Source organism: Cetorhinus maximus, chromosome 8, assembly GCF_964194155.1.
Source record: "Cetorhinus maximus chromosome 8, sCetMax3.hap1.1, whole genome shotgun sequence".
NCBI classification, from domain to species: Eukaryota; Metazoa; Chordata; class Chondrichthyes; order Lamniformes; family Cetorhinidae; genus Cetorhinus; species Cetorhinus maximus.
The window spans coordinates 51776683-51848771 of NC_135886.1; the positions used below are offsets into that span (position 1 = coordinate 51776683).

Here is a 72089-nt window from a genome sequence, read left to right on the forward strand (position 1 = left end):
GACTTTTCCAACAGGATGCTCACTCCATCTTGTCATCCTCCTCCTGGAATCTTGAGGTTATGAGGCCCTTCCGTACACACCTCCCTCGTCTTGGCTGAGCTATGGCCTCTTCATTTGCAGCATCGGCTTCCTTGAATTCATCACTGTCATCGGAGGAGACGTGCAGCTCCTCTATGTCATCATCAGGCAAGTCATCCCCCCTTTGCACCACCAGGTTGTGTAGGGTGCAGCAAGCCACAATGATCCATGACACCTTCTGGGGAGTGTACTGGAGTGCTGCACCAGATCTGTCCAGGCATCAGAATCACATCTTCAGCATCCTTGTGGTGTGCTCGACCAATGTCCAGGTAGCAGCATGAGCCTCGTTGTATCTTCTCTCTGTGGGAGTCTGAGGCCACCGCACAGGTGTCATCAACCATGTCCTTTGCAGGTACCCTTTGTCTCTGAGAAGCCAGCCCTGCATCCTGTGTGGTCCCTTGAAGATCTCCGGGATCTGCGATCTACTCAAGATATGAGTCATGGGCGCTTGCTGGATATGGTGCAAACCTGCATAATTTGCTTGATATGGTCGCACACAAACTATACATTGAGGGAGTGGAAGCCTTTCCTGTTCATGTAGTCGTGCCTGCTGCCAGGGTGCTTTGATAGCAACATGAGTGCAGTCAATGGAACTCTGCACCTGTGGAAACCTGGAAATCTAAATGAAGGCCAGTGCTCTGGTGTCCTGGCATGCTTGATCTCTGTCAAAGTTGATGTAATTGTGGGCCTTGGCAAAAAGGGCATCTGTGACCTCATGTATGCATTTGTGTGTGAATGCCTGAGAGATCCCGCAGAGATCCTCAGACGAGCCCTGGAAGGAGCCAGTAGTGTAGAAGTTGAGTGCGGCTGTTACTTTTATAGCCAATGGCATTAAATGTCCTCCGATCCACATGGTGCCAATTCGTGCAGAATGTGGCAAATGTGAGTTACCAGATCCCTGGACTGAGGAGACATCGGTACACCTTTGGTGTTGAGAGGTGCCTATGCACAACATTTCTGTTTCCCTGAACTTCTGCATCCCAAGGGGACACCACTGGGTCTTGGTCTTCAGGGTTTGGCTCCTGCCTTTAGTGAACCAGCCTCCTTCGTAATTGTCTCCTTCTTCTCTCCTTTCTGTCTGCAATAATGCAGGCAGCAGTGAATGCAGGCTCCATCTTCCTGGTTCCCTTCTCACTACAGTATAAATGAGAAACACACAGGAGTCAGAACTCATCTGCAATACTACTTTTTCAGTCAATGACTCTTGAGCGACTGTGGGTTAACGGCCCTGGTTTCCATGTCGCCAAATGCTCGCTACATTAACAATCTACACTTCAGTGTGCGTACCCAGTGAACCCCCTCCCCCAAATCATGAGCTTCTGAGATGAAACTGCTTTGGCCAGGCACCTGGATGTGCTGCTTTCAGCCCAGGCACTGGCATCCTCTTACATGGCACTGTAAGACTACAATTGTTTAGAGTATACAGGAGCATGAATTTCTACACAGGCTATACAAAATGTCAAGGATGGCCTGAGGCTTCTCTTCTTGGAACCGTCCAGCGTCACTAATGGAACATGCCTCAAAAGCTTATGTGGGTGCTCAATTGCACTTAACCTCATCATCGCTGTGGGGAAATGCCATGCTGCGAGCAAGGGGTTAAACCCAGGAGATCGATTAGTGGCACTTTGCATGATTAGTGCTGCATGAATGCACATCATTGCATCAGTTTGGTGATTTCCTGCAATGCCACTGAGAGACCACTAACATCTCTCAGCTGTGCCTGTCTGCTTATGTGGGAATGCACAGTTCAGTTAGGAGGCCCTTTAATTGCGCACCCCCTCCCCTCCCCACTGCAGTCAGCTGGAGTCCAAAGCACCAGCAGAGCTCCAGCAGTAGAGTTCGGTCTCATAACATTTTTCATCTGCGCAATCATGGCTGGTAGCAAAATGGTGATGGTGGTGAGCTCTCAGCACCAGACCAGCTTGGGCCCTCCTGTGGAATAACAGAAACCCCTGTCCCTTCATCACTGAGGATGTGAACGTTAAGATTACCCTCCCTCATAGACCTCTCACTCCTCCCCCTGTATCCCTTGACCCTATTGCTCTTGTGGTGCTTATCCGCCAGTTAGCCCATGGACATTCTGAGGTGGAGGGGTCTATGCCTTGTGTCCACCTCAGCCCTCAACATCGTGAGGCCACTTACACTGTTAAATATTTACCCCCCCGCCCCCTCCACCCTAGACACCCTGGCATTCCACCCCATCACCATGCCTGCCCTCGCCCTGGAGCCTGTGAAGTTGCCCGAGGCCACGTCCCCCCTTCGCCAAGCCAGCCCTTGCCCTGGAGCCTCCGAAGTTAACAGAGGCCACTTCTCCCCTTTGCCAAGCCAGCCCTCACCCTGGAGCCTACAAAACTGCCCAAGGCCACTTCCTCCTTTCGCTAAGCATGCCCTTGCACGAAGCTGCAGAGAGGAAACCCCTGCCTTATCATTGGCTTGGTGGGCATGGGCTTTCGAGATAGCCCCCTGAAACCGATGTGGCACTGTCACCGAAGCCTAACACTGAATCGCGCAAGTGCTGCCCAAGACAAGGTAGGCAAACGGTCCTCAAATGGAGGAGTGAGATGCAAGTTGCCAGGTGCATGTCACTTATGTACCATGTGAAACACATCGGCGTGATTGCACACCAACGTGGCTTCATGATCCAGCATGGAGGGATGATTCCGGTAAGCAGGGATATAATTATATGCAAATGAATGGAAATGACAATCCCAATGTTCAGGAACGGGAAACGTGATCCACCATCGGCAGAAGGAGGGGACAATCACAAACTGTTTTCTTGATGACGTTAACCCAATTTTTGCAATCTCACAAGATTTTCCGCTCCTGCCTGCCACGACACCCACCGCAAATGAGAGCATAAAATCCCAGCCACAGTGTTCGGCCTTGCATGCCTGAGATCTAAGACAAAAATGGGCCTAGTCCTCATCAGACAGTTGCTCCCTGCTGATGCTGCCTCACTAGCATTGCACACTGAGGTCAGCATCAAATGTCAGCATCAAATGGACATACTTTCTCATGTCTGTAAAAAGTTTAGTTTGACCATCAGCATCAGGAAGAGTGATGATATAGTCCAGGAGGTTTGGCATTGATAATGTGATGCTGGAGGTAGCTTCACATATCTGGGCTCCAAAATCCACTTGGATGAAGGGACAGAAGATATGGTTGCTAAACTTGCTTATGATACAAAGATAGGTAGGAAAGTAAGTTGTGAAGAGAACATAAGGAGACTACGAGGGGACATAGATTGGTTAAGTGAGTGGGCAAAATCTGGCAAATGGAGCATAATGTAGGAAAATGTGAAATTGTCCATGTTGGCAGGAAGAATAAAAAAGAAGCATATTATCTAAATGGTGAGAGATTGCAGAGCTCTGAGATGCAGAGGAATTTGGGTGTCCTAGTGCATGAATCACAAAAGGCTAATATGCAGTTACAGCAAGTAATTAGGAAAGCTAATAGAATATTATTGTTTATTGTGAGGGGAATTGAATATAAAAGTCGGGAGGTTATGCTTCAGTTGTACAGGACACTGGTGAGACCACATCTGGAGTACTGTGTACAGTATTGGTCTCCTTATTTAAGGAAGGATGTAAATGCGTTAGAAGCAGTTCAGAGAAGGTTTACTAAACTAATGCCAGGAATGGGAGGGTTGTCATATGAGGGAAGATTGGACAGGCTAGACGTGTATCCACTGGAGTTTAGAAGAGTAAGAGACAACGTGATTGAAACATATAAGACCCTGAGGTGTTAACATGGTGAATGTGGAGAAGATATTTCGTCTTGTGGGGGAATCTTGTACTAGGGCTCATTGTTTTAAGATAAGGGGCCACCCATTTAAAACAGAGATGAGAAGAAATTTTTTTCTCTCAGATGGTAGTGAATCTTTGGAACTCCCTTCATCAAAAGGCAGTGGAAGCAGAGTCTTTAAATGTTTTCAAGGCAGAAGCAGATAGATTCTCGGTAAACAAGGGTGTGAAGGGTTATCGGGGGTAGGCGGGAGATTACAGTCAGATCAGCCATGATCTTATTGAATAGCAGAGCAGGCTCAAAGGGCCGAGTGGCCTACTCTTGCTCCAAATTCATATGTTCGTATAAGTGAACTTATACACTGCAGACAGGTTCTAGTCATGACTGAAACCTTGGACTAGAGATAGGGCTATCCTGGAGCTTGCTGGTACATTATTTCAGTTTTCTTTGTAATGATTGTAAGGCTGAAGTTGTCACATGAATTGAAGAATAGGTCCGTGCTACATTGCATGTCCAGCTCAGTCATCGGTAAACAGGAAATCGTGGAGTATGTCCTTGGAGACCTTGGTCTTTGCCTGGAGTCAAATCGTCCATGCAATATGTGGTTTTGATTCCAGAATCACTATCATGGAAGCCATTGGAAAGCATGGCAGAGAAAAACTTGCTGCTGAGGGTTGACACTAACGTACAGCCCTGTTTAACTCCATTAGAGACTGGGAATGAGTCAGAAGGCTCACCATCCAGGACACACAGGAGCATGCCATCATGAAACTGTTGAACTATTATGATGAATTTGGGGCCATTGACAGGGTCAATTAAGTAATTAAAGGACCTGCCCGTCCAACCTTAAGGTTGGCACGCAGGCCAGGAGCCCCGGCGGGAACTAGAAAAAACATGAAACCTCATCCACGGGCGGGATGAGGTTTCATGTTGGCTTTAAAAAATTTTAACAAAGATTTTGTAAAAATTATGGGCATGTCCTAACTCATGTGACATTGTCACATGAGGGGACATGTAAGGGAAATTTTATTTTTCTATTTTTGTCTTTTTTACATGTGCAGCCGATCTCCCTGAGGCTGCACTTAGCCTCAGGGAAATGAGTGCGCTCTATCGTGCGCATGCGCGAAAGAGCGCACTCTCGATTTTGGGATCCTGCCCCCTGCCCTCACAGGGAGCACAAAGCGCTTCTGTGCGGACATCATGCTGGACGGGCCTTAATTAGCCCGCCTATGTAAAATGGCACCGCGCCTCCAATCGGGGGTGCCGATCGTAAGCACGCCCGTACGCACCCACCCACCCATCAACCTCCCCCCCAACGAGGGGAAAATTCAGCCCATTATCTTCCAAAAGCCCTCACAGCTGACTATGTCAAAGGCCTTGATCAGGTCAACAAACCCGGTGTTGAGGTCTACCTTAGGCTCTTGGCATTTCTCCTGCAACTGTCTATTTGCAGACACTATATTAGTAGCTCTTTGATCTTTTCTGAAACCGCACTGACTCTGTGGCCGCAGATCCTGGTCGAGTTATTGCACTAAGTGGTTCAGAAGAATTCTGGGGAAGATTTTGCTGGCGATGGAGAGGAGTAAGATTCTCTCTATGGTTGTCACGTGATTAGTGAGTTTCTTTCCGCTTGGACAGTTGGACAATGGACGGATCTTCATATTCTTGGTTCCTTGTCTCCGCATAGACTAAAAGAGTTCAGTGGTTTTCCCATGCATTTGCTGCCCTTGTCCTTCTAGATGGTAGCGGTCGTGGGTTTGGACGGTGCTGCCTAAGGATCCTTTGTGAGTTCCTGCAGTGCATCTTTTCGGACTGCAGTCTAATGTCTTATCAAAAGATGGCTTCTCTGGCAGTGCAGCACACAAGTATCAGCCTAGATTATGTACTCAAATCTCTGGAGGGGGGTGGGGTTTAATGCTAAAGCCTTTTATCTCAAAGGCAAGAGTGCTACCACTCAAGGCTGACCTCTTGGCTCAGTGGTAACACTCTCAAATCTAAGTCTAGCATAAAGGCCATTTACAACATTTTTTGAAGGTTTCCACAGATCTTCTGATGAAGTTAGAGCAACAATCAAAAGTTCCTCCACAGAAATTCAACACTTTTGTGTCTTATTAAGCCTTTCAGACTTCGTAAATTTTCAGGTTTGGGAGTCACTGACTACCCAGCATTGGCAGTCAAGAATCCATAAGTGATTTTAAGGTAGTGTATTAAGTTTATTAGGAAGCAACAGTTTAGATATGATGCATAAACTAAATAGATAGGAAAAGCAAACAACCCATGACACGTGAGAGTGGTTTACTGATTCCAGAGGACAAACAGACAGATGGTACAGAGTGTGTTGATCGTTGTCGCTTGTGGTAGCAGCCTTCTACTCAGTAGCTGAAATGTTAGGAAGCTCTTCCCCTGGTCTTTCCTCTATCTTTCCTGGTCTTCCTCCATCTGAAGATCAGTCCTCATTCTGCCCCCTGCCTCTTAGCACCCATTAATACACTTTATTTCTAGGGGATGGTTGTTTACCTTAACTCAATTGCCTATTCAAATAGCTCTGGTCAATGACCACAGGACAGGCATCCAATGTTTCGGGGTCACCTCCCTCTTGTCCATCGCTTTAGCTGGAGGTAATCTTTTAGCGTATTTCATGTTGGGAGCTATTTGTTAGCCTTTACTAGACACTTGTATAGATAGGAGGATACACGATGCCATCCTATCAACCTAGGAATGTCAACATGGAAGCCTGAACCATGAGACCTCAACATTTCCGAAGACTGTTAATGTCTTTTTCCAGAGAGAGAAAAGAAACAACACTTCTGCCAGGTGACCTCATGCTATGCCTACTAACTCCATAAGGATTCTATAATAAAAGCAAAAAACTGCGGTTGCTGGAAATCTAAAACAAAAACAAAAATACCTCGAAAAACTCAGCAGGTCTGACAGCATCTGCAGAGAGGAACACAGTTAATTCTATAATATTCTGAAAAGTACCATTTATTACAGTTTCAGCCTGGTCAATAATGTGTTGATCCCTAATTTGATAAGTTACAGTTAGAAATTTGTATTTTCTCTCAATAAGCTTTTGTTTTCAATCTACAAAAAATATCCTTTATACAACTAATTTAAATGGAAGTAATTTATTTCAAAATTTCAAATTGTGCTAAATAAGATGAGCATGTGCATGTTTAAGCATTGCTATTAGGAGGTGGCAGGCAGCAATTTATTAGCATCTGTTGTTGCTATTTAATAAACTTTGCACTAATATGATTAATATTTTAGTCAGTGATTTCCTCATCACATTTTGTGGGTTTTTTTCAGGTGACCAGCCCAGCAAAGCCCAAAACCTATGGCAGTGCTCTCAAACTGGCTGCTGTTAAAAAGATGCGAGCAGCTGGGTGGGAAGCTGTAGCAAAGGAGAGCAGAAAGAAAAGAATGAAAACAGCTGAGAAAATATTCTGAATTTATTTTGATATTGTTTAACTTTTTATTTTAATTCATTGACTTCCCAGAAGAGTTCTGTTTATCCTGAAAATTCAAATATGCTTTGATTGGTAAATGATTTCATATTTTTTGCTATATTTAAAGAGGAGAACGTTTGGTGGAATATGTTGGCGGAATATAAATGTCAGTCTGTGATGTCAACACAACCGAAGCAGAAACAGAAGCTTTAATTTTACGTGTAAATCTTCAAATTTGAATAAGCATGATCCTCCATCTATTGCGTTTTTCAGCATGTGCTGCTATGGAGAAATCCAACATGTAATATTGCATTTCTTCACAGCTGGCCTCCCGATAGCAGCTAAAGAGCCTGGCAAAATTATGCAAACTAACCTCTAGGGCCAGAAATGTAATTCGACTAAGGAATGCATCTTTCTGGCAGGTAGAAGGGCTGCTTTATCAAAGATGAGCTCCAAGTCAGCAAAGTGGTAAATCTAGGTCATTAATATAATTAAGTTTGTTGGTTAATTGCTGCAGTTTGCAATTGGGCAAGTTGGTTACATCTTTCACTTTTTTATATTGACAGATTAGTTTCTCTTACAATGCATAGTTCAGTTAAATCCCAACTCAAAGTAAACTTAAATATATGTTGTTACTGACTGAGATGATACTGCACCTGAAACAGTTGCTAATCTATACTACAATGACAATAATATTAAAATGTGTTAAACCATCAAAGAGAATACTTTGTTCTTAAAATATTGAGTGTTTGTAGTGTACCCTAGTAGTTATAGAATTTAATAAATGGAAAATATACTTCAAAATTTTTTTTCTATTATTTAAATTGCAAAATATGTAAATACTTTTTGTGATACTGTCAAAAACATTATCCTTTCAAAAAAGTGACTGTGGTGCACATATCAGCATCCTCTACAATTTGGTCCCTCTCCTATTTGGTCAACATTGAAAAAGTTCTTAGATGAAGTAAGAGAGGGCCATTAAAGGTAGTGCAGTAAATGTCTATATGGTCTTTTAAAAAGACAGTTTATAGAGTACCACACCACAAATTTATTTGGAAAATAGAGCATATGGTATTAAAGGGACAGTGGTAACTTTATTTGTAATTGTCTAAGGGATAGGAGATAGATGAGTGGTGAATGGTTGTTTTTCTGACTGGAGGGAAGTATGCTGTGGTGTCTCTCAGAGGTTGGTATTAGGATCATTGCTTTTCTTGTTTTATTATATGAATGGCCTGAACTTTGGGCATACAGATTGCAATTTTGAAGTTTGCAAACCTTGGTAACATACTAAATAGAGAAGAGAATAATAGTGGACATCATGAAATCGTAGAGAAACTGGTGAAATGGGCAGACACATGGCAGATTCAAAGTGGTGAAATGGGCAGACACTTGGCAGATTCAAAGTGGTGAAATGGGCAGACACATGGGAGATTCAAACTGGTGAAATGGGCAGACACATGGCAGATTCAAAGTGGTGAAATGGGCAGACACATGGCAGATTCAAACTGGTGAAATGGGCAGACACATGGCAGTTCAAACTGGTGAAGTGGACACACACATGGCAGATTCATTCTAATGCAGGTAAGTGTGAAGTGATGTACTTTGCGTGTAACACATGGAGAGGCAGTATAATCTAAATAAATCTATTTTGAAACAGGTGCAAGAGCAGAGAGCCCTGGGTGCATAGAGTGTGGTAAATAAGGTTGATGAGCTGAAGGATCAGGTAGGCAAATCTGTGTTTTATGTGGCAAGAATGATCTGTCTCAAAAATGGGAGGATTGTGTGCTAAATAGTCCTGACTACAAGGGGCTAAATTTCACCAGCCTATTTGAGATGGGCTAGGAGAGAAAGGAGTGGTGAGATGACTGTGAAAGACTTTGGGAGGGAAGCTTGATGCGTTCTCATCGCCATCAGATATTACTAAAGTCAGCCGGACTGGCAGGAGGAGGTTGTGCTGGAACATGATGGGAAGGTAATTAAACCTGTTAAGTAGGCAATTAAAAGTGATCTTACCAGTCTTAATTTTTCAACTGGTGCAAAGGATCAACTGTGTTTCAGAGCCTCGCCAGCTATAACAAGGCAGTGGCCTAGCGGGATGTCAGCTGCAGCTGGCAGCTATCACATGCTGTGCTCTGGCTTAGCAGAGAGGGTGGAGCTGGGTGCATAGCAGACATTCCGCTTGAGTGCCCTCTTGGAAGTGGCCACTTTTTGTACAGAACAAAGGTTGGGAGGCCTAGAGAACTGAGTGCAGCTATGTGCCATGAGCCTCATTCATTCAGGCATTGAGATCTCCGGTGAGGAGGAGCATCAGAGAAGAAGAGAACTGCAGCCAAAGGTAGCAGAGCAGCAGCAACCAGAGGTGCACCAGCATCATGAGCCTGGAAGGGGGCAAGAGGAGGAGGGTGCAGAGGGCCACCTAGTCAGCCTCTTGTGCACAGATAATATCCCCCAAAGAGGGTCCACCAGTGGGGGCTGAACTACCTACAAATGTTGGAGCAGCAATGTCACCAAAGACTGGGCTCTTCAGGGAGTCAGTCACCGAGCTGTGTGCCATGATGGTGGACAAATTGAACTGTACGGGGAGGGGCAGGCAACTAATGCCTGTGATGCTGCAGCCCACCATGGTACTGAATTTCTACACCTCAGGATCATTCCAGGGATCTTCTGCAGATATCTGTGGGATCTCTCAGACTGAGGCTCACTTATGCATCAAGATGGTCACCAATGCCTTGCTCAAGAGGGCCAGCTAGCACTTATGGTTTCAGACCAATCCGGACAGTCAGCTAAGAGGGCCATAGGATTCAGGGCCATTACCAGTTCTCCCAGTGCAGGGTATCATCAACAGCACACATATGGCCATCAAGGCTCCCACAGACCAGTCAGAGGCCTTCATTAACAGGAATGACTTCCACTCGTTAAATATACAACTGGTCTACAAACATCATAAATGGATCCTTCAGATTTATGCAAGATTTCTGGGAAGATTTCACGATGCCCACATACTAAGGCAATCCTAGGGCCATCCTTTTCAGGACTTCCCCCACCCTTCAAGGATGGATACTGGATGACAAGAGCTACCCAGTGAAGACATGGCCATTGATGTCATTGATGTCACAGAAACAACAGAAGGCTACAACAACTGCCATGGGACAACTTGAGCGGCAATTGAGCAGGCTGTAGCGCTTCTGAAGATGTGGCACAGATGTCTGGATGCATCTGGTGAAGTCCTTCAATATATCCCAGAAGGATCTCACATATCGTGGTCCTGTACTCACAGTAGAAGACACAGTTACATGCCAGAAATAAAGGGTAACCTAAGGACTAAAAAGAGTGAGGAAATTAAGGTAATTAATATCGGCAGAGAAAAAGTACTGGAGAAACTTAAGGGACTAAAATCTGACAAATCTCCAGGAGCCGAAGGCCTACATCCCAGGGTTCTAAAAGAGATGGCTATAGAGATGGTTCCACTGGGTATGATTTAACAAAATTCCCAAGATTCTGGTATGGTCCCAGCAGACTGGAGGTTAGCAGATATAACACTGTTATTCAAAAAAGGAAGAAGAGGGAACTATAGGTCAGTTAGCTTGACATCAGTCATCAGCAAAACACTGGAATCTATTATTAATGAAGTCTTAACAATGCACTTGGAAAATCATAGTATAATCAGACAAAGTCAACATGGTTTTATGAAAGGAAATCATGTTTGACAAATTTATTCTTTGAGAATTTAACTAGTAGGGTAGATAAAGGGGAACCAGTAGATGTAGTATACTTGGATTTCAAAAAGACATATAATAAGGTGCCACACAACAGGCTAATATGCAAGATAAAAGCTCACGGAGTTGGGCTAATATATTAGCATGGACAGAGGATTGGTTAACAGAGAGGAAGCAAAGAGCAGGGATAAATGGGGCATTTTTAAGTTGGCAGACTCTGATCACTGGAGTGCTGTAAAAGATCAGTACTAGGGCCTCAGCTATTTACAATCTATGCTCTTGACTTAGACTAAGAGATAGAGAACAATGCATCTATGTTTGCTGATGCTAGGTGCAAAGCTAGGTGGGAATCAAAGCTGTGAGGAGGACAAAGAGGCTGCAAAGAGATATAGGTAGGTTAAGTAATTGGGCAACAAGGTAGCTGATAGAGTATAATGTGGGAAAGTGGGTGGTTACTGAATTTAGGCGTAAGAATATAAAAGCAGAATAATTTTTAAAAGGTGTGAAACTTGTAAATGTTGATGTTCAGAGGGTCTTGGGTGTACTCATACAAGGAACACAATAAGTTAGCATGCAGGTACATCAAGCAATTAGATAGGGAAGTGGCCTTTATTGCAAGGGGATTGGAATATGAGAATAAAGAAGTCTTGCTACAATTGTAGCAAGAGGGCTCTGATGACACCACATCTGAAATAGTGTGCAGTTTTGGTCTCCATGAGCAGAATTTTGCCCTTGTCGCACAGGCTCGGCAGGGGTCGGCGGGACCAGTCAAGAAGCTGACCGCCGCCCGCGATTGGGGCCACACCACGATTTCACACTGGCAGACCAATTAAGGCCTGCCCAGTGTAAAACACGAGTGGCAGCGCTCAGCGCTGCCTGTGTGGGTGGGTGGGGGGTGGGGGGGCGAGCGTGAACTTCGCGCATGCACATGTGTGCACGGTTGAAAATCTCCCTGAGGCACAGAGTTGCCTCAGGGAGATGAACGTTTTTCAAAATAAAAAATAAAGATGTTAAAAACATTATAAAACATGTCCGCTCAAATGACTCTCACATGAGCACAGGGACATGTTATTAATTAAATTTTAAAATTTTAATTTTATTCTTATTTGCTGTTGGAAACCTCATCCCGCCTGTGGATGAGGTTTCCAAAAACATGCAAAGGCCGTTTGGCCTTTTCGCCTGCCCGCCAACCGTAAGGTTGGATGGGCAGCAAAAAATTTATTTTAATTACCTTTTTAATAGCCTTAATCGGCCTTTTAATTGTCGGCGGGTGTGCACCGAAGTCAGCAGTGTGCCCACCGACTGAAATATCGTGCGAGTGCGCGATGACGTTGGGACGCTTGCCCAACGTCATCGTGCATCATTTTATGCTTGGTTGGGTCGGGCATGCTCCTGTCCGCCGAGCTAAAAATTCAGCGCCATATTTAAGGAAGGATATACTTGCACTGGAGATGGTACAGTGTAGGTTCACTAAACTGGTTCCTGTGATGAGAGGATTATCCTATGATAAAATGCTGAGCGAATTTGGCCTATACTCTGGAAATTTGAAAAATGAGAGATGATCTAATTGAAACATACAAAATTCTGAAGAGGCTTGACAGGGTAGACACTGAGAAGTTCTTTCTCCCAGGCTGGGGAGTCTCAAACATGGGGGCACAGTCTCAGGATAAGGGACCGATCATTTAGGACTGAAATAAGGAGAAATCTCTTCACTCAAAGGCCTGTGAATCTTTGGAATTCTCTACCCCAGAGGGTTGTGGATATGCCATCATTTAATGTATTTAAGACTGAGATAAACAAATTTTTGGTCTCTCAGGGAACCAAAGGATATGGAAAGCAAGTGGGAGAGTGGAGTTAAAGCCGAAGACCAGACATGATTGCATTGAATGGCAGAGAAGGCTTGAAAGGCCATATGGTCTACCCTTGCTCCTATTTCTTTTGTTCTTATGCTCTGCACAACCTGGTGCTGCAGAGGAGTGAAGTTTTGAATAATGAGGACATCTAGGAGTACCATGCTTCTTCCGATGAAGAAGATATAGAGGGGAATGGTGACCAGGTAAAACAAGATGAAGACCCCAAGAACTTCAGTCAAGGTGTGATGAGAGACACGCCAGGGAGGCTTGCTCAATAGTAATAAGAGGCACGTTTTACATGAGCCTTATTTACATACCCAGTCAATCCAATCAATTTTCCACTTTCAGACCTGTTATTGTGTTCTTGACTGCCCTCACCATTTCCCTGCAGCTATCATCACATGAGGCATCAGCATGGCAAATGCTAGGACCTCATTTGGTGTGCTTCTTTGCATCACACCATTTGCTGAAGTCAGCAAACTGTTAATGGCTCAATGATGCTTAAAAAAATAAGGATCCTTTCAGTGATGCACAATTTTACAGTTCAAATCCTGCAATTAAAACAAATACACAACAGGGTGACATCTAACACCAGGGCCTAATGTTGTGAAACCCAATACAGCTAAGTGAAATTTGCTTGCACTTTCGGGTGCTCCTACATGGTTTTCCCCCTGCACTGTCTGCTGATGTGGAGGCAGGCTGCTGCCCTTCCTGCTCTGTGGTTTTCCATCACTGTGGTGGTTGTCTGCTACTTGACTGAGTCCTGGAAGACTCCAGTACATTGAGGGCCTCCTTCACAGGTGCAGAAGCCCACTCTGTCTCCACAGCTTTATGAAGTGCTGTTGTTAACATCAACTTCAACCATCAATCTTCAATTTGTACTGCTACCAGGGCTCTCTCACTGCTCCCTTCGAGCTTGCTGCATTGTCCTGTGCTACTGGCTGGCTTTTAAAAATGCCACCAGCATTTCAGGATCCAGAATATTCCCCACCTGCCCCATCTCACTTAATTGGCTGACTCTAACATTATTGTGTGTGAAACTCTGCCCTCCCCCATTCCCATGGCCATGCCATTCATTTTTGGTCTCAGTGGCAGAACTTGTTTCCTTCAGTTAAAATTCAGCCCTAGGTCTCACAAGGACATCATCAGAAAATGATCTATATATGGCCACGCCTATAACTATAAGCCAGGCCTACAATCAACATTCCCTTTAATTTTCTTTTCTAAGCACGCAGTCCATTTATTTAAGTGTGCTGCCCTTTGGATCTTTTTGCAGGTTGCGCATAAGCAGTGAGGTCAACTTTTATATGGGTGGCGTGGAGACTTCTGGGTTGCTGCACAGCCACAAAGCATAGAGGGAACAAACACTGCTTACAATGGATAGCCTTTGTGTTCTAAGAAATATCTTTAAAGTCTAGGTTTACCATCAAATAATCCAAACACACAAGATTATGTCACCAGGCTGATTCCTGAGATTAGGGCAAGAGATGGAGTAAACTAGGCCTGTATTCACCATAGTTTAGAAGAACAAGAGATGATTTCATTGAAACATATAGGCGGAAAAATTGGATTAGGCTGGAAAATGGGCATGGGGATTGTGATGCACCATTAACTTCTTCCCATTCATTGCAAGTCAGGCAGCAGGCAAACTTCATGCTGCATACTAGATTAAATGATAGTGACATGCAGCCCAGCACTAAGAGCACTGATGAGTGGCTGCATTACTTAAAGGCAGTCTGTACCTCTTAAAGGTGAAACTTGTACAGAAGTGTCTCTGAGGAGGAAGAGGAGTGAAAATGGCTTAGCAGGGCATAAAGCTTGCTCCATGGTTCTCCAATGCAACACTGGAGGCCTTGGTGCAGGAGGTGGACCTCACATGAATATCACATGAGGTCAGTGAATATATCTTTAACTGTCATATCCTTACAAATGAATCACTAGCTACACACACTGCTCCATTCACCACACCTCCTTCACTCATCTATGAACAGTCTCTATTAAGCACGACTCAGACCCCATATTCGTAACCTCAACTCACCCTCACATACCACTGCTGCAAGCCTCAAACTCACAGCTCTCAGCTTGCACATACTGCCAGCTTATCAACCACGACAACCAGACATCTCCCAAACATACACAGATGCCTTTCCCTTTCAGGACAATACAGCCCATAACCAGAGTCAGCAGTACCTAATCAGTGGGACAGGCAAGACTTCATGTCTTCATCCCGATGCAGGAGAAGGTGCTGGCTCTCATAGGAGTGGTGCTCTCATAGGAATGAGCTCATGGCCATTGGTGGGGTTCAAACTAGATAATGATGATATGTTCCTACCTAATCCATCTCAAATCATAACTCCCCCTCATTCCAGTTCAAGGCTGCAGATGATGAAAGCTTGCATCTCTTGCTTTCCCCTTCTTCATCGCCCCAACTTTACCCTTGTACCTTTCTCCTTTCAGACATCCAAGAACTGCCACCTGGTCAAGAACTGATGAAGGGGTGTAAAGTCCAAGTAGAGCAGGTCAAGAATAAAGAAGAAACACTGTTACTCAACCTTACACTCACAGCCAGCAGCTCAGATACTGCTGTAGCATAGAGACAGGGACCTACATGTGGTGAGTCACTAGGCACGAGTTGCCTGCAGCCACTGTAGGGGAAAGGGGAGTGCAGATGCCAGCTCCTCAGAAGGTTAGATCGCAGGCGAGTTCTGCTGCACAGCTCTCAGATGAGGACTTCAATGGTGTGAGATTAGCTTCCACTGTACACAGATGACAACCAGCCATGCCTCGGGACCGTACTTCTCAACCTCTCCTCTGCTCTGTTGTTAAATGTTATCCTGCATCAAGTATTGACAGCACAACACCCTTCGGGCTTTGCCCTGAGCCATTGCACTTGCCACAAAATCGATTTCCCTCCTTGATCATTATCTCAGTCTGAACCAGAATCTTCACAACCTTGGTATCCTATCTGACCCTGAACTAAAATTCTGACTCACAGGCTCTCCATCGCAAGGAGCAACTACTTCCACCCCTATCACATTACCTGACTCTCCCTCTGCCTCAGCCCATCTACTTCTGAAATCCCCATCCCATGTCTTTGTAGCCTCCAGACTATTCCAATGCTCTCCAGGCAGGCTCCCATTCATCATCTTCTGTAAACTTTACCTCATCCTAAACTCTCCTGCCCACATTCTATCCCGCATCAAGTCCCTCTCACCCATTGCTGCTGCCCTTACTGATTTACATTGGCTAGCAATCCCCCAACATTTCAAGTTTAAACATCTCATCTTCATATTAAAATCCATCATGGATTCAGCCCTCTCTATAACTTCCTGCAGCCCTACACCTCCAACTACCCATCCCCCCACAACACCTCACCACCCACTCCCAGATCCCTGTGTTACTCTGACTCTGGCTTCGTTTCCAACCCTCCTTTTTTCTTCAGCCACATGTTCTGGAATTCCTTCCTTAAAACTCCTCTGCCTCTCTAAGCCCTGTACTCCTTTAAGATCCTCCTTATAATCCACCCCTTTGATCAAGCCATTGGTCATCATTCTTACTATCTCCTTCTTTGGCTCAGTATACATATTTTTCTGACAGAACTTCTTTGAAGCATCTTGAGATGTACTTTTACATTAGAAGTAATATATAAAAATGTGAAATGGAACCGTGGTGCATTATGAGGGCTATGGTCAGGGCATCTTGTGCTTACAAATGGTCTCATTCATCCATTCTTTCACACAAGTTGGTACAGGATGATGAAGGTGAATCATGCTTCCAGCAGTAGCATCTGGGTGCTTGTGCTATCTTGACCATCCTGATGAGGTCAATGAAATATTTCCAGCAGTGAATGGAGGTTTATAGTGCAGCTGCATTGGCATTCGCCACCAAAGCTACTTCCCACCAAATTGCCGGCATCTCGTATCGTTCCGTGGATACTAAAAAGCTTTTCTCTTCTCTTGCTCTCCCTTTATGTAAACATGACCTCCACCACAGCTTCTGAAATTATTGAGCTTTTCTAATTGTAGACCTTCTGCCATTACAATTCTGCCTTAAGGTACAGTGCTAGTTCTCTCACTCGCACACAGTTAAAATGTCCTGGTTTACTTGCCTGGCAGAAGTTACCAGGATTCACCGTTTCCGATTTAAAAAAAAGTTTCTGGATAAGCCAGGTAGAAATTAATTCACATGTGCTAATGTGAACCCAGTGAGTCATTGAGCCCCAGCAGTGATTTTAACGTTGGTCTGAATGAAAAATCTGCCAACGATTTCCCCAAGGTGAAGTAATGGATAAAATTGTGGCCCCATCCTGCCATGGACGGCCGGGAAACTGGCCGAATCCAACATTTTCCAGCCGGAAATGCCCTGTTAGTTAAAATCCACTCCCACCGCCGCTCCCCAATCTATGTTATTAAGATACACTTTATATCCGTTATTTAAAACTCCGATCCCATTGTGTGTGACAGTTGCAGTCAGTTAGATAATGAAGAACAGGCGCACAGAGTCTGTGAATCAGGATTATACAACTAATGCATGGGAAGTAGTCAGCGGAGCCTCATGCACATGGGCAGAATCTCCTGTTCAGGGGGCGGGGCAAAATGACGCGGGGTGACATCGGGCGTGCGTCCCAACGTCACCCTGCGTCATTTAGATTTTCAGTTCAGCGGGCGCGCAGCCCAACGGCTACACGCCCGTCGGACTGTCAAAGGCCTATTAAGGCCATTAAAAATGTAATTAATATGATTAATGGACCTGCCTGTCCAACCTTAAGGTTGTCGGGCAGACCGGGAGCCCAGGCAGGCTTCTGAAAAAACATGAAACCTCATCCACAGGCGGGATGAGGTTTCATGCGGGTATTAAAATTTTTATAAAATCTTTAAATAAAAGAAATTGACATGTCCCAGCTCATGTGACAGTGGCACATGAGTGGACATGTCAGTAATTTTTTTTTCCCCTTCTTTATTGAACCTTTCAAACCTGAGCCAATCTCCCTGAGGCAGCACTTTGCCTCAGGGAGATCGGTGTGCTCTTTTGTGCGCATAAGCATAGTGCTTCCTGGCGGACGTCACGCTGGGCGGGCCTTAATTGGCCCATCCATGTAAAATGGCGGCGTGCCCCCGATAGGGGGCGCCGATTGGGAACCCACCCATTCCCACAAAACCCCACCAATGGGGGGAAGATCCTGCCCATGAGGTAGGTCTTCATAACGCCACTTGTAATGGAATTTCGCACCTAATATATTTAAGTTTTGAGTAATAGTGTGACCTTTATCAATTTTATTAAGTACAACCTCAATGACATTATACAACCAATAGTCAGATTCTTATAAAAGTTTATTCACTCTCTTATTGCAGTATTTGATGTTATGGTAGATTGTGATGCAGATGACAGAGTAGAAGGCTACGAAATAAGAAATGGTGTGTGTTAGATTTGGGGAAAGGTTTAACTTTAACAAGTATTCAGGAGAAATCCACTGATAAACATGCCAGGATATAAAATTATTTATAAAAAATAAATCTATACAACTCTAAAATAGATTGTAATCAGGTTTCAGACTCAGAGATATGTTTAAACATTGTGCTGAAAGATATAACCACCAATTACAGCCCTTCCATAATAAATATTGCAAAATAGTTACCCATGGAACCGGCCATATTCCTATATCATTGAAAGTCAAGGCATTGTACCTGTTAAGTCTATTTTTAAACAGATCATTAAGAAATGTATTTTATGTGAATTGCTAACGGGAATGAATCTGCTTAAAGCTTGAGAATCAATTAACCCTAATTTTAAAATAGTTCATCTGTTCATCCAGCCCCACAATCCTCTGGGATATTTTCTGCCTCTTGGGCATCCTCAATTTTAATCACTCCACCATTGCTCTACTAAGCCTTCACTTAAGGGCAGGCAGTGGTATAGTGGTATTGTCGCTGAACTAATATTTTAGAAACCCAGGGTAATGCTCCAGGGATCTGGGTTTGAATCCCGCCACAGCAGATGGTGAAATTTGAATTCAATAAAAATCTGGAATTAAAAGTCTGATGATGACCATGAAACCATTGTCAATTGTTGTAAAAACCAATCTGGTTCACTAATGCCCTTTAGGGAAGGAAATCTGCCGTCCTTACCTGGTCTGGCCTACATGTGAATTCAAACTGACTCTTAAAAATGCTCTCTGAATTTAAAAAGGAGTTACCTAGGTCCCAAGCTCTGAAATACCCTCCCTGAGCCTCACTTTCCTCTGACCAAACTTTTGACCATCCAATATCTCCCATGTGGCTTGATGTCATACTTTGTTTTATAATGCTCCTGCAAAGTGCTTGAAATGTTTTATTAAGTTGTTTTGTTGTTGAAAGTGGAATATTCATTGTTTCCACTATGCAAATAATGCCTTTCCCCAAGTTAAATTTGCTATTCTTCCTTCTCTGTCCACCATGATCAAAACTGCCAGAGAGCTATCGTGTAGCTGGTGGAGGGAACAGGTGGGTAGATGCTGCAAGCTCTCAAATGACAATTCCCAAAAGGCTTGTTTTAGGATATATGCACAAAAAGGTACTTGAGGACAGCTCAGTGATCAGACTTGTTTTTTAACAAATGAAAGTATCCACTGAGGACAAATATTTGTGCATTTAAGTGACCGATAGTTTTCAAACATGCTGATTTTTGATTTCCATGCTGTCATATCGGAAATAACTATATTGGTACCTCGATATAAACTAGGACTGTCCATACCTGATTTATGCTCATTTGAAAATTATTTTCCTGGGAACATTGCTCTAAATAAATTAAGTGCACAGATTGAGAAGAAATTACTGTTCTACATTTTTAGCCTTTTTTCAAAATTCAGGAAAATAAGACTTTTTTCCAATTTGACAACTGAATTTTCTTTTTGCAAATTGATTTGGACATTTATTCCAAGTGTTCTAGGGTATCTTTTGGAATCTGGGGTACAGATACAGAGGTGCACACACAGCAGAATAGATGCTCAGTTTGGAAGTTCAGTTATGGAGGCTTAGGGTCAAAGTACAAAAATCTACTATTGTTCATTTGTTTTATTGTTGATGAAAGCCTAAATGTGAAACATGGGCAACTCAGAATTTGCATAGCAGATTATAATAAGGCTATGATTGTGCTTGAAATGTACTAAAGGAAGATCCTTGACTTGTGACCTCCCTTTCCTCTGGTAAAAATTCCAGTCTGAATTGGCTGTACTTGGAAGTAAATGCAGGATATTCACTGCGAAGCTCATCATCATCTTCAAGAACGGTCATGTTGGGATTATAAACACGTGATTCATCATAAAGACCTCCTGAAATTACCAATGTGTCATCTGGAATATTGTAACTTCCTCCTACATAAAGGAAAACAGACATTTACACAACACAAATAGTTTTACATGAAAAATATTGGTGTCAATTTTAACATGCGAAAATCAGCATTAACAGGACAAAAAAAGGGTAAGATCAAATAGGAGCAAGAGAACTATCACCCCATCCATTCCAATAGTGAACCCACTGCTACCAGTGTGGTTGCCAAGTCTAGTGGGATGTATTCCTGGAGGATTCATCACATCACCTCCAACCACACCACCTATCAGACAGACAAATTTCCCTAATTTCCAATACTTATATAACTAAGAAACTAAATTGTGAAAAGAAAATGAAGAAAATATACAAATGTTTTTAGAGCCTCTACAATTGTTCTCCAGGTTGATCATGGCAGTCTCCTGGAGTTTAGTCTAATTCTTGGCGATTTCAGAATAATCCTGGAAGTTTGGCAACCAGGCGGCTGATGTGTCTGCATGCTTCTGATGGTAGGCCCCTTTTAATACGTAAATAAAGGTCTTATGAAGTACAAGGGATCATGTTTTCCATTTCAAGACAGAACTAGTCAGAGCTTACACTGTGAACTTTTCGACAATTTCCACTGGTCATACAACTGAAGAGGGCCCAGATACTTAACTCTTAAATTATTTTTATGGGACCAAGAGGAGGAGAAATATGAATGGATAGACTGTGACTGTGCTCTCCTCACTCGGCTCCCCCTGCCCCCCCCCACCCCTCACCTCATACCTTGCCATTGGCGTGGCAGCAACTGCGTCACCCAATATTGAATCGGCCTGAATGGAACAAGCTGTGTCAAGGTGCTTACAGTTCACTGGTTCCATTTAAACGAAGCCATGATCTCAAAATAGCTATAACCTCTTTCCCTAGAATGTGTGGGCTGCTGGTGGATCTCTGGTGGACCATCCAAAAATTCAACTCAGAAATTTTCACTTTCAATTGGACTAAGGGGAGAATTTTCTCCCCGTCAAGGGGGATTGGGCAGGGGCAGGCGCGGGCAGGCGCGCAGCCAATTGCCACCCCCAATTGGTTGCGCGCCACCATTTTATGTGTGCAGGCCAATTAAGGCCCGCCCAGTGAGACGCACACCCGGAAGCACTGAGCGCTCCCTGTGCAGGCAGGGGGAGTGGGCTGAGTTGGGGCCTGTACTCTTTCGCGCTTGCGCGCAGAAATCTCCCTGAGGCAAAGAGCTGCCTCAGGGAGATCAGTTTGATTAAAGACAAAAAAAATTTTTTAAGACATGTCCCCTCATATGACAGTGTCACATGAGCTGGGACATGTCAATGAATTTTATTTTAAAATTTTATTAAACTTTAAAAACCTTCATGAAACCTCATCCCGCCCATGGATGAGGTTTCATGATAAATGTGAAGGCCACCTGAGCTCTTCACCTGCCTGCCAGCCTTAAGGTTGGACGGGCAGCTCAGTTACGTATTTTAATTGATATTTAAATGGCCTTAACAGACCTTTGACAGTTTGCATGCACGCCCACCGAACTGAATATCTCAATGACGTGCGGTGACGTTGGGATGGAGGCCCGGCGTCACCCCGCATCATTTTATGTGTCGGCGAGCGGGGCCCGCCCCTGCTTGCCGACCCGAAGATTCATAACAGAACAAATGTGTTCCTCCAGTAAGTATTTTTAGCAAAATTATAAACATATTCTTATGAAAACACATTAACAATTTTGCTACAAATGATGAGCAAAGGAATTCTTCACAAAGGGATTTATAATTTTTTTTTAGAGACAACAACCAGAGTAGTATTTACCCTGATATATTGCTCCATACTTTATTACTGTAGTGAAGCTATTATAAATATTAATGAGTGAATTACTTAAAATTTGATCTAAAGTTTTAGTTTAACAAGAAAAGGTAATAAAAAATTAACAGGCAATGCTTTAAAATAGTCTGGAGTGTATGTTGCCAACAATTATGGTGATATGATTTCAATTACAAATTTCTGTCAGTTATTTTAGCACAGATGTTAATTTGTTTAAAATGACAGCAAAGGAATGTTATATATTCATGCTAATATTGCTGTAGACAGGTTCAATGCAGTTAGTACTCCTATGACTTCTGAGTAAAGTGTTATTTTTGTAGGTGACTGGAGAACATGGTTGGCATTTGATGTATTCTGCAGCACTTTGCTCACAATGATTAGGCATTAGTTATTAACTTGGACATACTAATGACAGTTGCCAACTTTGGTGTGATCTATTCCTGGAGGTTTCACCAAATCCACCTACTCCATCCCCATTGGCTGCCCAACACACCCATCCTCACAGCACACTAAGGGGAAAACTCTATGTCATCTGATTGGATGATTCTTGAATTCCAATCATACAGCCTTTTATTCCACTGCCAATATTTTTATAACTAATAAACAAAAGCGTTCAAGGATCATTTCAAAAAATGTTTTAATGCCCTTTTTATATTTTCTCCTAAGTAGCTTGCAGCAGTATCCTGGAGATTAATGTTTAATTTCTGGAGATACCAGGACAGCATGGTAGATGTGGCAACCCTAATACTACCCTATATTTGGTGGAGAAGAAAGACACAAGTTTCAATGTGCTTATGGAAATTGTTGTCTATCTGAGAACATGCCAGCAAGATATGGGAAAAAGCCTGAATTGTCACACAAATTATAACAAATTTACTATCAAGGTCCCAAAGCAATTAATTTCAGTTTACTTGGTTTAGCTTTATTAAACAAAGCTGAACAGACCTACTTCCTACATACACATTGCGTACCTATACATAAACAAAATGCTGCAGATGCTGGAATTCTGAAATGAAAACAGAAAATGCTGGAAAATAATACTACTAGGTCTCATAAGAAATTATAGGAATGAATAACAGTACTGATCCTGACAATCTGTCAACAGCAATATTAGCATGAACATATGATATCCCTTTCAGTCCTGACCAGCTGAGTATTTCCAGCATTTTCTGTGGGGTTTTTGTGGTACTATGCATACCTGGCTCCTCATATGAACTGACATAGAGAGGGCGATGTGAATACTGTGCTCTCCTTCGTTTACATTTGGTAACATTATACATAATAATGGTTAGAATGACAACTCCAAGAATGGTGCTCAAGCAGATGGTCAGAATTATTTCTTGTTTTCTGAGATGCAATCCTGTGCCTGGAGAAAAAAAATAGAACTATTAGCTTCTTCCTTGTTTCTCTTTTGATATAAATTATTAATTTATTTGGTCTACCTAGGTGCTTGACAAAAAAGCATACAAATCCAATTCATACATTGATTCCTAAATATGCTTATGGTGGGCTGGAGTGCTAGTGGGTCAGATCTTCCATCACGACCCTCACCCATTTCACTTGGTGCATCTAATTACATAGTCTCAACTTCAAGAATTGTAAAAGAGAATGAAATACATAGGTATAGAAATATATATAAAATAAACACCACTTTGTTATTGTTTTCACAGAATAAGGGACGAAGCTGTGGAATTCAATTGCCAAAGTACCGACAGCAGGAGCATTGGGGAAGGGTTACCTCAACTGGTGCATGGCTACAGTGTGGTGCAGAATGATGTTAATGGTGTGGGTTCAAACCCTGTGCTGACTGTGTTAGTTTATGGAGGGCTACCACCTTGCTTTGTGTTATGACCTCTGTAGAGACTGATCACTTTTAAAAAAGAGATGAATTTCCCAGCAACGGATTGAAAGTACCAAATGACAATATTTCATGTTTTAAGACTGTTACTGTAACAAACAAACTAAAATCAAAATAGATCAAACATTACGTAACAGGTAACTAATACACCAAACTAAAACATAGGGACTTTTGCATTAACTAATTAATGCAATCGAGATACGTCTTACAACCCTTTTGCTGTGCACCATACAGATGTGTAGCAGTACAAAACTAAGTCCCAGCTTTCCAGTAGGCTCACTTCTCCCTGCCACGCCAGGTCAAAATTTCTCGTGTTCTTCAAAAATCATTCCACTCAGCTTGAGTATTCCAGAAATGACTTTCACCAGCAAGGCCCACCTCAGTGACTCCTTGATCCTTAAACCTTCAAAAGTCTCATCTGTTCTATTCTCTTCTTTTCAAACAGAAAACTGGCTCTCACAAACATCCTGCTTGGTTGCAAACACAACACAGACTTTCCTTTGGTTTTCACAGCAGTAGCTACTTTGTTCCTCCCTCTTGCTCTCCCTTTGTCTCTGTCACCAAAAAGCAGCTGTACAATTTTCTGAGTCAAGCTGGGAAAACAGCCAGTTGATTTTCAATAGGTTTTTGGTTTGGCTCGCTTTTCCCATGACAACCAGATCACATGGGCCTGTCCCATGCCAGAGGTTTAGTATGACCACCATCCCCCCTACCCAGAACATTCTGTTTCACCTTAAATTGAAGGAGACATTTTAAAACATAATTATCTTGTAAAGTCTTACACTTGTAACACTTGGCCCATGCTTGACATGGAGTGGTGCCCCTTCAGCTATATAACCACTTGTAACAGAGGGAGATGCTTAAAGTCCCCTGTGGACTATGCATAATTACCTGGGGGGATTGGACCACGATACTATTTAACAAAAATGGAATTTGACTTATTCAGTCACTGTAATTTAGTTACTCTGATGTTATCCCTACATGACATAAATATTCCTCGTGTTATAAAACAGCAAATCCTCTGACTCACTGTGAACAATGCCACAAGACATTGACTTACATCCATGCAAACAAACACCAAGAGCAACAACTTATATTTAGATAGCATGTTTCACATAATGAATTGTTTTAAGGCACTTCAAATGAGCATTATAAAACAAAGTATGACCCGAGCCGCAAAAGGAGATATTTTTTATTAGCATTTATTATTAAAGGAGATATTAGGTCAGATGACCAAAAGCTTGAGCAAAGAGGTTGGTTACAATTTTAGATTCCTCCGTCTGTAATTTTAGCAATGCCATGAGCTCACCTATCTTAAATGAATTAATGCTTGTATCCACTGACATCACTAATGGTAATTTCTAGGCTATGATATTGTTAATGAGAAAATAGCTTAATTTTCTTAATAAACAATAAAATGTACTTCAACTCAATAGGAATACTTTCAATAAAAATTAGAGGAGCATTTTGAGTAAAATGAAGGCATATTTTAAATGAATAGGAGATTTGGAATAAAATAGAGAAACAAACTGAAAAAGAAGTAGAAACTACTTTAAATTAAATACAGGGTATCATGAATTCAACGGCGACATAATTTGAATACAGTACATAAGCACATTAAACAAATAGTGGAATATTTTGGATAGAATATAGGAATACTTTGAATCAAATATATAGGTGCTATTGAATCAAATACAGAGGTGTTCTTTGGAGCAAATATAGTGGTATCCATTGGATCAATTGTCGAGGTGTTCATTCTTTGAATCAAAAGGAGATGCACACTGCAGGAGTAGTGGGTGTGTGTAGATGGAAAACCACCCTTTTATCCCTGACCTTCACTGGCAACTGGATTTCTGCTGTGTGGGACACCAAGGTCCCAAATGAACAGCCATAGTGACGCATGTACCTTCAGGTTCCAGGCAAATGAGATGTCCTGTCATTCATTCTACAAACTGTGGCAGAGGTTTATGTTGAGGGACACCACTGGGCATGATCTCAGAATATGTGCCAGGATCACAGACTGTAGAATTTCAGGGCCAAGTGCCAGAAGCTGTGGATGGATTAGGCTGAAGTGGAGGTTGGCAATGGTGCAGGAGTTCTTATTTATCATTTCAAAGAAATGTATGGAGATCTAAACCAGATTTGTCTACTTTCCCTCTATTATAATTCAGGTTTGCTACTCATTCCTAAAAAATGTTTTAACTGCTCATAAAGGGTTAACAGGAACACTAGTGACATTGGATATATTTTCATCATAGGTTGCTTCTACTTATTTAGGGTGACCAGATTTTCAAAAGTCAAAATAGGGACATTTGAAAAGCCTTGGAAGGCAAGGTTATGTGATGACATACATGTTGGGTGACCAATGGCACGAGTCTGAAAGAGGGACAGTTGAAGGTAAGAGGTCATGTGATGACATCGCCTGGAATATGTTCAGCTAGATACAAACCTACAGGAGTGTGTAGCTTCAAGAGATGGCTTGACACTCATTACAATTTATCCCTCCCCATATGGACATGGTGTCATGGGAAGCTGCAATAATTTGGCTCTGTAAGCAGTTCCAATGTGCATTAGGGTAGCAAACTCAAAGAATGGTGTACGATGTCATTGATCAGAACGCACAGAGGAAATCTTGACCAATATCACTTACTGATCCTTACATGGAACTTTATGAAAATGTTTCTTGTACAACAAATTTAGAAATGTGATACATGAAATAAATACCTTTTCTGTCTCTAGCTTTTTTTAACTCATTGAATTGTCTCTATATTTTCTTCTCACCTATTTTTGGTTTCCCTAGCTTAAGTGTTATTTACTGGCCAGGAAAATAATAAGGTTTCTGCTGATACCGCTGATCAATTGGGCATTAGAAAGGGTGTATGAGTGCCCTGGGCTGATTTGATTTTTGATCTTTCCTCCAAATCGTTAACATGAAGGCTCTTGCTTGCATGAAATCTGAACCAACGTATGATAGAACACCGAAGAACTGTGCCACTGCATGATCGAGATAATATTCTTTTAGTACTTTCAGGACAAGGTTAATAATGTTGATAGAAAGCGCAATTGCATTTGTTTCTTTTGTCAGTTTCAAAGCTAAGGAACAGCCTTTTGAAATGTACAATTGTCAATCCCTAAACTTTAAAGTAAAAACAAATAATTCTCCACTAGTGATTTTGTTGCTGCTGAGGTGACTGGGGAAATGAACAGCTGTTGACCTCCAAATTACTCTACTGTGGAGGATATAGTGTTCCAGAAGTTATTTGCAATCTACATGCAAGATACCTTCCAGACTGAATAAAAACAGAAAGTGCTTTAAAACATCAGCAGGTCTAGTAACATCTGTGGTGAGAGAAGCAGAGTTAACGTTTCAAGTCCAATATGAATCTTTTTTGGTGTCACAGATGCTGCCAGACCTGCTGAGTTTTTCCAGCACTTCCTGTTTCTATTTCAGATCTTTAGCATCTAGTGTTATTCTTTTACCTTACAGAATTTCACAGTTAATTCTCATTATAATGCCTGCTGACAATCAATTGTAAAAGGCTCACTGTGGAAGGTTTCTTGTATGTAGATTGAAAACATTTGCTGGAACACTATATCCTCCATAGTATAGTAATTTAAAGGTCAACAGTTGTTGAATTCGCAGTCAGCTATGTAATATCAGCAACAACAGTAACCTAACAGTAGTTATACTGTAGGACAGAGAATGAATCAGGAGATAATGAAGGCATGTAAAAAGTAGTACATTAATCATGGGTGACTTTAATCTTCATGTAGATAGGGAAAATCAAATTAGCAGAGGTAGCCACAAGCAAGAATTCATAGAGTGTATTTGGGACAGTTTCCTAGAACAATATGTTGTGGATCCAGTGAGGAATCAGGCTATTTTGGATATGATAATGTGTAATGAGGCAGGTTTAATAAATGATCTCAGAGTAAAAGGTCCCCTAGGAAATAGTGGCCATAACATGTGTTGGGACCACAACTTTTCACTTTATACATTGATGATCTAGATGAAGGAACTGAGGGCATCCTGGGTAAGTTTGCAGATGATACAAAGATAGCTGGAGGGACAGGTAGTATTGAGGAGGCGGGGAGGCTGCAGAAGGATTTGGACAGGTTAGGAGAATGGGCAAAGAAGTAGCAGATGGAATACAACGTGGGGAAGTGTGAGTTCATGCACTTTGGTAGGAAGAATAGAGGCATAGACTATTTTCTAAATGGGGAGAGAATTCAGAAATTTGGAGTGCAAAGGGACTTGGGAGTCCTAGTCCAGGATTCTCTTAAGGTTAACTTGCAGGTTGAGTCGGTAGTTAGGAAGGCAAATGCAATGTTGGCATTTATTTCAAGAGTACTAGAATATAAAAGCAGGGATGTGCTGCTGAGGCTTTATAAGGCTCTGGTCAGACCACATTTAGAATATTGTGAGCAATTTTGGGCCCCGTATCTCAGGAAGGATGTGCTGGCCCTGGAGAGGGTCCAGAGGAGGTTCACGAGAACGATCCCAGGAACGAAAGGTTTAACATATGAGGAACGTTTGAAGACTCTGGGTCTATACGCGATGGAGTTTAGAAGGATGAGGGGGGATCTGATTGAAACTTACAGAATACTGAAAGGCCTGGATAGAGTGGACGTGGGGAAGATGTTTCCATTAGTAGGAGGGACTAGGACCCGAGGGCACAGCCTCAGAGTAAAGGGAAGACCTTTTAGAACAGAGATGAGGAGAAACTTCTTTAGCCAGAGAGTGGTGAATCTATGGAATTCATTGCCACAGAAGGCTGTGGAGGCCAGGTCATTGAGCGTATTTAAGACCGAGATAGATAGGTTCTTGATTGGTATGGGGATCAAAGGTTACGGGGAGAAGGCGGGAGAATGGGGTTGAGAAACTTATCAACCATGATTGAATGGTGGAGCAGACTCGATGGGCTGAATGGCCTAATTTCTGCTCCTATGTCTTATGGTCTTATGTTAGAATTTAGCATTCAGTTTGAGAGTGAGAAACTTGAATTTGAAACAACTGCACTAAACATAAATAAGGGTAATTAAAAAGGAATTAGGGCAGAGTTGCTGGAGTGGACTGGGAAAAGAGTTTACCAGAAAAGATGAACAATGGCAGACGTTTAAGCAAATAGTTCAAGACTCACAACAAAGATATATCCCAATGAGTAAGAAGGATTCTAGGAAGGGGATAAACCAACCATGGCTAATCAAGGAAATTAAGGATAATATCAAATTGAAAGAAAACACATACAGTGTGGCAAAGTTTAGTGGTAAGCCAGAGGATTGGCAAAGTTTTAAAAACCAACAAAAGATAACCAAAAAAAGGGCAAAATTAAACTTTGAGGGTAAACTAGCAAGTAATATAAAAACAGACAGCAAGAGCTTCTTTAAATATATAAAAAGGAAGGGAGGCCAAAGGGAACATAGGCCCCTTAGAGAATAAGGCTGGGGAAATAATGCTGGGGAACCAGGAAATGGCAGAGGAGTTGAATAAGTACTTTGCATCAGTCTTCATGGTAGAAGACACTAATAGCATTCCAAAAGTACTAAATAATCAAAAATAGGGGGTGGGGGGGAGGAGGAAATAAATACAATAACTATCACTAGAGAAAAAGTACTAGGACAACTAATGGAGCTAAAGACCAATAAGTTCCCTGGACCTGATGGGTTGCATCTTAGGATATTAAGGGAAGTAGCTAAACAAATAGTGGATGCACTAGTAATCCTTAGATTCTGGAAAAGTCCCAGAAGATTGGAAAACTGCCAATGTAACGCCCTTATTCAAAAGGGGAGGGAGACAAAAAACAGGTAATTGTAGGCCAATTAGCTTAACATCCGTCATTGGGAAAATGTTAGTCTATTTTAAAGGATGTAATAGCAGAGCATTTAGAAGTGCATAATATAATCAAGCAGAGTCAGCATGGCTTCATGAAGGGGAAATCATGCCTGACAAATTTTATTCAAATTCTTTGAGGAGGTAATAAGCAGGATAGATAAAGGGGAACCAGTAGATTTAGATTTCCAAAAGGCATTCAATAAGGTACCGCACATAAGGCTACTTAATAAGGTAAGAGCCCATGGTGTTGGGGTAGTATATAAGCATGACTGGAGGATTGGCTAACTAATAGAAGACAGAATTGGAATAAGGGGGACATTTTCAGGATGGCAACCTGTAACTAGTGGAATGCCACAGTGATCAGTGCTGGGGCCAGTTATTTACAATATATATCAATGACTTATATGAGGGAAGTGAATGTATTATCGCCAAGTTTGCGGATGACACAAAAATACATGGGAAGGCAAGTGGTGAGGATGACACAAAGAGTCAACAGACGGATGTAGACAGGTTAAATGAGTGGGCAAATTTGGCAGGTGGAATATAATGTGGGAAAATGTGAGTTTATGCACTTTGGCAGGAAGAGTAGAGGAGCTGAATATTATTTAAATGGAGAAAGACTGCAGAAAGCTGCAGCACAGAGGGATTTGGGAGTCCTCATGCATGAATCACAAAAAGCTAGCATACAAATTCAGCAGGTGGTAGGGAAGGCAAGTGGAATGTTGGCCTTCATTTCGAAGGGAATGGAGTATAAAAATAGGGAAGTCTTGCTAAAGCTATACAAGGCACTAGTTAGACCACACCTAGAATACTGTGAACAGTTTTGGTCCCCTTATCTAAGGAAAGATATGCTGGCATTGAAGGCAGTCCAGAGAAGGTTCACTAGGTTGATCGCAGGTCTGGAGGGACTTTCTTATGAAGAGAGGTTGAGTAGGTTGGGCTGTAATCATTGGAGTTTAGAAGAATGAGAGGCAACCTTATTGAAACATATAAGATTCTTAGGGGGCTTGACAGGGTAGATGCTGAGAGGTTGTTTCTCCTTGTGGGAGAGTCTGGGACCAGAGGGCATAATCTCAGAGTAAGGGGTCACCCATTTAAGACAAAGATAAGGAATTTCTTCTCTCAGAGGCTAGTGAATCCGTAGAATTCTTTACCGCAAAGGGCTGTAGAGGCTGGGTCATTAAGCATATTCAAGGCTGAGATAGACAGATTTTTAATCAGTAAGGGAATCAAGGGTTATGGGGAAAAGGCAGGAAAGTGGAGTTGAAGATTTTCAGATTAGCCATGATCTCACTGAATGGCGGAGCAGACTCGATGGGTCGAATGGCCTACTTCTCCTAAGTCTTATGGTCAACAGAATCAATAGTGGAGAATTATTTGTTTTTACTCTAGAGCCTAGAGATGGACAATTCAAGGGAGGCAGTGACACAGTGGTATTGTCACTGGACTAGTATTCCAGAGACCCAGGGTAATGCTCTAGCAACCTGGGTTTGTATCCTGCCATGGCAGATGATGGAATTTGAATTCAATAAAAATCTGGAATTAAATGTCTAATGATAACCATAAAATGATTGTTGTAAAAATCCATCTGGTTCACTAATATCCTGGCATAGCAACCAACGCCCACATCCCATGAATGAATAAAAAAATTGTACACTTCAGAAGGCTGTACCTTAGCTTAGAAACTGAGAAAAGAAAGGAGGAGAAAGGGCAAAAAATTTGATTGCTCCAGCAACATTTTTAACTTTGTTACGAGTTCTGATGAGGGGTGGGCACCCTTTGTTTGATTAGGCAGGAGGGTGCAGGGCCCAACAGGTGGGGATCCCAGGCAACATAGCAGCAAATATTAAATTGAGGGAACATTTACAAGCCCCGTTTATTTTCATTTATACATGATGGGTTCTAACAAAATAGATATTTTCAGCCAGAAGCTGGAGACTAGCAAATGTACCTCAAGTTTGGGAGAATTGTACCTCGAGCCACAAGCAGCAAAACACGCAATCTTCCAAGTAATAAGGTTGGCTATGTGCCATGGCTGAACTGAACTTGCCTGCCACCTTCCTGAGAACTGATTGGTGGTTTACTACCCCTACAAGTGAGGCTTGCGGTTGGTGGACACTGTTGTCAGTCTTCTTTTGTCACCCACCTGATTCTCCCCCAGCTCTGAATGCTGGCGAGAAGGGTCTCAGTGCAGCCAGTTAATGCTCAGCGATTAGGCAGCATTCCAATTCCCAGGCTGCAGCACAGCGTGAAAAGATTTTTTTATATACCGACGGTAAACGGAATGCAAGGATGAGGTAAAGGGAAGAGGACTCGGGAGAGAAAGTGTAGAGATGCTAATGCTGTGTGAAAGCCAGGAAAGGTGAAAACCTGGACATTTGAGTAATGTGGAGAAAACTGTAGGGACACCAGGATCTTTAATGAGCAAAACCAGGGCGTCTGGTCATTGTACATTTAGTTTATTGACTATACACAGCCTTATTCTCATGTTAATTTTCTTCCTTTCATCCTAGATGCTCATTCAATCTTTTCAACCAAGTTAATAGGACGTCAGATGAGGTTTAATACAAATCATTAGGCTATTTTATTTCACAGTAAAGTGGACATGCACAGTAACATTTATGATCAGATTAATTTAGTTCAATAGGTTCAATAGCTTTGGGCAACAATACGAAATAGAAGACTCTGTGCATCTCCATACCAGTGGCTACTATGCTTTACTTAAACAAGTCTTCTTTCATCCAGTATTTCTTCACCTTAGCAAAGGCCTCACAACCTTTTCTTTAACAAACCTTCCCTTCTCAAAAGTCTCTCTGTGTCTATGATCTAGCCTTAATCCTGAATTTCTTTCTACAGAGGAACCAATGGATTTTTAAAAATTACATTGATATGCTAACTGTTTAGCATATTAACGACCTTTCGTTTGCCTTTTCATAAAAACTCATGAGGATACCTATTCGTTTTAATAGAACAATAAAGACAATTTTTTCCAGATCCTTTCAGTAGAAAAATAATCAAGAATCCTGAAACATGACAATCTGCCTTTTAAATATTTCATTCCATTTTGTTTCTAGCAAAGGTTAGGTCTTACCTGAAGTTCCAGTTGTTAGGATTGAATACAATGAGCCTGTATAAGGTTGGGTGACGTCAGTGCTAGTTGGTTGCCTACTTGTTACAGTGGATTCTGTCTGTGTAGGCTTCAGTACAGGTGTTGATATTGATGTTGAAACTTGACGTGTTGAACTAATTTGGCTTTCTGTAGCTGTTAAACCAAGTGCTGGAGTTGCAGAGGACTCAGGCATGTAGTGACCTGAGACATGGGGTAGTGTGGTTTGAACTGTTGTTTTTTGTGTCAAAAGAGGCTGCGAACTATCAGGCACAGAAGGCTTCATTGAATTGGTTGATGTGGCAACAGTAGTCTCAGGGGCTAAGGAGTTCATGTTGCTACTTGTTGGGTTCTGTTTCAATGTGGAAAGTGACACAGCCTCTGTCTGATTGGATCCAGTTGCAAAGAGATTATTAGAAGAGCCAGTTTTATTAAGATCTCCAGAAGAATTACCCTCATTGCTAAGGGAATTGGAAATGGCAGAAACCTTTTGCCCTGTTGAATCAGCAGAATTCACAGCTAAGACAACACGTAGAGTAAATATAATGTAAAATGCAGTAGGCCGAATCCTAGGTCTCATATTGCTTCCTTCTACTGCTTTTAGCTTTGAACTTTCCTCAATTTTCTAAGTTTATCCTGTAAAATATAAAGAATGAATAATAGATTACATACAATTTCCAGTACTGAGCTAAATGACAAAAGGTTTACCAGTAAGAAATGAGCTATCCTAAAGGAAGAGGGATGCTATCTTATAAAAAACCTTGCGAAGATATTCCTTTCATGCAAATTAAACTACCTTTCATGTGCCACCTTCACTAGAAAAGATAGCATAGAAATTGCAGCAAAACCTTAATTGTATTAAATAATAGTAAAACTTCTATACCACGTTTGAATGAATTTAAGCAGAACTTAATATCCATACATGCTGCTGTGAAAAAAAATGAAGATTATTTTGTCTTTGGTATTACAGGACTTTAAATATAGTAAATTCATATTAAATATGATAGCAGTCAATTTGGTTTCTGGAATACCTGTATCAAATTTACTTTTTTCTATGGTAGGGCTAATCTTCAGACCATTAATGTACAAGACTGGTTGCACTGCAGATAGCCATGATCAACTTAGTTAATGCAAATACCCACATTTTGCATCCCTGTCTATCTGCCCAAAAATGCGCCATTGTGTTTATTCTGTGTGATTCTTCACAGGGCTAATATGTGTGAATTCATCTTGGTGAAGACAGTCTGGAAATATAATTTTCAACATTGTTAGAACTCATTGGCCAGGATTTTCCCCTCAGCGATTTGGGGGCGGGGCCCAGTCGAGGAATCCCCGACGTCATCCCGGGCCATTTAAATTTTTAGGAAGGCGGGTGGACAGCGAAATCAGCTGTCTGCCCGCCGACCTGTCAATGGCCAATTGAGGCCATTGACAGGCTAGTTAAAGTACTTAAGGCTGGCGGGCAGGCCAGGAGCCCCAGCGGGCTTCTGATTATTCATGAAACTTCATCCACTGGCGGGATGAAGTTTCATGTCCGTTTTGTACAAAAATAATAAAGTTTATGTGTTCTTTATTAACATGTCCCATCTCGTGTGACATTGTCACATGAGATGGGACATGTTAATAATTTTTTAATGTTTCTATTTTTAAAGTTTTTCCCACTGTCAGTATTCTCCCTGAGACAGGACTTTGCCTCAGGGAGAAGTGCGCTCTTTCGTGTGCATGCACGAAAGAGCGCACCTTGACAGATGAGAAATCCCTCCCCCCCGCACAGGAAGCGCATAGCGCTTCCTGTCGGGGATGCCGCTGGGAGGGCCTTAATTGGCCCGCCCACTTAAAATGGCGGCGGGCCCCGTTTCAGTGGCGGGGGTCAGCTGCCTGCCCGCCGCCAAGCCGGTGGGGCCCGCCCGCCATCCATGGGCAAGATTCCGCCCATTAGCTCAGTTAGTTAATGATTATCCGAGTATACCTGTTTGAGAAGTGGAATTAAATACAGTGCAGCGCTAAGAATCTCCATCATAAGAACACAGGCAGAATTGATCCACAGGAAACTGGTACTTACAGTAACTGCAGAGTCTGAGGAAATCGTTCTAAGGCAGTACAAAGGGAGGATCCTTGTATTTGTTAACCAAAACCAAGGCATTCAACCATGTGAGCAGGGGTAGTCTATTTAAGCTGCTGGAGAAAATTGATTGCCGGTCAAAGCTGCTTAATGTGATCTCTTTCCATGCCAACATGATGGGCAAGGTCAGCGATGACAGAGTTAGAGCATCAGAATCCTTTGCGATCTGCAATGTGGTCAACACAGGTGTTCTGGCACTGAGACTCTTTGGTATATTCTCTTTGCTGCTGTCATATGCCTTCAGATCATCTACAGAGGGTATCTACTTACATGTCAGACCTGACAAAAACATGTTCAGACTCGTTCACCCAAGATCCAAGATAAAAGTGCGCCAGGTCCTCAGACAGTCACTCAGACGATACCACACTAATATTCTATACAAGGAACACATGCAGCGGCAAATGGACAGACTTTCTTACGCCTATAATGAGCTAGGGAGGAAGCTAAAGAACAGATCCTTAAAAGGAGTAGGGATTACTCCCAGTGCTACAGGATAGTGAGCATAGGAGCATTAAGATAAAAACAAAATAATAAAATAAGTTAACGTGTAGCTGGAGAAATGGTACAGCAGGGAGGGCTTCAGATTCCGGGGGAATTGGAACCAGTTCTGGGGCAGGAAGGAGCTATAACATGATGGAAGATTGCACTTCCACAGAGCTGGGACCAATATCTTCAGGGAGGTTAACTAATGCTGTGTGGTTGGGCGGGGGGGGGGGGTTTAAATTAATTTGGCAGAGGGAGGACATCAGGTCGAAATACTAGTGAGAAGATACAAGGTGGCTGAGAGATAAACAGCATTCGAATGAAGAGTAGTTCAGAAATAGGAGGAAATCACCAGGGGCCTAAGTGTGATGCTGAGTGGCTGCATGCCTCAACAGGGGGCCACGTTCCTATGAGGTAAACACCACTGAAACTGGTCTTCCTCCCTCTGCAAGCAACATGTCACCTTCTATGCTGCCTCTGCTCCATCTCCCTCTTAAGCTGCAGCCCAAGAGGGATTGCAATTATAACACCCATGACTGGGAACAAAGTGGTCTGACAGAGCACTTGTCACAACCAAGGCCTTTTCCACATGTAGCACCACTCTTTGTCGATTTCATCAATTCCAACCAAGTCCTCAAACCATCAAGCACTTCCACAAACTCAAACAGAGCCAGCAGAATCTAATCGACAAATAAACTACAAGTTGTTGATGATCCCTTTAAATAGCACTGGTGCGGGTTCTTTTTTTAAATTCATTCATGGGATATGGGCATTTCTGGCTAGTCCAGCGTTTATTGACCATCCCCTGAGAAGGGGGTGGTGAGCTGCCTTCTTGACCACTGCAGTCCATGTGGTGTAGCTTCACCCACAGTGCTATTAGGGAGGGAGTTCCAGGATTTAGACCCAGTGACAGAGCAGGAACAGTGATATATTTCCAAGATAGGATGGTGAGTGGCTTGAAGGAGAATTTGCAGGTGGCGGTGTTCTTATGTGTCTGCTGTCCTTATCCTTCTATGTGGTAGCGGTTGTGGGTTTGAAAGGTGCTATCGAAGGTGAGTTCCTGCAGTGCATCTTGCAGATGGTACACACTGCTGCCACTGTGTATCAGTGGTGGAGGAAGTGAATGTTTGTGAATGGGGTGCCAATCAAGCAGGCTGCTTTGTCCTGGATGGCGTCAAGCTTCTTGAGTGCTATTGGAACTGCTCTCATCCAGGCGAATGGAGAGTATTCCAACACACTCCTAATTTGTGCTTTGTAGATGGTGGACAGGCTTTGGGGAGTCAGGAGATGAGTTACTCACCACAGGATTTCTAGTCTCTGACCTGCCCTTGTAGCCACAGTATTTATATGGCTAGTCCAGTTCAGTTTCTGGTCAATAGTAACCCTCAGGAAGTTGATAGTGGAGTATTCAGCAATGTCAATGCCTTTGAATGTCAAGGGGTGATGCTTAGGTTCTCTCTTGTTGGAGATGGTCACTGCCTGACACTTCTGTGGCGCAAATATTACTTGCCACTTGTCAACCCAAGCCTGGATATTGTCCAGGTCTTGCTGCACTTGGACATGGACTGCTTCAGTATCTGAAGAGTCGCGAATGGTGCTGAACATTGTGCAATCATCAGCGAAGATCTCCATTTCTGACCTTATAATGGAAGGAAAGTTATTGATGAGGCAGTTGAAGATAGGCCTAGGACACGGCCCTGAGGAACTCCTGCAGCGATGTCCTGGAACTGAAATGATTGACCTCCAAAAACCACAACTATCTTCCTTTGTGCTACGTATGACTCCAACCAGTGAAGAGTTTTCCCCATGATTCCCATTGATTACAGTTTTGTTAGGGCTCCTTGATATCACACTCGGTCAAATGCTGCCTTGACATCAAAGGCAGTCACTTTTACCTCACCTCTGGAGTTCAGCTCTTTTGTCCATGCTTGAACCAAGGCTGTAATGAGGTCACGAGCTGAGTTGACCCTGATGAAATGCAAACTGAGCATCAGTGAGCAGGTTGTTGCTAAGCAAGTGCCACTTGATAGCGATATTGATGACCCCTTCCATCACTTTACTGATGATTGAGAGTAAACTGATGGGGCATTAATTGGATGGCTTGGATTTCTCTTGCTTTTTGCAGATAGGACATACCTGGACGATTTTCCACATTGCTAGGTAGATGCCAGTGTTGTAGCTGTGCTGAAACAGCTTCGCTAGGGCATGGCAAGTTTGGGAGCACAAGTCTTCAGTACTATTGCCAGAATGTTGTCAGGGCTCATAGCCTTCGCAGTATCCAGAGCCTTCAGCCATTTCTTGATATCACATGGATTGAATCAAATTGGATGAAGATGGGCAACTGTGATGCTGGCGACCTCTGGAGAGAGCCGAGATGGATCATCCACTCGGCATTTCTGGCTGAAGATTGTTGCAAATGCTTCAGCATTATCTTTGGCACTAAGGTGCTGGGTTCCTCCATCTTTGAGCATGTGGATATTTGTGGAGTCTCCTCCTCTAGTGAGTTATTTAATTGTCCACCACCATTCATGACCGGAAAAGATCTGATCTGTTGGTTGTGGAATTGCTTAGCTCTGTCTGTCGCTTGCTGCTTATGCTGTTTGGCATGCAAGTAGTCCTGTGTTGTAGCTTCACCAGGTTGACATCTCATTTTTAGGTATGTCTGATGTTGCTTCTGGCATGCCCTCCTGTACTCTTCATTGAACCAGGGTTGATGCCCTGGCTTGGTGATAATGGTAGATGGGGGATATGCTGGGTCATAAGGTTACAGATTGTGGTCGATTGTACATTCTGATGGCCCACAATGCCTCATGGTTGCCCAGTCTTGAGTTGCAAGATCTGTTAGAAATCTGTCCCATTTAGCACGGCAGTAGTGACACACAACACAATGGAGGGTATCCTCAATGTAAAAATAGGACTTTGTCTCCACAAGGCCAGTGCTGTTGTCACTCCTACCATCATGGACAGATGCACCTGCAACAGGCAGGTTGGTGAGGATGAGTTCAAGTATGGTTTTCCCTGAGGTTCCCTCAGCACCTGCTGCAGACCCAGTCTAGCAGCTATGCCATTTAAGACTCAGCCAGCTGGGTCTGGAGTGGTGCTACCAAGCCACTCTTGGTGATGGACATTAAAGTCCCCCACCCAGAGTACATTCTGCACCATTTCCACCCTCAGTGCTTCCTCTAAGTGGTGTTCAGCATGGAGGAGTATTGATTCATCAGCTGAGGGTGGCAGGGGACAGTACATGGCAATCACAGCAGATTTCTTTGCCCATGTTTGATCTGATATCATGAGACTTAATGAGTCCAGACTTGATGTTGAGGACTCCCAGGGCAACTCCCTCTTGACTGTATACCACTGTGCCCCCACCTCTGCTGGGTCTGTCCTGCTGGTGGGACAGAACATCGCCAGGGATGGTGATGGTGGCATCTGGGACATTAACTTTAAGGCATGATTCCATGAGTATGACTATGTCAGGCTGATGCTTGACTAGTCTGTGAGACAATGTTAGCACGTGTCCCCAGATGTTTGTAAGGAGGACTTTGCAGGGTTGACTGGGCTAATTTCCAGTTGTTGTTTCCTGTCCTACATCAATGTCAGGTGGCCCATCCAGTTTCATTCCTTATCCAATTTTCTTTAGTGGTTTGATACAACTGAGTGGCTTGCTAGGCCATTTAAGAGTCTGGTTCTGGAGTCACATGTAGGCCAGACTTCCTTCTCTAAAGTAGATTAGTGAACTAGATGGGTTTTTAAGACAATTGACAATGCTTTCATGGTTATCATTAAACTTTTAAGTCCGGATATTTATTGAATTAATATTCCACCATCTGCCTTGGTGGGATTTGAACCCAGGTCATTACCCTGGGTTTCTGGAATACTAATCCATCAACAATACCACTACTCCACCACCTTTCTGCTCCTGAATGCATGTTCATCTGTACATAATGAAGAAAGGGCATAAGCTGGAGCAGCGAGGTCAAAAATGGCAGTGCTGGTGTCAAATCAGCATTACACACTGACTAACGTCACAATCTGCTTACTTTGCATGTTTTCGTGTGTGCCTGATACAGATGTAATTTTGGTACCAAAGTGATACTCATAACACCAAAACTGCAGAGCCCAATTTTGCGACCCATGTGCATAAATGCCCAAAGTGTGATGAATGAAGTTGGTAAGCTGAAGACACAGGCAACCATATAGGATTATAATATATTGGCATTACAGGGACCAAACTCAAACAAGCGGAATTATGGGTATTGGTTGGTCTCGTCCACTGCCTGGAGATCCTGCAACAGCCCCATATTTCCTCCTTTTGGCAAGACCCATCCTGTTTAGTGCCAGAGGTTGACAACTGTTCATTTACAGGCAGCACCATTGGTGAGGCGAGGATGCTACCAGAAATACACCCAAGATCAGTAAGGGACCAGGCTAAGCTGAGTGAGAGCAGGATGGGGGAGTCACAGAATGGGGGATGTGATGGGAGTGGGGTCAACAGCAAGGGCAGCAGGGTGCCTCTGCAGTGGGAGCCCCTTCCCAATGCCGGGTCCCTCGATCAGGCACTGAGTGCCTTTAAGGGAATGAAGGGTCCTGTCCCCAAGGAGCCCACAAGCAACAGAGTTTGCCTTTTGGGCTCCCCACATGGCAATAGCACCTCACCCCGCTATGGATTGCTGGTTTGCTACCAGTAGCAGCAGGATGAGGCCCTTAAATTGGCAGCGGGGTGGGAAGGCTATCCATAAGCCTTCCTGCCCCTGACTTTATTGGACCAGAGATGGGAAGGCGGCGGAGTCTGCACTAGGCACTCTCCCGCTCAATAAAATGCCCCCCACACCTCCAAACCATCAGGGGAGGGCATTACATTCCATTCCACCCAACATTGCTGACAACCATGTATCAAGTACGAGAGGATAGGGAGAAAAGAGGGGGTGGCACTATTGATCAATGATACTATTGCAGCATTAGAAGGTTGGAGGAGTTGCAGATAGTGAAGAGGATTGTCAAAGGATACAACGGGATATAGATCGGTTGGAGACTTGGGCGGAGAAATGGCAGATGGAGTTTAATCCGGACAAATGCGAGGTAATGCATTTTGGAAGGTCTAATACAGGCAGGAATTATACAGTAAATGGCAGAACCCTTAAGTGCATTGACGGGCAGAGGGATCTGGGTGTACAGGTCCACAGGTCACTGAAAGTGGCAACGCAGGTGGATAAGGTAGTCAGGAAGGCATATGGCATGCTTGCCTTCATTGGCAGGGGTATTGAGTATAAAAGCTGGGAAGTCATGCTGCAGCTATATAGAACCTTGGTTAGGCCACACTTGGAATATTGCGTGCAATTCTGGTCGCTACATTACCAGAAGGATATGGAGGCATTGGAGAGGGTGCAGAGGAGGTTTACCAGGATGCTGCCTGGTTTGGAGGTTATTAGCTATGAGGAGAGGTTGGAGAAACTCGGATTATTCTCACTACAGCAACGGAGATTGAGGGGCAACTTGATAGAAGTTTACAAAATTATGAGTGGCATGGACAGAGTAGATAGTCAGAAGCTTTTTCCCAGGGTGGAAGAGTCAATTACTAGGGGACATAGATTTAAGGTGAGAGGAGAAAACCATAGAGGAGATGTGCGGGGCAAGTTTTTTATGCAGAGGGTAGTGAGTGTCTGGAATTCGCTGCTAGAGGAGGTGGTGGAAGCAGGTACGATAGTGGTGTTTAAGAGGCAGCTTGACAAATACATGAATAGGATGGGAATAGAGGGATACGGACCCCGGAAGTGCAAAATGTTTTAGTTGACAGGCAATATGATCGACGCAGGCTTGAAGGGCCGAAGGGCCTGTTCCTGTGCTGTACTTTTCTTTGTTCTTTGTTCTAGAAAGGGATGTTGTTGGATGTTGTAATGAGGGTTCAAAGACAAGGTCTATTTGGTTAGAAATAAAAGGACAATAGAGGAGCCATTCATGGCTGGGTGTAAACTATAGACCACCAAATAGTGCGGAGGAGATAGAGGAACAAATTTGTAGGCAAATAGCAGGACGATGCAAGAACTTTAGAGTAGTGATCATGGGGGTAAGCAGCAAAGAAGGGGAGGAATTCCTGAAATGTGTACAAGGGAACTTTCTTTATCAATGTTTTACCAACACACTAAAGAAGGCAACAGTGTTGGGTCTAGTTCTGGGGAACAATATGGGGCAAGTGGAACACATTTCATGAGAGAGCATTTGGGAAACATTGAGCAGATGATGTGGTTTAAGAGTAGTTTTGGAAATGGACAAGAAAAAATTAACTGTGAAAATATTCAACTGGACAAGCGCTAATGTTATTGGGTTAAAAAGGGTTCTGGCCCTGGTGAATTGGAATCAAGGATTGGAAGGTAAAACAGTAAATGAGCAGAGAGGCCTTCAAAAAGGAGATAGTTCAGATTCAGACTAGACACATTCCTAATAAGGGGAAAGAAGGGTAGCCAAAGCCAAATGACTAACAATATAGAGATTAAAATGAAACAGAAAAAGGAGGCTTTTGATAAACGTTGGATATGTTATTCAGTTGAGAATCAAGCTGAATACAAAAAGTACAGAGAAGACTTGAAGAAAGGAAGGAGGAGGACCTCCTTGTGAACCTGCTCCTGGGCTTGGCCAAGTTAGCCATTAACAGGTCCAGGCAGCGGGCGATCGAGGGGGTTGTCCCACCCGACTGTTTGCCCCTCTTCCGCAGCCAAGTTCGCGGCCGAGTGTCCCTGGAGAGGGAGCACGTGGTGTCTGCCGGCACCGTCGAGGCCTTCCATGCCCAGTGGGCACTGCGGGAGCTGGGGTCCTTTATCGACCCCCTTAATCACATTTTGATTTGATGTTTGTAAGTTTTCTTTAAACTTTGTCTTTGGTTTTACAGCTAACCTAACTCAGGGGCTGTGTTTACTTTATCCCTCATTTTGTTGATTTAGTTTATTAGGTTGGCTTTAAAAGAGCTAAAGAGACACCAAGTAAAACTGGTATGATTGAGTTAAGAGGTGTATCCTTGTGTTGGTTTACTCTGTAAAGAAATGTAAGCCTGACAAAGATTAGCTCCAGTATCATATTTCAACTGGTTTTCTGGAAGATAACAACAATCAGCCAATCCTCCTTAGATATGGGAGTGGTGCCAGTGAACTGGAGAATTGCAAATGTTACACCAATGTTCAAAAAAAGGGGAGAACAACTACAGGTCTGACAGCCTAATTTGGTGGGAAAACCTTGAGACAATAAACAGGGACAAAATTAATTGGCATTTGGAAAAGTGCGATCTAATAAATGAAATTCAGCATGAAGGAAAATCATTTTGAACTTAATTGAGTCCTTTGGTGAAGTAATGGAGAGGGTGGATGAGTGTAATGTGGTAGAGGTATTGATTTTAATCTTTCAAGATTACTTAAATTCTGGAAGGGTCCCTGTGGATTGGGAATAGCAAATGTAACATTATTCAAGAAAGGAGGGAGATAGGAAGCAAGAAACTATAGGCCAATTACCCTAACATCTGTTAGAGGGAAATGGCTAGAATCCATTATTAAGGTTATAGCAGGAAATTTAGAAAATCATAATGGGATCAGGCAGAGTCAACATGGTTTTGTGAAAGGGAAATCAAGGACATAAGGAGTCTGCAAAGGGACAGAGATAGGTTAAAAGAGTGAGCAAAAATTTGGCAGATAGAGTATAATATAAGAAAATGTGAACTTGTCCACTTTGGCAGGAAGGACAGAAATGTTGAATTATTTAAATGGAGAGAAATTGCAGAACTCTGAGGTACAGAGGGATCTGGGTGTTTTGTTACATGAATCAGAAAGTTAATATGCAAATACAGCAGAATGTTGTCATTTAATGCAAGGGTAATGGAATATTAAAATGGGTATGTTTTGCTACAGTTGTACAGGGCATTAGTGAGACCACAACTAGAGTACAGGGTACAGTTTTGGTTCCCTAATTTAAGAAAAGATCTACATGTGTTGAAAGCAGTTCAGAGAAGGTTCACTCGATTGATAAAAGCAAAATACTACGGATGCTGGAAATCTGAAACAAAAACGGGAAATGCATACGGGCTCAAAACGTTAACTCTGTCTTTCTCTCCACAGATGCTGTTAGACCTGCTGAGTTTTTACAGCATTTTCTGTTTTTGTCACTCGATTGATACCTGGGATGGGGCAACTATATTTTGAAGAAAGGTTAGACAGATTGGACTTATATCCGTTGGAGTTTAGAAGATTGAGAAGTGATCTTATTGAAACATAAAAGATCCTGAGGAGACTTGACAGGGTAGATGCTGATAGGATGTTTCCCCTTGTGGGAGAGACTAGAACTAGGGGACACAGTTTAAAAATAAGGGGTCTCCCATTTAAGATGGAGATGGGAAGAATTTTTTTCTCTGAGGGTTATGAATCTTTGGAACTCTCTTCCTGGAGAGTGGTCGAGGCAAAGTCAATGAATATTTTTAAAGTAGAAGTAGCTTGATTCTTGACTAACAATGGAGTCAAAGGTTTTCAGCGGTACATGGAATATGGAGTTAAAGCCACAACCAGATCAGCCATGGTCTTATTGAATGGTGGCGCAGGCTCAAGGGGCCGAATGGCCTACTCCTGCTCCTAATTCGTATGTTCGTATGTATGTGTGACAAAAGAAGAAGGGGCTGAATATATGGTAGCTAAATTTGCTGATGACACCAAGATAGTAGGAAACTAAGTTGTCAAGAGGAGGTAAAGAGTCTGCAAAGGGACATAGATAGGTTAAATGAGTGGGCAAAAGTTTGGCAGAAGGTGTATAATATGGGAAAAGTGAACTTGTCCATTTTGGCAGGAAGAATAGAAAAGCAGTATGCTATTTAAGTGGAGAGAGATTGTAGAACTCGGTACAGAGCGATCTGGGTAACCTGGTACATGAATCGCAATAAATTAGCATGCAGGTACAGCTAGAGGTTAAAAAGGCAAGTGGAATGTTGGTGTTTATTGCAAGGGGAATGGAATGTAAAAGTAAGGAAGTCTTACTGAAGCTGTACAGGACCTTGTTGAGGCTACATCTAGTGTACTGTGTATAGTTTTGGTCTCCTTATTTGAAAAGGGATATAATTGCATTAGAAGCAGTTCAGAGAAGATTTACTCAACTCATTCCTGGGATGAAGGGCTTATCTCAAGAAGAAAGGTTGAACAGTTTCAACCTATACCTAAATGAGTTTAGAAGAATGAGAGGTGATCTTATTGAAATGATAGGGTGCATACTGGGAGGATGTTTCCTCTTGAGGGGAGACTAGAACTAGAGGGCACAGTTTAAGAATAAGAGATCACCCTTTTAAGACAGATGAGGAGAAATTTTTTCTCTCAGATGGTCATTAGTCTGTGGAATTCTGTTCCGCAGAAAACAGTGGAGGCTGGGTCACTAAATGTATTCAGGGCTGAGTTAGGTAGATTTCTGATACATAAGAGAGTTAAGGGTTATGGGGATCAGGCAAGAAACCATGATCTTATCGAATGACAGAGCAGACTCAAAGGGTCAAATGGCCAACTGCTACTCCTAAGTCCTATTTAGACTTAACCCTGTCATGTCACTGAAATGACCTTAATCAATGCTACAAATGACAACTTATTTGTCTGTGACTGTGGTGCACTACCTTTCCTCATCCTTTTTGACCTGCCTGCAACCTTTGATATGGTTGACTACACCAATCTTCTCTAATGCCTCTCCTCCACTGTCGAGCTGTGGGACTGCCTTTACCTGGTCCGCTCTTATCTATCTCACCATAGCCAGATCCAGAGAATTTACAATAACTTCTCTTTACACCCTTGCACTGTTAGCTCTAGAGACCCTACAAGGATTTATCTTTGGCCCTTCCTCATTGCCATTTATATGAAAAAATAAAACAAAATGCCATTCATGGATGACATCATCTGAAGACACAACATTAGGTTCCACATGTACACTGACGATATTCAGCTTGATCTCACCACCACCACTCCCAACCCCTCCACTGCCTCTGTGTTAAGCTGCCTGTCTGACATCCAGTCCTGGATGAGCTGCGATCTACCCCTGATTTCTCCTTTAAGATGCTCCTTAAAACCTACATCTTTCACACAACTTTTGATCACCTGTCCTAATGCCTCTTTCTTTGCCTAAGTGGCGACGTTTGTCTGATAGTGCACCTGTGAAGCGTCTTGGATCATTTTTCTAATAAGTTATATAAAGGCAGGTTGTTGTTATTGTTGGACTTTTAAATAAATTATAACTACAAACAAAAAAAGTATTGGCGCCTCCTGCCTGTCTCTAACTCCTTTAGATGTTGGAATTGGGTCAAGTAGCAACCCTGACCAAAATTTCATTTTACAACTGCAAGCATCCTGTGGACAACAAGTAACAATTAGTTTGGAAAGAAATAGGAAAGTCAGAGTGTCGCAAACAGTGTTCAACTAAAACTAATCACTAATCTCCATGTACACAGTTCTGAAACAGCCCAACAAATGCACAATGATTTTTCTCCAACATGTAAAGATAGTTTACTGTGTTGTTTATACTGAATGTAAGATGAATTGGCAAAATGATTTGTGAATGCTTATGTCCCAGTTTGTTGTAGTCATGGTAACTCATATTTTTCTGACTTGTCATGCTATGATTCGCTCTGGGTGTGTGTTTGAAGACAAGCCCAAATTTTTTTCAATAACACAACACACATTACAAGTCCAAGAAACCAAGTTCCTCCATGGATACTCAGGATGAAGGCTCCTGGATGTCCATCATCAGTTTTCTTATATCTAAGAAAACTGTTGAAATCATTGGCCATTAAGATTGTAGGTATTGAGCTTCAACTCTCCTACAAAATTTATTTCAACAACTAGACAGAACTACACCAAAGTACACAGATCATGCAATTATATATTGATCTCTAGTTCAGTGCTTAAAATAGTTTGTCAATAGTACTGCTTAGGTTCTAAGAGAAAAAATCCATTTAAATTTTCAGAGTAGTTGCATTTCCATATTTCAAAACTTGAACAATAATTGCACACTCCCAATAATTTCTCACTATGTTTTGGTTTTCCATTTAATAGTTTTAATTTGCAGCTAGCTAAAAAGACCAGCGTTCTTGATTTTTCTTGTAAATCATTAACAGATTTTTGCAGCAATGATATTGTATATATTGAAGAGACCAGTACAACATACTGTTCAGAATGAGAGTGTGAGACCCAAATAATATTCCAGTTGTGTGATTGGGAAACCCTGGGAACTATCAGCAAAATCACTTTCCAAACTGACCTTCGAAGCCTTCAACAAGACTGATTAGCACGTTATTTGTTAATATTTCTACTCCCCTCCCTCAATCCATCGAACAGACCAAAAAAATGTGAACACTGCATCATTTTAAGCCACTGAAATTTTAATTTGAAAAGTCTTTTATTCTTATATAACTCTCACTGGTTATTAAACAGTCTACTTGTCTTTTATTGTCACACCCATAAAAGGTAGGTAACACTGGTTACCTATAATTTCCTGTTGATCTAAATACTAACCAGTATTCTAAGTCAAAATAAATTCCACACCAAACTCACCCCAATTTCAAAGCTGGTAGAGTTTCAGACAATCCACTGGTGCCCGGTTTAGGCAATTTTATGAAGCGTTAAAGTTGTTGCAGATTGATGTACCTATGACTTGACTGTAAACCACACCACCTGTCTCACTGCAAGAGCACTAACAAGTTCTGCCTTGCTGTCATTTCCGGGGCATTTCATTGTTCTCACTCCCCAGTGGTTGCGAGAGAGAGACAGAGAGAGGCGGGGTGGGGTGGGGTGAGCAAATGAGAACTGGCTCTACGTAACCAGAAGGGAGGGCCATGAAATTTGATGCTTTTCACCACAACAACTGCTGAGAGCGATACACCTGAGTTGAAACTTTATACAAAATAAAAACAGAATTACCTGGAAAAACTCAGCAAGTCTTTATACTATTGGATCAGTCATTTTAGCAATCTAACCACCAGGTTTCGGTTTGCTTGTACTCGCTGGGAAAGAAATTGCTAGGAAGGAAGAAAATAACAGCAAAAGCAAATATTTACTAAACAGGAAGGAACAGTGCAAGTATATTGACATTAGCTCTCCCACAGTTCTTGGGGATAGTGAAATCTAGTTAGTCAAAAAGAAGATAGTATAAAGAACTGTGTGAAATTACAGTAATTATCCTGCATACAAATTATCCTGTCAAAATAAAGTAATAGTAACTAGTTTGTTGTTGTAAACTAGTTCACAGTTGATTAGTCCAGGCTGTTTTAATTTGTCTCCACCTTTTCTCTCCTCCTTTCCAGAGGCCAATGAACAAGAGAAACAGAAAGGATCACTGAGAAATTTCATGGCTTCTCAATTAATGTTACCACTGTAACAATGCAGAGAACAGAGGCAGAGGGCAACAGATTTTTTCTGTTTCTTTTTATTGTACTTTTTTTCTTGATTTTTAACAGAAATTAATTAGACAACTAAAATTTATTTAAAACTGAAGCTTTACAGCCAAGACTAACCGAAAGCATAAACCAATTGATTTAAAGTGGCAGCTTGGCTTAATTGGCTAAGCTAGAATGTTGTACTCTGGAACCTGATTATACAACTTACACCGATACTCCAGTGAGGGAGTGCTGCATTGTTGCAAGCGCAACATCTGTGGTCAACCAGAAAGCTTAAAGATAGTATCAAACTTAACGAAAAAGTATATAATTGTGCAAAGATAGGTGGAAGGCCAGAAGATTGGACAGAATATAAGGACCAGCAATGGATGAGTAAAAGATTAATAAGAAGGGAAAAATTAGAGTAGGAGAGAAAGCTAGCCAGAAATATAAACACAGATAAGTAAGAGTTTCTATAAATATTTTAAAAAGAAACAAGTTAACGAAGGGAGCACTGGACCTATAGAAAGTGAGCCTGGGGAATTGATAATGGAAAACAAAGAAATGGCAGATGAATTGAACAGGTATTTTGCATCAGTCTTCACTATAGAGGATGCAAGTAACATCCCAGAAACAGCTATAAATCAAGAAATGGAAGGGAGGGAGGAACTCAGGAAAATCACGATTACCAGAGAAGTGGTACTGAGTAAATTGTTGGAGCTGCGGCTGACAAGTGCCTGGGTCCTGACGGACTTATCCTAGGGTCTTAAAAGAAGTGGCTAATGAGACAGTTGATGCATTGGTTTTAATTTTCTGAAACTCAATAGATTCGGGGAGGGTCCCATTAGATTGGAAGATAGCAAATGTAACTCCATTATTCAAAAAAGGGAGGGAGACTGAAAGTGGGAAACTACAGGCCAGCTAGCTTAACATCTATCATAGAGAAAATGTTAGAAGCTGTTATTAAAGAAGCTGTAGCAGGGCAGTTGGATAAGTTCAAGGTAATCAGGCAGTGTCAACATGGTTTTGTGAAAGGGAAATCATGTTTAAGCAAATTATTGGAGTTCTTTGAGGAAGTAACATATGCTGTGGATAAAGGGGAACCGGTAGATGTACTGAACTTAGATTTCCAGAAGGCATTTGATAAAGTGCCACATCAAAGGTTATTGCGGAAAATAAAAGCTCATGGTGTAGGGATTAACATGTTGGCATGGATAAAAGATTGACTGGCTAACAGAAAGCAAAGAGTAGGCATAATTGGGTCTTTTTGTGGTTGGCAAGATGTAACAAGTAGTGTGTCACAAGGATCATTGCTGGGACCTCAACTATTTACAATTTATATAAATGACTTGGATGAAGGGATGGATCAGATGGTTGCCAAATTTGCTGATGATGCAAAGGTAGGTAGGAAAGTAAGTTGTGAAGAGGACATAAAAAGGCTACAAAAAGATATAGATCAGTTAAGTGATAGGCAAAGATCTGGCAAATGGAGAATAATGTAGGAAAATGTGAAATTGTCCATTTTGGCAGGAAGAATAAAATAGAAGCATACTATCTAAATGGTGAGAGATTGCAGAGCTCTGAGATTCAGAGGGATCTGGGTGTTCTACTGCATGAATCACAAAAGGCTAGTATGCAAGTACAGCAAGCAATTATTAAAGCTAATAAATGTTATAATTTATTGTGAGGGAGATTGAATACAAAAGTAGGGAGGTTATGCTTCAGTTATACAGAGCACTAGTGAGACCACATCTGGAGTACTGTGTGCAGTATTGGCCACCTTATTTAGGGGAGGATGTAAATACATTGGAAGCAGTTCAGAGAAGGTTTACCAGACTAATACCTGGAATGGGCATGTTGTCTTATGAGAAAAGGTTGGACAAGCTAGGCTTGTATCCACTGGAGTTTAGAAGAGTAAGAGGCAATGTGATTGAAACATATAAGATCCTGAGGGGTCTTTACAGTGTGGATGTAAAGAGGATGTTTCTTCTTGTGGGAGAATCTAGAACTAGGTGTCACTGTTTAAAAATCAGGGGTCACCCATTTAAAATGGAGATGAGGTGAATTTTTTTCTGTCAGAGGGTTGAGAATCTTTGGAACTCTCTTCCTGAAAAAGGTGGTGGAAGCAGAGTCTTTGAATATTTTTAAGGCAGAGGTGAATAGATTCTTGGTAAGCAAGTGAGTGACAGGATATTGGGGGTAGGTGGGATGCAGATTTGAGGTTACTATCAGATCAGCCATGATCTTATTAAATGGCAGGGCAGACTCAAGGGGCCGAGTGGCTTACTCCTGCTCCTTGTTTGTATACTCATATGTTTTAGGCACCAATGTTCAGCTGACGCCCTGCCTACAAGCTCAGGTGAATGTTAATAGTTCAATAACATGATTTAAAGACGATCATGACATTGTCCTGTTCAATACCCTCCCTTATTTACTTTGCTGCTAATTGTAGATCTTATTGTGTACAAAACGGCAGCTATTTTTACCTCCGTAACAGCACTTTGTACATGAAATGGTTTGGGAGTTCCTTGGTGATGTAATAAGATGCTGGATAAAATGTTCTTATTTTTGAGACAGTTGAGTCACCAATGAAACTTCATTTTGTAACAACTTGCTGGTCTGCTCGAAGTAATGTTCATAACTTTGAATTACCACTGGAGTAGTTCCTCAGACTTTGCTACTTACAATTTAAAAATGACTTAGTTCCATAGTGCAGCTTTTAGCTGTTGAAATTAATGCTAATGGAAGAGTAATATCTCAGTACAGGCAATAGCCATTTTGTACATTTTCTGTAATCTGACTGATGCATGAGTTTTCAGCCACCATGACTGTTAGTCAGCACGTGGTCATACTGAGCGAGTTGCCTGGTAAGGCAGGACTTTTGTTTGCTACTCAAGGCCACCATTCACATGGGGCAACATCACAGCCGGCCTGGAATGAGGCAGAGCAATAATATTTGAGGGTATACACTTTTTTGTCACTACCAGACTCAACTATTTTAAAGCGCTTCTGGTCAGCCTCCCATCTTCCACTGTCTATCAACTTTAGCTCACCCAAAACTCTGCTGCCTGTATCCTAACTCATAACGAATTCCACTCTAAATGGACTCTATCTCACAAAAGCTTCTATACACTAAAAGACAACCAAATTGTTAGTTCCAATGACTCAGTGGCCAGCCTCACAACACAAACATCTTCAACTCACTGGTTCTGATTAGCAGTGTGTAGGGTAGTCCAGTCCTTGGCTATGGGATATTCTCAATCCTTCAGGATCCCAGAATGCGAATTCTGTTTTCTTTCACTATCACTTGGTGTAGGCCCTAATTTAAATTATGCTGATGAGCTGCTTGGATTTATGGGTCATCTGTAAATTTTCACAGGCTGAACTTATCACTTTAGCCCACAATCACAACTAGTCTTACGAGTTAAGTGGTGATCTGTAAATAATGCTTGAGCAGCTCACTGAGAAATGTCCTGCAGACCCTGTTATACATGAAAGCATAATTATATAAGTCTAATGTTTGTGTCTTTCTGTAGCCATCTTCAACAGAACTGGAAATTTAATTCACAGGGAATGCTCGTATTCCACTAATGCTTATTATATATTCTACTGATGTATTATTGTATGAAAACTACAACATGAAAACCAGCTCAGGTCCACCCAGTCATGTTGGTGTTCATCCTCCACATAATGTCATGCGCCCATCCTGTTTCTGTTTCTCTTTTTCTCTTTCTATTTACTCTCCCATCCCTCCATAATTTTAATTACAGCTGTGAAATAATCCCATAATATCCGCAGTTCTAATGAAACAGGACATAATTTTTCAAAATGCATAGCCTATATCTATTGACCTTAAAAATCAACTTCTCTCAGCTACCTCTTCCCACCCTTCACCTCTATCCCTCTATTTCCTTCTCCTTTGTGTGTGCATCAAGTCTGCTATTAAATGCATCAATATTATATCCAATTCAACAGTCAGTTCCATATTCCACCACTCTTTGCAAAGAAATTACTCCTAAATTCCTCCTGTGATCTGTCAGTGGCCGTGTTATAGCGTAATCACAGCACAGAAGCAGGCCGTTTGATCCATTAGGTCTATGCCATATATACACCCTTAATCTGGACTTATCCACAATAGGCAGCAGTTCTCCATATTCACCCTATCAAATCCCTTCATAAATTTAAAAACAAAGATTAGGTCCCCTCTTAACCTTCTGTTTTCCAGAGAAAAGACTCCCAGCCTGTTCAATCTTTCCAGATAGAGCCTTCTGTCACCTCAATTCAACTCTTAGGAATTCCCTTTGTAAACATCTCTACCTCTGGATCTCTGTCTCTCCACCTCTAATAATATTCTCAAGATCTATCTCTCTAACCAAGTTTTTCATCACCCCTCCTATCTACTCCCTGGCTAGGTGTTCATTTTCATTACATCCATTTTTGAAGCACCTTGAGATGTTGAGGTATATAAATGCAAGTTGTTGTTGTTTTTCTTTTAGCAGCAAATTATCAATCTAGAAAAGACTGATGTTAAAAATTATTTTGGTGCAGTGCTGTTAAAAAGAATGTGCCTAGTTCTGGAGTGAAGAGGGCATTGCCAGTTATAGATGGTGACTTGCTTGTTAACTGGGGCTATGAGTAAAGCAAATCAATTTCCCAGAGTTCAGCTTGATCTCCTTGAGAGAAATTTCTGCATGAAAGACTTCATGGTTTGTGTGGATCAATGTTGTACATGGTTGTATCTTTTTGGATGTACCAGGAGCACCTAATTAACCTGGTGCTCTTTTCATGGGTTCATATAATAATTTAAAAATTGACATGTTGGTGAAACTGCTTGACTTATAATAAACACAAGACCTATGATCTGATTGGTCCATCCCAAGCACATTGAGCCACTTAGATGCCTGGCTCCCGGTATGACATGAATATACACCAGTTCAGGTGAACGTTAAAGATTCAATAACATGATTTAAAGCAGATCACAGGAAACGTCATAGGTACGACAGGAACTCGCCAAGCCTCCTCAGACAGCACCTTCCACACCCACGACCACTATCATTTAGAAGGACAAGGGCATCAGATAGATGTGAACACCACCACCTGGAAGTTCCCCTCCAAGCCACTCACCATCCTGACTTGGAAATATATTGCCATTCCTCCATTGTCGCTGAGTCAAAGTCCTGGAACTCCCTCCCTAACAGCACTATGGGTGTACCTACACCACAGGGATTGCAGTGGTTTAAGAAGACAGCTCACCTCCACCTTCTCAAGGGCAATTAGGGATGGGCAATAAATGCTGGCCTAGCCAGCGACACCCACATCCCTTGAATGAATTTAAAAAAACAATACTGGACTTAACCAGCCTCTGGTTCTGACATTGGGCCCCATTCTTGAGCTCTCCTGGCTTCCTGCACACCTAGGGCCAGATTTTCCCATCCCGATGCAGGGCCAAATCGTGTCTGGTGGGACTTTAAAAATGGCGAGCGGGATCCGATTCAGGGATCCCCACCCCCATATCAGACGCCAGCAATTTTCATTGGGAACCCGCACTCATCTTTGCCAATGTTGCAGGCTTCATAGTTGAATTTTCAATGAATTGGTCTGGTTTTAGAAGGCAATGTGTTTCACATCAGGCCAGGAGTGTCGTGAACTATGGGTGAACCATAGTTTGCAGTCAGGAACCATTTCAGGAACAATATGACAGCTAAGTTCAAAAGGTGATGCCAACTTCACATGTTATAATGAAATGCTGCATCATAAGTTATATATTTTTTTCTTCATCCTTTGAGGCAAAGATGACCATGTTCATCATCTCAACTGCAGAAATACCCTGACTCCTGATTCCCATCTCCAAGGTGAAAATCCCTAGGCTCACTTCCAGACTTAGACTGCCATTCCTGCCTTATTCAGTACCTCAGTTCTCAGCAGAGAATTACTCCTCCCTGGCCTTGGGTGTATGCCCATGCCCTTTGCTACCTTAGACCTGTTGATCTCCACTCCTCATCCTTTCTCGGCCTCCCATATCCAACTGATTCAAGCTCTGCTGACATTTTCATGACTGTTGGTTATATTTGTGCCTGTTCAGAGTCTTTATAATCTTACCATTATTAATTTCAAAAGACATAAAACATTTTACAATTATTTGTGCTGGTTTGTTTGCATACATTAATAGGCAGAGATGAAAATGTTTGAAGCTCTTTGCAACATTTTATAACTGATACAAACTATTTATGCATGAAATTAAATGGTATTGCAATAAGCTTTAATCTCATTGGGATGAGTATATACACAAATCTTTTTCAATAAACTAGACAGTTATATCTGTAAAAGTTCACTGTTAAGAAAGCTTTTATATTTGTGAACAAAACCATACATTTTTGATACCAATTGGAGTGAGTCAGTACCCTAGTTTTCACATGTAGTGAATCCCGGACGTTATTGGGTTAACTCTGGCAGAATTCTGGGAACCATGGTAACGTATTACAATGCTCAAATTGTCATTGTATTGAAGACGGCAAATACCAGGCCCCAGTGCAAGTAAGCTCACAGTGAGCTAAGCCGGGTTGCTATTGGTTTGTGGCATTCTTTCCACTCTGTCAGTTCTATACTAATAATGCTTCTTGACAAAGGCTCTGACCCAAAGCCATAACCTGTGTTCCTGTTTGAGATTCTGTTCTTTATTTTGAATGTTCAGTCGTCAGGGTTTTAAACTTTGGTCTCTTCAGAATGGGTCCCTCATGCCACAACCTTCACCACCTCCCCCCCACAAAATTCCCCACCACACACACTTACTGCAGGTAACTTTCCGGAGAGGCTGCCTGACAAACAACTCTACCACAGATCAAATGCCTCTCATACTTCACGTTCACCAAGGGCAACCATGGCTGTAATGTGAGACTGGCATCAGACCAAGCTTTTTTTGGAAAGGTTTGTAATGGAATTCTGTTTATGGCTCCCTGATTAAAACAATTAAAGATAGATCAAAAGAAAGATAATGACAAAGTCAGATTGAAAGAAGTGAAAATGTCAGGACTTATGACCTGGTTACCATTCTCCAAGATTAGAAGTTCTTAATCATTACATGACAGAACAAAGTAGCGTATATAATTAGACATTGACTGAAGAGGCTCTTTGTGTCCTTGATCTGACTTGTACAACAATGTGCCCCTCCCTAGTGGAAAAGGTTCTTTTAGAATTGCAATATGCCTGACTGTGACCTAGTTCCCAGTTTCAAAAAAACTGCAATGTTGTTCTACAATGTGGCTACACAACTAAATGAAATCCTGCCTGCGCCCAGCATTTTGTTGTGTGCCTCCTGCACCCCATATCCAGCAACCTGCATGTTGTACCCTATGTACAAGTGCACTCTGAGCCCTGTTCCTTGCGTCCTGCATTCTGTACCTTACATCTTCACTTCGCATTCTGTGCCCTACACACTGTATCCTTCACCCATGTCTTGTGCACTGCTTTCTGTGTTCTGCACCCTGCATCTTGTGCCCTGTGCCCTGCATCCTGTGCCATGCATCCTGTGATCTTTGATCTGTGTTCTGCATCCTGTATTTTTGAATTCTACACCCAACTTCCTGCACCCTGTGCCCTGAACCTTGTGTACTCCCTACACCCTGCGTCCTTAGTCTTGAAGCCTGCATCCTGCACCTTGATCAACTGTAATAAAAACAGAAAATGCTGGAAATTCAGCAGGTCTGGCAGTATTTATGGGGGAAAACAGAATTAACGTTTGTTTTGTCTTTAGGAACATAGGAGCAGGAGTAGGCCATTCAACTAGATCATGGCTGATCATCTATCTCAATGCCATTTTCCCACACTATCCCCATGCCCCTTGATGTCATTAGTATCTGGAAATCAGTCGATCTCTGTCTTGTACGTACTCAATGACTGAGCTTCCACAGCCCTCTGGGGTAGAGAATTCTGAAGATTTACCACCCTCTGAGTGAAGAAATTCCTCCTCCCCTCAGTCCTAAGTGGCCTACCCCTTATTCTGAGACTGTGTCCCTTGGTTCTAGACCCCCAGCTGGGGAAACACCCTTACTGCATGTACCCTTTATGAATTTTGTAAGTTTCAATGAGATCACCTCTCATTCTTCTAAACTCTAGAGAATACAGACTACATCTCCTCAATCTCTCCTCATAGGACAGGCCACCATTCCAGGAATTAGACTGGCGAACCTCTGCTGAACTCACCTTATGGCAAATATATCCTTCCTTCGGTAAGAGGAACCAAAACTGCACACAATACTCCAGGTGTGGTCTAAGCAAAGTTTTATACAATTGAAGCAATACATCTTTACTCTTGTACTCAAATCCTCCTGCAATAAAGGCTAACATACCACTTGCCTACCTAATTTTTTGCTGTACTTTAGCTTTCAGTCACTCAAACAAGGACACCCAGATCCCTTTGGACATCAACACTTCCCAATCTGTCGCTATTTAAGAAATATTCTGCACCTTCCAAAGTAGATAACCTCACACTTATTTGCATTATATTCCATCTGTCATGTTCTTTCCTACTCACTAAGACTGGCCAAATTCCCTTAAAACCTTGTTGCATCCTCACAACTCACATTCCCACCTAGTTTTGTGTCATCAGCAAACTTGGAAATATTACATTTGGCCCCTATATCCAAACCATTGATAAAGATTGTGAACAGAATGGCCCAATATTGTTTCTTGCAATACCCCACTATTTACAGTCTGCCGACCTGAGAATGACCTGTTTATTCCTACTCTCTATTTCTATCCATTAATTAATTCTCAATCCATGCCAGAATGTTACCCCCTATCCTATGTGCTCTAATTTTGTTTACTAACCTCCTGTTTGGGACCTTATCAAAAACTTTCTGAAAATCCAAATACACCACACTCACTGGTTCGCTCTTATCTATTCTACTAGCAACATCCTTAAAAAACTCGAATAGGTTTGTCAAAAATGATTTCACTTTCGTAAATCCAAGTTGACACTGCCCAAGCAGATCATTATTTTCTAAATGTCCAGTTATCATATCCTTTATAATGGATTCAGGTATTTTCCCTACTACTGATGTCAGGCTAACAGGTGTGTAGTTCCCTATTTTCTCTCTCCCTCTTTTCTTAAACAGTGGGGTTACATTTGCAACTTTCCAATCTACAGGCACCATTCCAAAATCTACAGAATTTTGAAAGATGACCATCAATACATCCATTATAGCCACCCCTTTCAACACTCTGGGATGTACAATAGATCATTGGGTCCTGAGGAATTTATCAATTTTCAGCCCCATTAATTTCTCCAATATTATTCTTTTAATAATACTAATTTCCCTCAGATAAATGCAAAATACTGTGGATGCTGGAAATCTGAAACAAAAACAAAAATTGCTGGAAAAACTCAGCAGGTCTGACAGCATCTGTGAAAAGAAAGACAGAGTTAACATTTCAAGTCCATATGCCTCTTCTTCAGAACTAAAGAGAAGTAGAAATGTGGCGAAATATATACTGTTTAAGGGGGGGTGGGACTGGTGAAGCTGGATAGAAGGCCAGAGATAGGTGGAGGCAAAGGAGAGATTGCAAGAGATGTCATCAACAAAGGTCGAAGGGGTGTTGATGGCGGTGATATTGGCTAAAGGAGGGTCTAATGGTGACATTAAGAGTAGAAAGCAGGATGAGCAAGTGACAGACGATCTGAGTGGGGGTGGGGTGGGGGGAGGGGACAGTGTGGGGAAAAAAGATCAAAATAGGCTAAAAAACTGGGGATAAAACAATGAATGGAAATACATTTAAAAAATAATAATAGAAAAAGGTGGGGAAAAAATATATATATATAAAAATTGAAAAAATAAATATTGAAAGAAGGGGATCAAAAAGGGGTGAGGGTGGAGGAGAGAGTTCATGATCTGAAGTTGTTGAACTCAATGTTAAGTCCAGAAGGCTGTAAAGTGCCTAGTCGGAAGATGAGGTGCTGTTCCTCTAGTTTGCGCTGAGCGTCACTGGAACATTGCAGCAGGCCAAGGACGGACATGTGGGCATGAGAGCAGGGTGGTGTGTTGAAATGGCAAGCGACAGGAAGGTCTGGGTCATGCTTGCGGACAGACCAAAGGTGTTCCGCAAAGCGGTCACCCAGTCTGTATCTGGTCTCTCCGATGTAGAGGAGACCACATTGGGAGCAGTGAATGCAGTAGACCAAATGGAGGGAAGTGCAAGTGAAGCACTGCTTCACTTGAAAGGACTGTTTGGGTCCTTGGACGGTGAGGAGGGGGAAGTAAAGGGGCAGGTGTTGCACCTTCTGAAATTACATGGGAAGATGCCATGGGAGGAGGTTGATGTGTAGGGGGTGATGGAGAAGTGGACCAGGGTGTCCCAGAGGGAACGGTACCTATGGAATGGTGACGGAGGGGGTGAAGGGAAGATGAGTTTGGTGGTGGCATCATGTTGGAGTTGGCAGAAATGGTGGAGGATGATCCTTTGAATGCGGAGGCTGGTGAGGTGAAAAGGGAGGACAAGGGGCACCTTACCATGGTTCTGGGGGGGAGAGGAGGGTGTGAGGGCAGAGGCGCAGGAGATGGGTCGGACACGGTTGAGGGCCCTGTCAGCCACCATGGGCGGGAAACCTCGGTTAAGGAAGAAGGAAGACATGTCTCTTGCTTACCCTGCTTTCTACTCTTAATGTCACCATTAGCATCTCCTTTAGCCAGTATCACCACCATCAACACCCCTTTGACCTTTTGTTTATGACATATTTTGCAATCTCTCCTTTGCCTCCACCTATCTCTGGCCTTCTATCCAGCTTCACCTGTCTCACCCCCCTTAAACAGTATATATTTCACCACATTTCTACTTCTCTTTAGTTCTGAAGAAGAGTCATGCGGACTTGAAACGTTAACTCTGTCTTTCTCTCCACAGATGCTGTCAGACCTGCTGAGTTTTCCCCAATTTTTGTTTTTGTACAAATTTCCCTCAGTTCCTCATTCTCTCTAGTCCCTTGGTTCGCTGTTATTTCTGAGATATTTCTTGTATCTTCCTTCGTGAAAACAGACAAAGGTTAATTATTTGGCTTCTCTGCCATTTCCCTGGTTCTCCATTATAAATGCTCCTGTCTCTACCTATAATGGACCACATTTGACTTTGCTAATCTTTTCCTTTTGACATACCTATAGAAGCGTTTACAGTCTGTTTTTATGTTTTGTGCTGGTTTATTTTCATACTCTATTCTCCCTTTATCAGTTGCTTGGTCCAATTTTGCTGAATTCTAAAATGCTCCCGATCATCAGGCTTACCACTTTTTTTGGGTAATTTTATAAGTCTCTTCCTTTGAGCTAATGAACTATTTAACTTCCTTTGTTAGCCACAGTTGACTCACTTTTCCTGTTGGGTTTTTGTGCCTCAAAGGAATATATGTTTGTTGTAAACCATGTATTAGTTCTTTAAATGCTAGCCATTGATGGTCTGCTGTCCTACCTTTTAATGTGTTTTCCCAATCCACTATAGCCAACTTGCTCCTCATACCTTCATAGTTTCCTTTGTTTAGATTTAAGACCCTAGTTTCAGATTGAACTACATTGTTTTCAAAATTCTATCATATTATGGTCACTCTTCCCTGAGGGTTCATTTACAACAAGATTATTAATTAGCTTTCTCTCATTGCATAATACTAGATCTAAAATAGCCTGTTCCCTTGTTGGCTCCTCAACCGCTCTAAAAAACCATTTCACATTCCAGGAATCCATCTTCCAAAGCAGTAGTGGTCATTAGATTTACCCAGTCCATAGACTGAAGTCCCCCATGATTACTGTATTACCCTTGTTACATGCACCTCTAATTTCCTGATTTATACTGCGCCCTTCATTACCACTATTGTTTGATGGCCTATCATCAACTCCTACTAATGTTTGTTGCCTCTTGCTGTTTCTTAGCTCCACCCAAACTGATTCTACATCTTGTTCTTCCGATTGAAGATCCTCTCTCACTAATGTACTGATCTCATCCCTTAGTATCAGCGCTACCCCACCTCCTTTTCCTTTTTGCCTATCCTTCCTAAATGTTAAATATCTTTTAATATTTAGTTCCCAGCCTTGGTCACCCTGCAGTCACATCTCTAAAATGTCAATTAGATCATACCTGTTTACTTGTATTTGTGCCATCAATTCACCTACTTTGTTATGAATGCTTCGTACATTCAGATAGAGTGCCTTTAATTCTGCCTCTTTAACATTATTCCATACTTTGAGTCTATTTGATGCTGGCCTTTGTTTCTGCTGCCTTCCACTTTGGTTTACTACTTTATACTTCCCATTACCAGCTTTGTTTATCTCCTATCTGATTTCCCTTTCAGGTTCCCACCCACCTGACAAGCTAGTTTAAATTCTCCCCAACAGCACAAACAAATCTCCCCGTGAAGATATTTGTTCTGGTACTGCTAAGGTGTAACTTGTCCTTCTTGTACAGGTCTCACCTGCCCCAGAACCAGTCCCAGTGCCGCAGAAATCTAAAGCCCTCCTTCCAATGCTATTTCTCCAGTCACATGTTCATTTGTTCAGTCCTCCTATTTCTATACTTGCTAGGATGTGGTTCTGCGAGTAACCCTGAGATTACTGCCTTAAAGGCCTTGTTTTCAATCTCTTTCCTAGCACCCTAAAATCTGCTTTCAGTACCTCATCCCTCTTTCTACCTATGTCCTTGGTACAAATGTGGACCACGACCTCTGGCTGTTCACCCTCCCCTAAAAGAATGTCCTGTAGCCTCTTGGTGACATCCTTGACCCTGGCACCAGGGAGGCAACATACCATTCTGTCTGTGACCTTTCATCAGAACTGGCAAAAGTTAGAGATGTGACAGGGTTAAAGCAAGTACAGAGGCAGTGAAAGGAGGGAGGGGAGGAACAAAAGGAAATGTCTGTGATGGTGTGAAGGATTATATGACAAAAGGATGAATGTTTTTTTGAAATTGATTTATGGCATGTGGGAGTCACAGGCCAGCATTTATTGCCCATCCCTAATTGCCCTTGAGAAGGTGATGATGAGCTATCTTCTTGAACCGCTGCAGTCCATGTGGTGTAGGAACACCCAGAGTGCTGTTAGGAAGGGAGTTCCAGGATTTTGGCCCAGCAACAGTGAAGGAACGGCAATATATTTTCAAGTCAGGATGGTGAGTGGCTTGGAGGGGAACTTGCAGGTGATGGTGTTCCCATGTATCTGCTGCTCTTGTCCTTTTAGATTGTAGTGGGCTTGGGTTTGGAAGCTTCTGCCTAAGGAGCCTTGCTGAGTTTCAGCAGTGGTATAGTGCTGCCAGAGAGCACTGGAGCACTGCTGCAGCACCTTCAATATCAAGCAGACCCGTCAAACCTGGACATTCGAGTGACTGATATTTGAAAAATACTGTAAAGTTGCTCAGATCCAATCATAGGCTGGTTCCTCCTGCATTTGCTGTTGAACCTATTAGCAATAAATCAGAGAGAAACCAGTCTGATTGTATGAGCAGCAAAAAGTGGGAAGGTAAGTATTAAAGGAAAGTTTCAGGGCCCAGGTGAGACAGCCAGAATGGCAATGCAGGGCTCAGACGAGGTAGCTGGAGCAGCGGTACAGGGGCCAGACAAGGTAGCTGGAGCGGCGGTGCAGGGCCCAGATGAGAAAGCCAGAGCAGTGGAGCCCACTGCCGTCTGAGTAAGTGAGTGACTGGAGACTGTGTGAGAAACAAAGTGTGAAGGGATAGGCAGAGAGAGAGATTGTGAGGGGATGGGGGGGCAGGGAAAAAGAGAGTTTGAGGGGATTTGGAGAGAGAGTGTGAGAAAATGAGGTGAGAGAGAGTGTGAGGGGGTGGGGGCAGTGAGCATGTAAGAGGATGGGAGAGAGGGAGTGGGGGAAGGGAGAGTGTGAGGTGGGGTAGAGAGGGTGGGGGGAGAGAATAATTCACATTAATTCCTTAGCTGTGATAGCCTGGGGATGTGAGATGCAGTATAGTGTTTATATTCTCTGCTGGCAGCGTTACATGGAATTTACAGCACAGAAACAGGCCATTTGGCTCACCCCATCTATGTTAGTGTTTATGTTCCACATAAGCCTCCTTCCACCCTTCTTGATCACACTATCAGGGTAACCGTCAGCTTCTTTCTTTCTCATGTGTTTATCAAGGTTTTGAATGTATCTATACGAGAATCATAGAATGGTTAAAGCACAGAAGGAGGCCATTCAGCACAGTGTCTCTGTGTGAGTTCTCTGCAACAGCAACTCAGCTAGTCCCACTCCTCCACCTTTTCCCTGTAGCCCAATAAAATCTTCTCTTCAAATAATTATCCAGTTCCCTTTTGAAAACTACAATTAAATCTGTCTCCACCACACATTCAGGCAGTGCATTCCAGATCCAATCCACTTTTTGTAAAAGAGGTTTTCCCTCATGTTGCCTCTGGTCCTTTTGTTAATCACCTAAGAGTTCTTGAATTTCTGTCGATGGTAACAGTTTCTCCCCATTTACGCTCTCCAGACCTGTCATGATTTTGAACACATCTAACAAATCTCCTCTCAACTATCTCTTTTCCAAGGAGAAGAACCCCAGCTTTGCCAATATTTTTTTATTCATCCATGGGATGTGCATATCGCTTGTAGGCCAACATTTATTGCATATGCCTAATTGCCCTTGATAAGGTGGCTGCCTTCTTGAACCAATGCAGTCCATGTCGTGTCGATACAGATATCCACGTAACTGAAGTCTCTCATCCTCGGAACCATTCTTGTAAATCTTTTCTGCACCCTTTCTAAGACATTTACATCCTTCCCATTGAGGCTGAACCTGTGTTTTATGAAGGTTTATAACTTGCTTGCCTTTGTACTCTGTGCCCCTATGTATTCAGGATAGTTTATTAACCTCTTTCTCAACCTGTCCTGCCAGGTTCAATGATTTATGCACATATACACCCAGGTCCCTCTGCTCACCATCACCTTCTCAGGGGCAATTAAGGATGGGCAATAAATGCAGGCCTAGCGAGCAACACCCGCATCCCGTAAATGAATTTTAAAAAATAGTCACCTCTCCTTTTTCTTCTGAACAAAATGTATCACTTCACACTTCTCTACATTAAATTTCATCTGCCATGTGACTGCCCATTCCACCAGCTTGTCCATATCCTCTTGAAGTCTATCACTATCTTCCTCAAAGTTCACAATACTTCCAAGTCTTGCATCATCTTCAAATTTTGAAATTGTGCCCTGTACATCTAGGTCTAAGTTATAAATATAAATCAAGAAAAGCAGTGGCCCCTCCATATAACATCCCATAGTCAGAAGTAAGTAAAGTTTTCTGTAATTCATGTTTTTAATAAGGTTGAATTAAGTAATTAAACCATTGCATAATGGAATTCTAGCTATGCTAAAGACTAATGTTTCAAAATACCACATGGTTCAAAATAAAATACCTACTGGTACTAATATTTTTCACTTAAAAAACATAGTTTTACTGATGTTTGGGGGCTAAAATGATTAATGCATAGGAAAACAACGTAGGAATAGATTAAGAAATGACATGGCCAACATATTTTCTTTGAGTTCCTGCTGGGGGAGACGGTTTCTTAAGGGAATGCAGCAAGAGTCAAGTCCGTGGCACCACAAGTGGCTCAGCTGCATGGGGGTGGGGGGGAGAAAAAAAAGAGCTGGAGAGCAATAGTGATAGGGGATTCTATCATAAGATAGACATTTCTGTGGCTGCAGATGTGACAACAGGATGGTATGTTGCCTCCCTGGTGCCAGGGTCAAGGATGTCACTGAGCAGTCGCAGGACATTCTGAAGGGGGAGGGTGAACAGCCAGAGGTCGTGCTCCCTAGCATTTCTGGGAAGTTATTGGTGTCTCCCTCCATGAAGACAGAACTAAAGCTGTTGTTTATTTGCTCTGCCATTTCTTTGTTGTCTATTATAAATTCTCCTGTTTTGGACTGTAAGGGACCGACATTTGTCTTAAATAATCTTTTTCTTTTTACATAGTTATAGAGTCCACTTTTATGTTCTTTACAAGCTTACTCTCATATTCCATTTTCCCCTCTTAATCAATTTCTTGGTCCTCCTTTGCTGAATTCTAAACGGCTTCCAATCCTTGGGTTGCTACTTTGTCTAGCAACTTTATATGACTCCTCTTTGGAACTAATACTATCCTTAATTTATTTTGTTAGCCATGGTTGGGCCACTTTTCCTGTTGTGTTTTTGCGGCAGAAAGGAATGCATACATTTGTTCCTTAAATATTAGACGTTGCCTATCCATCATCATGCCTTTTAACGAAGTTCCCCAATCTATCTTAGCCAGCTCACGCCTCATACCTTTGTAGTTTCCTTTGTTTAGATTTAGGACCATAGTTTTGGATCAGACTACTTCACTTTCCATCCTAATGAAGAATTCTATCATGTTATGGTCACTGTCCCCTAAAGGACCCCACATCTCGGACACACTCGAGCAATTCATCTGCCACAGTATTATTGCTAATTTAGTTTTCTCAGTCTATATGTAGATTAAAGTCACCCGTGATTAGTGTAGTACTCATGTTACATGCATCTCTAATCTCCTCTTTAATGCTGTCCCCTACCTTATCACTGCTGTTTGGTGGCCTATAGACAACTGCCACTAATGTTTTCTGTCCCGTGTTGCTCCTTAGCTCCACCCAGACTGATTCTACATCTAGATTTTGTAAGCCAATGTCCTCTCTCACTATTGCACTGATCTCATCCTTAACTAACAATGCCACCCTATCTTATTTTCCTTTTTTGCCTGTCCTTCCTAAATATTGAGTACCCTTGATATTCAGTTCCTAGCCTTGGTCACCCTGCAGCCATGTCTCCATAATTGCAATCATATCGTACCTGTTTACATCTATTTGCACTGTTAATTCATCAACCTTATTTCAAATGCTCTATGCATTCAGATGTAGTGCCTTTAGACCTGTCTTTTTAACATTTTTACACATTTTTTTTGTACTATGACCCTATTTGCTGCTAACCCCATTTCCTCTGCCTTCCACTTTTGCTTTCTACCTCCGTCTTTCTTTCCTATCTTTGTTTCCCTCTTTGTGTCTCCCTGCTCAGGTTTCCATCACCCTGCCACTCTAGTTTAAACCCTCCCCCGCGGTACTAGCAAATGCCCCTGCGAGGATATTGGTTTCAGCCCTGCTGGGGTGCAACCCGTCCAGTTTATACAGATTCCATCTTCCCCAGAACTAGTCCCATGCCTCAGGAATCTAAATCCCTCCCTCCTACACCATCTCACCAGCATTCACTTGGTCTATTCTCCTATTCCTGATCTTGCTAGCACGTAGCACTGGGAGTAATCTTGAGATTACTATCTTTGAGGCCCTGCTTTTAATTTATTTCCTAGCTCCCTATATTCTATTTTCAGGACCTCATCCCTCTTTTTACCTATGTCGTTGGTATCAATATGGAGCATGACCTCTGGCTGTTCACCCTCCCCCTTCAGAATGTCCTGCAGGTGCTCAGTGACATCCTTGTCCCTGGCACCAGGGAGGCAACATACCATCCTGGTGCCACATCTGCAGCCACAGAAATGTCTATCTTATGATAGAATCCCCTATCACTATTGCTCTCCAGCTCTTTTTTTTCTCCCCCCCACCCCCATGCAGCTGAGCCACTTGTGGTGCCACGGACTTGACTCTTGCTGCATTCCCTTGAGGAAATAAGGAATTACAGGCCGGTTAGCTTAACATTAGTAGTAGGGAAATGCTAGAGTCTATTATAAAGGATGTGATAACAGGGCACTTAGAAAATATCAACGGGATTAGACAAAGTCAGCATGGATTTATGAAAGGGAAATCATGTTTGACAAACCTACTGGAGTTTTTTGAGGATGTAACTAGCAGAATAGATAGGGGAAACTGGTGGAATGTGGTATATTTGGATTTTCAGAAATCTTTTGAAGTCCAACATGGGGGTTAGTGTACAAAATTAAAGCACATGGAATTGGGGGTAATTTATTGGCATGGATTGAGAATTGGTTAGCAGACAGTAAACAGAGAGTAGGAATAAGTGGGTCTTTTTTGGAGTAGCAAGCAGTGACTAGTGGAGTACCACAGGGATCAATGCTTGGGCCCCAGCTATTCACAATATTTATCAATGTTTTGGGTGAGGGAACCAAATGAAATATTTCCAAGTTTGCTGACAACAGGAAACTTGGTGGGAATGAGTGGTGAGGAGGAAGATCAAAGGCTTCTAGGTGATTTAGACAGGAAGTGAGTGGGTGAATACATGGCAGATGCAATATAATGCAGATAAATGTGAAGTTATCCACTTCGGTAGGAAAAACAGAATTGCAGAGTATTATTTAAATGGTGATAGATTGGGAAATGTTGATGTACAAAGGGACCTGGGTGTCCTTGTACACCAATCACTGAAAGCAAGCATGCAGGTGCAGCAAGCAGTTAAGAAGGCAAATAGCATGTTAACCTTCATTGCGAGAGGACTGGAGCAAGGATGTCTTACTGCAGATGCACAGAGTCCTGGTGAGACCACACCTGGTGTGTTGTGCACAGTTTTGGTCTCCTTACCTAAGAAAGGATATATTTGCCATTGAGAGAGTGCAGTGAATGTTCACTAGACTGATTCTTGGGATGGCAGGATTGTTGCATGAGGAGAGATTGGGTTGACTCGGCCTATATTCGCTGGAGTTTAGAAGAATGAGTGGGGATGTAATTGAAACATAAAGTTCTGACAGGGCTAGACAGACTGGATGCAGGAATGATGTTTCTTCTGACTGGAGGGGTGGATCTAGAACAAGGGGTCACAATCTCAGGATACAGGGTAGACCATTTAGGATTGAGATGAGGAGAAACTTCTTCACTCAGAGGGTGGTGGACCTATGGAATTCTCTGCCATAGAGGGCTGTGGAGGCAGAGTCACTGAATATATTTAAGGAGGAACTAGATTTCTAGACTCTAAAGGTATCAAGGGGAAGGGGGGTAGAGCGGGAGTATGGAGTTGAGATAGAGGATTAGCTATGATTGTATTGAGTGGCGGAGCAGGCTCAAAGGGCCAAATGACCTACTCCTGCTACTATTTTCTATGTTTCTAAATCACTGTTTCACCTGGAAGGAGTGGTTGGGTCCTAGAGCACTGAGTACAAAAGCAATAAAGTTATGATAAACCTGCATAAAACATTGGTTCAGCCTCAACTGGAATTGGTGAGTATTGTGTCCAATTCTGTGCATCACACTTTAGGAAGAATGTGAAGGCATTAGGGAGGGTACAGAAGAGATTCACAAGAGTGGTTCCAGGAATGAGGAACTTCAGTCATGTGGATAGATTGGAGAAGCTGGGACTATTTTCCTTGAGGAGAGAAGGTTAAGAGGAGATTTGATAGAGGTATTCAAAATCATGAGGGGTCTGGGTAGAGTAGATAGGGAGAAACTGTTCCCATTGGTGAAAGGATCAGGAACCAAAGGACACCGATCTAAGGTGATTGGTAAAGAAGCAATGGTGACATGAGAAAACGTTTTTTGGGATCTGGAGTGCACTGCCTGAGAGAGTGGTGGAGGAAGATTCAATCGTTTTTCAATGGTTTTCAAAATCATTTTCTGAAGAGGAAAGCTTTGCAGGGCTACAGGGAAAAGGCAGGGGTGTGGTACTAGGTTGCTTTTGCAGAGAGCAGGTACAGATACAAAGGGTTGAAAGGCCTCCTTCTGTGCTGTCACCATTCTTCAACAATAAGGAGGAGGGCAGGTGTGCATCTCCTGCATTTTCATGGATAAGTGCTGCGTAAGGAGAGGGGTGTTGGGGGTTATTGTTGAGTGAACGATAGTTTTTCTTAATTCATTCATGGAATGTGATATTGCTGGCTAAGCCAGCATTTATTTCCCATCCCTAATTGCCCTTGAGAAGGTGGTGGTGAGCTGCCACCTTGAACTGCTGTACAGAGGGAATGGCCCCTTCAGAATGCTGAATGTGAGGGAAAGGGAAGATGTGTTTTGTGGTAGTATCATGGCAGAAATAGTGGAGGATGATCCACAGAATATAAAGGCTGGCAGGATGAAAGGTATAGATAAGGGGAACCCTATCATGATTCTGGAAGGGAGAGGCAAGGCTGAGAGCAAAAGTGCAGGAAATGGATTGGATATGGTTGAGGAACCTGTCAACCATTGTTGGGGGAGAATCCTCAGTGGAGAAAAAAGGAAGACATATCTGAAGGGTTGGTGTGGAAGGTTGCATCATCAGAACAGATGCGATGGAGATAGAGAAGCTGGGAAAATGGAATGGAGTCCTTACAGGAAATGGGGTGTGAGGAAGTGTAGCCAATGTAATTGTGGGAGTCAGCAGGTTTTGGAATATTGGTTGATAGTCTATCCCCAGAAATGGAGACAGAGAAATTGAAGAAGGAAAGAGTGAAAGATGGACCACGTGAAGGCAAGAGAAGGGTAGAAATTTGAAGCAAAGTTGATTAAATTTTCCAGTTCAGGATGAGAGCATGAAGCTGCACCGATAGTCATAAAATTACCAGAGAAAGAGATGGAGGGGGCCGTAGTAAGACAGGAACAAGGGGTAGAATCTACTGGTCTCGCCAGCAGTGGGGATCATGGTGGCTGGGGGCATTTAATTTGGAGGGAGGCAAAAAATATGTTTCTCGGCGGCAACATAAGCTATTGGAATTTTGTCCTTCTGACTTTCAAGGCCAGTTAAAGGTAGGCTCAGCTTCCTGACAAGCAATGGCGGGAAGACCTTTTGCATATATTAGCATCTCATGCAAGCTTGTTAAACAGCCATCTTGCCAGAATTAAGTTCGGCCATCAAATTAAGCTCCCCACCGGCGAGAATTTAGAATGTTCAGCATTACACCCTAAGTGGTGTGTACCTGGTGAGCTCCACTTCTTCCATCACTTTGAGGTCCGTAGATGTTGCTTTTGCCTTCTTGGGGACCTCGCATAACTTCACTCATATGGAGTGCCAGTAACAAAAGCCATGCCAAGGCTGGACACAGGAGGCAGGCAGCAACTGGGTCAGTGGGGGCACTAGGGGGAGAATGTCTGGGGAAAGGGTGGAGAGAGTGTCTTAGAGGGCAGGGTTGCTGGTATGAATGCTGGGGTCCTGGGGGTTGAACTGAGTGTACTGGTAATAGGAAGGAACAGCCGCTGTCAGGGAGAAGTGCGATGTAGTAGGGTGCAGGTCCGGTAGGAGGGGGTGGGGTTGGTGGGGTGTGTCACAGAGGGGGCTAAACATGTGGCTGGAATATCAGGAGGGGTCAGGGTCATGGTGGGCATGGGGACGGCAACAGGTGTCGACTCTGAGGAGACAGAAGGCATCTGGAGGTGGATCATAATAGGGTCCAGGGTATCAGGGGAGGTTCAAGTTTGACAGAGGGGAGAGGAATGGTGATATTGGGTGGGTCAAGGATGATGTGGGGGAGTTGGTGGATGACAGGGGAACAGTGGAAGGCGGTGGATGCGCACTATTTTTCAAATCTGATCTTGACAACACTGTTAGTCAGTCAGTGAGATCCCTCGAGGTGGGAGGAGAGTCTTTTCAGGTGGATGGAGTTCAAGGTCAGCACAAGTGGCTGACTAAAGGGACACTGTAATAATTGTGAGGCAACTGGATGTCAACCGTGCTCAGTTGTGTTCTCTCTATGGTGAAGCCTGCATGACAACAGGTTTGTTCCCAATTCATGGGTCCCATAACATTGAGATCTAGTAAGGTCTGGAGCTGCCATTCATTTTGTGCAATTTGCCATCTGCTGCAATCAGAGGCAGGGATGAAGGGAGGGAGGGAGGTGGATGCCTCCAAGGGGCACAGCTGGTGGAGGGCAGCAAACTTGTGACTCCAAACCTCCATCCTCCTGGGTGAATGGTCATGTTTGACAAGGGCTCATGTGGTTAGTCTTTCTATGCTGGCAAGACAATAGTCTCTCTATAGAGTCTTGGGGATAGGGGAGGCAAGCTGAATAATGTCAGAGGGAGAATTCTCACACATGGCCGTAATCACCCTGCTCAAAGAGCAATGTCCCCATGCACAGTCATGTATGAACGTGAGGAATACCCAGCTCTGGTCCTCCAGGATGTTCTTCACCTGGAAAGGGTGGGGTGGGGATGCCATGTCTAAATGGAGGCCAGGCAAAGGGCTTAGCACTGGCCCTGCTGGCTTTGAGATGGGGTGGACCTGTCAGGCTTCACTTCATCCACAACTCGGAAGATCAGTAGATGCCATTTTTTGCCTTCCTTTAATACCATCACTGCTACGTATCGGGTGCTTGTAGCACAAGCAGCACCAAGGCTGGGCACAGGAGGCAAGAGCAGAAGGGAAGGGTAATATGGACGCAGGACTGAGTGGGGGGTGGTTGGTGAGAAGGAAAGGGCAAGATGGAGGAAAGATGGAGAGGGTTGACAAGAGGGGAAAGGTGAGAAGGAGGTAGGACTGGGGTTTTGGTGGGAGGGGGGGGCGGGGGGGGCGGCGGTGGGAAGGTGAGGGGGGGAAGAGTGAGATGGAGGAAGGACTTGGGGGGAGTGAAAGATGGGAGGGGAAGAGTGAAAGACTGTCCAGTGTTAAAAGTTTAAAAACTGTCCGGGGAAATTTCAGAGACTATCTTGGGGCTAAGGCCATGTTGTTGGGGGCATATTTAAGAGTCTGTCCTGGGGCTGTACGGGCCATGTTAGAGGGCTCATCATGGTATGCATGTCTTGGTCCTAGTCTTGAGCAGGGAAAGTTTCCCTGGGCGGTGTCATCATGTACAGAATGGTGTGTAGGGTGTAGTCAGTCAGCTAAGGCATTTAGTCCTGGGTGCTCGAGGCATGGTATTGGGAAACAGAGGGTGCAGTATCATTCAGGGGAGGCATCTGGATTCTGTATGTCAGTTGCTGAAGTCATGTCAGGGTATTGGATAGCCTCATTGGGGGGGCTCTCAAAAGGTAAGGGTGCATGTGGCCTCGAGAAGGGGAGGGGTCAGATTGACAAAGGGCATGCGAACCTCATCAATAAAGGGATTGGGGGGAGAACAGGAATATCAACATGTACAATGATGGGGTCAAGAGTAAAGGGAGAGGCTGGATAGTTTCAGGAGGGTGGGAATTAGGATGTGGAGTGGATGAGGGGAACTTGGTGAGTGATGAGAGAGGTTGGAAGCTGGTCACACTCACAAATCGAATGAGCACCATGTGCGCCTTTAGTGTTCAATGACAGTTGGAAAAACAAGCTTGAAAAAATGACATGGGAGCGGTCTCAAGGTATATGGGGGAGTTCAGCACAGCTATTTTGGAATGATTGGAGGGACATCCTATTCATTTCCTACTCAAATCATGGAGAACAGGGCTCAGCTGAGTGCTGGCTTCGAGAGTCTAATGCACAATGAATGAGCTTTGCTCCTTTAGTAATGGTGCACATTCAGGCAAGAATCCATTAGGTTTTGGTTCTGCAGTGTGGTTGGAGTTAATGGCCATCTGGTGTTCGCAGAGCCATGTGAAAAGGGAAGGAAGATCAAACAATCAAGGACCATGGCTGCTGCCCAGAAACTAAATGGATATTACAAGCTTCAATATTCTCAGTGTACTGGTCATGGCTTACAAGGCACCAAGCTTACAGTCATGGCATAAGTACAAGGCTAGGATATCGATAGTTATTGTCTAGGCTACTGGAGGCAAGCTGACAATAGCTTGACTGAGGGCTATAGCACATGGGTCTATTGAGCCTAATCAAGACCCTTGTTGTGAATGTGCAGTCATGTCTGAGGGGGATGCTCAGCCACCTGTGGATCTCCAGAATGTTATTAGCCTGCAAGGGATGGTCTGGGGATGTCATGTCTAGACTGAGGGTAGTCCAAGGGTTTGAGACTGGATTCTTGGCTTGGAGACTGGATTCTTGGCTTGGAGACTGGATTCTTGGCTTGGAGATGGAGGGAGACCATTCAAGGAGAAGTAGCAATGATTGCTCAATTGTATCCATTCACAGATACAAGGAGGAGTGGAGAATGCAGGCTGCAGGCGAAGCTGTCTTGTTGATACCTGTGATTAGAATGAGGAGAAGAAAGGCCCATCGCCAGTTGGGAAAGCCATCACCTTGAGGAGCAAGAGCCAGCGGGGCCCCAGGAAGTCCAGATGCTGCCAAGGAGGGGCAAAAATCCACAAAGACATTTGGTGCGAGGGTCCATTGATGATGCATCTCATACATGGAGATGAGCAACAGTGCCTCAGGCGCCTTCGCTAGTTTAAGAATGTGGTAGCTCAGATTTGCCACCTTCTCCGTGAGGAACTTATGCCACAAGAATTTGGAAGGCATCCAATGAAGGTTACCGCTGCACTGAACTTTTTTGCCAGGGGTCCTTTCAGGGCTCCACTGGGGACCTTTGCAGAATATCACAATCAACAACACGCAAATGCATTAAGGAGGTGAGAGATGCCCATTTCAA

General features: G+C 42.8%; 1 long non-coding RNA gene across 1 annotated transcript; it reads right to left on the bottom strand.

Annotated features, from left to right (window-relative positions):
- Positions 1-18152: 18152 nt before the first annotated feature.
- On the bottom strand, positions 18153-47103 carry LOC144683623 (uncharacterized). The gene is made up of 4 exons (XR_013577304.1): positions 46914-47103; positions 32745-33395; positions 23161-23328; positions 18153-20188 (listed from the first exon to the last, which is right to left on the bottom strand). It is a non-coding gene; the product is annotated as an uncharacterized LOC144683623 (long non-coding RNA).
- Between the last annotated feature and the right edge of the window lie 24986 nt (positions 47104-72089).